Source organism: Lotus japonicus, chromosome 2 (genome assembly GCF_012489685.1).
Source record: "Lotus japonicus ecotype B-129 chromosome 2, LjGifu_v1.2".
Taxonomy (NCBI): Eukaryota; Viridiplantae; Streptophyta; class Magnoliopsida; order Fabales; family Fabaceae; genus Lotus; species Lotus japonicus.
Genome location: NC_080042.1, coordinates 65,930,112 through 65,991,059, shown reverse-complemented (window position 1 = coordinate 65,991,059; position 60,948 = coordinate 65,930,112). Strand labels below are relative to the sequence as shown.

Below are 60,948 nucleotides of genomic sequence, written 5' to 3'. Positions count from 1 at the left end.
TTTAATCAAGTTTCATACATTACTCCTATAATTTTAAGTTTTTTTGGTAATTTACACATATCTCATTTATTCCATCCCACCACTACAATAAGTATAAAAATAATGTGTGTGTGAGTGTCATATATTAATGTTTAATCATGACATGAATTATTATGATTGGTAATATAGAATGGAACTTAAAATTTTACATTTTGTAACTACTATAAATTTTTTGAATGCAATTTAATTTTATAACTTATGCCCCTTTACATCTGCCGTCAAGCTTCACCCAAATTCCATGTAAACCATAACTCATAGATTTATCAATTATTAGATTTCAAAAAAATTATTTATATTTATATTTCTTGGTCTCCTATTATTTTTTGCAATATTAACATAGAATAATTTATTTATAATTTTATTTTATCCATTTGAAACAAAGTATATTTTAATATATTTTCCTTAAAATTGGAATAAAATAGAGTTCACTCTATTTAGCTAGTTAGTTGTCAATCAATAGCGTAGTGGTGCAATGCACAGGGTCATTGGACTCTTGATAAAAAAAAATTGGAAAGCAAATAAAAATTGGTCACTAACAATCACCAAAGGTAATTTGAAAAAATAAATCACCAAAGATAGATAAAAGAACATTAACCGCTAACTTATTGCTTCAAATTCATTCAAAAAAAACTTATTGCTTCAAATAAAGTAAAAGTATTAAAAAATATAAATTTCTTTGTTAGAAGAAAAAATGAATAGAAATGGATACCCGCTCCAAAACATATATAATTTAGTCCTTAATTGTAACAACCTCATATCATAATAAATTTCAAATTCATTTAAGACAAAATATTCAATTCTTCTATGCAAAGAGGTTGAGAGACAAAACTAAACTTCAATTTACAAAGAACACGTTAAACAAACTCACATAAGGACATTGATAACCCATTAGTTTCCATCAACTTCTCAATAATATTCTTCAACATTTTGCATTTCAATTTTAGTCTTAAATTTATATTATGTTATTTTTTTGAAAATATAAATAAAAAGGAACAACATACTAATGAACTTGAACATTCTTCTATCAAATTTAAATAATTTTTTTAGATTTAACATTGGTTTGGAGTAATTCAAATCGATGTACTTGTTGCTTTAATATTTTTTCTGCATCACTACCCTTTCCCAATTTTGTTTCATTGTCTACCATACTTTTATATCTTGTATAACAAGCTATGAACTATGGAGACTTTCTGAGCTACCAGTGTTCTCAATCTTCAAGAAATTTACAAAACTTTGATAGCCAATGTTAGGTTCTTGAAACACCGTCTCTTTCATTTTTCTTCAATCCACACTTCTAAAAATGTATGTATCTCTGTTAGAGTTGAATACCCCCTTTCTTTTTCAGTACCAATAAAATAAACCACTTGAAATATTTAACTAAAAATCTTATCAATGTATGGATGAGAAGCAATGATATTATTTTCTTAAGGATAAAAAAGCATAAGAAAGAGGAAATGAATAGATACCACATAAGGCAAAGATAAAAATCAAGATTTGGGAGCTTGATCATCCTCATCACTCGTATCATTACGGTTGCAACAACTACCCTCCCTTTATAGTGTGCATTTTCCTAGTAAATTCAGTTTGTGTTTTAAGTTGTTCAGCTATGGAAGCAAAAGTTCCTTCAATTTGATTATTTAAACCTAACCAAATTGTAAACACAAATTTTATGTTTGTGTTTCAAAATCATGCCAAAAAATGGTGTAAGTTGAGTCTTCACCCAACAAAATAGAAATTTATAAATTCAAGCATGAATGTTTAAAGAAAATTATATTTCAAAGGAAAGAAATACAAATTTATTAGTCAACTTACAAATCATGATTTCTTTACACATTTGTCTTTCTTTGCTTGTTCCCTCATGAAAATCTCATTTATCCTCTTCTCCACTCGCACAGTTTGAACCTGAATTAACAAAAATCAAATTATGATATTTGAAATTAGAAGCTCAAGTGTTGATAGACCCACTCACATTTTAAAAAATTGACAAAAGACAAAGAAATTATAAAATAGAAGAAACAAACAAAAGATACAATGAAAGAGCATTCACCATTTGAGATTTTGGTCAAGCTTGAAGGGTTAATGTCCGAATCTACTTTAAACCAAATGTGAAGCAAAAATAAAGGTACGGCAAAAAAAAGTATGGAGAAAAGGAGTATTTATACTTGTAGTTTAAGCTTTGAAGAATATTGAAGGTCTAAAAAAACTAAAGAATATTGAAGGTCTCTTCAAAGGTTCTTAGTGATATCGAAAAAGTAACACAAGAAAGGGGAGTTTGAATTGTGTTCAGTTAAAATCAGAGTTTTTCCAAACGGTTATATGTTTATGAAAATGTTTTCGCAATCATTTAGTTCACCGGATATAAAGAGAGAAAGAGTAGAAGATAAGCACACATCGATATACTCTGGTTCATCCACAAACGATATATACTGCAAGAGCTTCTTGGATATGTTGAGAACCGTTGGAGCGTGTAGAGCCTCTCAAGTACTAGTTGTTGGATCAAACGGTCTTCTTGTCAGGTGCATTAGATGCATTGTGTCGTTTGCTGAACCCATTTGCTACAAAATGTATCTTGTCAGTTGGTTGGTAGCATCAGCAGCTGCGTCCAGTCCTTTAGTGAGAGAAAGAGGAAACTCTGATGGTGACAACATTGTACTTGTTTCCTTGTAAAAAATGCTTTATGAGATATCACGTGATCCATTGAACTTTACTTTCTCTTTCAACAATGCTAGAGAGCTTTCAATTTGAATGTGCCGCTCTTTATCTAGACATTACTTCATCCTTTGAGATAGACGATGTCGATATTCTTTAGTCACGGTCTTCTTATATAATCTGTCAGCTTGAATATGTCTTGCACAGTTCTGATCCTGAAGCTCTAACTCTCCTTCTTTCTTCGAACGTTCTTCTATTTTCTTCATCAGATAACTTTGCAGATTTGACTTTTTATTTGCTTGAGTCGTCTTTACAGCTTTGACCTTTCTTGTCTTGTTTGGACTGTCTTCTATCTTGATCAGTCTTCTCTTTTCTTGTTCAGACGATATGACTGATTTGTCTTTCTTTGCTTGTGTAGTCTGCCTTGAACGTCTTTAAGCTATGCTTTGCTAGCATCTTCTGGTATGGTCTTGTTATCATCAGACGATGGGGATGTGGAGCGTAGAAGTTAATTCTTGAAATGCAGTTATCATGAAATATTTAACCAATTCACTTATGCTCTTGAAAAATTTTATCATTTAAAATATGATAGACAATGTATTCAGCGTTTGAACTTAACACTTAGGATCCCCTATGAATGAGAGCATTGATTTTTACAATTAAGTTTAATGAATGCATTTGGGAATGCAAAAAGGCAATGAAATTGCTATGAAACAGACGGTTGTGATTGAACATGAGAGAATAATTTGCATTTTACCAAAATAACCATAGTCAATTTTCTAATGTAGTGTAATAAATTGTTGAATTACTATTCTACCCTCAAGGTTGCAAAAACTTCTTCTTTATTACAGATATAGATAGATAGATATAGATAGATAGATGTAGATAGAAAGATAGATAAATATAGATAAGATATTAAATATAATAAATAAAGTGGAATTAAATCATAAAACAAAATGTGAAACTTTTTAAGTTTCAAAATGAATTTTCATATATTTGGTAAGTAGTTAGTTTTGGCCTTAGTAAATGCAATTAATGAAAAGTAACTAAAAATTCCTTTCATGATAAGTCTAATTAATTAATGCAAAAAGTCAGACTTATTAATATGAACAATGTGTGTGCATATATACTGGAAAAGAAAAATCACATTCACTCTCATTTTCCGTGTTCTTTGTCAGTTTCTGCATCTTTCTATCTACAATTTTTCACTTTCTTTCTGCATCAGCTTCTTTTCAGGCCATAGAATCAGCAATGGTGGCAAATAAGCGGTTGGGTATTGTCGTTGATGGAAACGCATCTTTGAGGCCTCACTGGCCACATATTGTTTCAGATTATCTTGAAAAGATTGTCAGGTTTGATACTTCTTATTGCTGATATCAGGCATACTTTTTTTTTGCACACACATTTAAATACGCGGGTTGTAGGTTTCTTAATTTATATGCATGCATGGTATTCAAATCAGTAGTTTTGTTTTGTAGTTCTCTCTTTCGGAATAAAATGAAACATGAATACAAATGAAAAATGAAATAAAAAATTTAAATGTCTTTTTACATCCAAATGAGAAGAAGAGAAACATAAAATAGAGAAAAACAAATTGTTTCAATCATGCTTGATTGTTGAGGACTCAAATTATTTTTCTATGTTTGTGGCATATATTTCATGAAAACAATTACTCAATTTTAAATGAATGAAAACATAAATCATAACATCTCTTGATTTATGGACGCTACTCCTTCCCCCAAACATTAGGTGTTATTGTTGTTGTTGTCAATGTCGTCTTCTTAGTACTAAATTTCTCTTTGACACAGTTTTATCGCGTCTTCTACTATAATATAAATAAATGAAATGCAGATGAAATATATTATTTAGCAATAACTTCAAAATTATTAATACTAACTAATTATTTTCTTTATTCATATATAACTTACACTTTAAGGTTGTTGCACAAGTATTAAGATATAAATTAATTTTCTTTTTATTTTCCCCATCTTGTGGGATTGTATCCATCTTTTTTATCAATGAATAACTCTTTTGCTCTCAAAAAAAAATTATTACTCTAACTTCCTATTGTACCATTTATCTCTCTTATTAATTCCAACTTTTTAATTTTTTCCTAGCACCAATAAATGAAGGGTACAATTAGTAAAGTATAATTAATGCTCTATTGAAATTGTAAAAGTGTTAAATAGATAGGATAAAAAAAGTTTCAAAATAGCGTTAGTTATACAGGAACAGGTCGAGTATTAATAGTTAAGGCTCCCTTAACGTATTTTTCATTCTTCCATCTATCGACAATAGTTAAAATAAATCTACATGAAGAATATATATACTTGTTAAAAGTAAATTAAATGGTTGGTATTCTATTTTGTTTTATGCATCATTAGTTTATAGAGAGTCAATAGAAAATCAATGTTTTATGATTGAATTGTAGATGAATAATTTCGTTTAAAAGGTAATCGCTTGTGAATTATACTATATCTCTAACTTGCTCCCTTGTTAATCACGCAGGAGCTTCTTGGGTAACTACCATGAAGAGGTAATTTTAGATCTTTACTTTTTTCATATATTTTTGTGTGATTCTTTTAGTGTAAACTTACATTAAGTTATTAAAGATTGATTTTAAAACTATTTTAAACTATTTTATTTATTCTATAAACTTACATCAATTGTTTGATAACTCATATGAAATAAAAAATTCATAATTATCTTTTTTTTTAAATATGAAGGTATGGGAATATAGTCGAGTTTTCAAGTCCACATGTAAAATTATCTTATCTTAATTTACCATGTATTACTTATTGTGTACAGGGAGCTTATATTGGGTTGATATATTATAACACAAACTCTGATGCAGGTATGGTTTTTATAGTCTATTATATGTCTTTTTATGACAGCAATACATCAATTTATGATTTATTATTACTGGCTTCAATAATATACACAATGTCATTTTTATTATGGCACACATCCTAAATATGTTTCTTTTCTATTCAACATACAGAGAGTAATGTCCAATTTGTCGAATGGACAAATGATGAGAATAGAATTCTAGAAACCCTAAAAACTTTACCTTTCAATGGAAATGGTGAAAACCAATACACTATGGCGAATGGCCTAGCCGAGGCTTTGACGGTACATGAGCACATATTTTTCTTGTCTCTTATTATTTAATTATTAATTTAACTACTTACTTATCTGATGTGCATTGAACTATGAAAACTGAAAAGTATGAAATGATTGATAATCTAAACTTTGTTGTCACCAGATGTTCCTGAGCCCCTCTAATTATACAATGACAACACAAGAATACTACAGTGCAGAAAGACACTGCCTTTTGGTAACTGCAGGTGAACCCAATCCCAAGAGAATGTGTGTGTCTATGCCCACCATTCAAGAAGGACAAGTTGTTGGCCAAAATTTAAATGTCTATATGGCTGATTTTCTTGAAGTGGCTGAAATGTTTTCCCCGGTAATATATTAGAGCCTTGTTTTTTTTTTTTTACTTTCTCTTTCTTTTTCTCTCTGATGTGACCATCAAATAACCTTTAAATTTTTGTTGACCATGGTTATGTCTCAATAATGCAGCTAGCTGTGTCCCTATCAGTCATAACTCCTAATGAATCTAAGATTCTTAGAGAAATCTTCAATAAGGTAAAATTTTATCTATCATGTATAAAATCCTTCTACTAATACAATAATTGTTGAGCTCCTTTAAGGTAAGGGTGGCAACCTACGTTCGATCCTCTGAGTCAATCCGCAAATTGAGGCGGGTCAGACAATTCAGCTCACTTAACACACCAACTCGTTAGACCAGAAAATTTTTAAAGTGTTTTTTAAGTATTTTGGATGAATTTTGTTAGGCAACTCTAGGGTTAACCCGCCAACCTTCAAAATTATTTTTAATGTTTTTACATCATGTTATTATTAATTTTAAGAGTTTAAGTGATATGCACTGACAGTGTAAAATAGTTTTACACAGACATCCAATTGAATTCCGCCAAATCAGAAAATATATTATTATTTTAATTAAAATTAAAGTCAAATGTAATTATCTCTCCTATGTGGCATGCTTTGATTGGATGACTGTGTAAAACTATTTTACATTGTCAGTGCATATCCATTAAACTCTAATTTTAAAACTTTTTATTTACTAGTGGACAAACCTACCATTGATTAAGTAGGGTGAGTTAGCTTTTAAAACCCACATTCCTTAGAGGGCCAAATCACCCCAGCCCACTATTACAAGGGTTAAAAGTGTGGCAGTGTAGGTTGATCTACATTGCCACTCCAACCGTAAGGTGAATGTCTCGTGCCCATTGAAGACAAAACTACATCACTGTAGTAGAAATATTAATGTAACGATTTTGATCACAATGTATCTAATTAATCATTAGATATGTTTTGTAGTATCTATTGACATTACTCATATATGAATGTATACCAAATTAATAAATGTGGGTATTCATCAAATATCAGGAAATATATATATAGCACATGGTGTTAACTAAAATTTGCAAGTCTATTAAGATACTGCCCACATGAGTAAAATTAACCATATTAAAAATTTGTTTTCCAACAAATTACTAGCTATGTTACCAGTTTAGAGAAGTAGTCTAAATATTTATTATATGTTTTGCCGAGTATATGACTTGTCTTCTTTATTTTGTAGGGTAATAATGTTTCTCCAATGGAAAATTATTCTATTCTCAATCATGGAATTAATCAGGATATTGTTTTACTATCAAACAACTTTCAAAAGGGACATGTTGCTCTTCATGGAAACATAATGGTGACTTTACCTACACAAAGAGATGTAGAATCAATAAACATACTACCTGCAATTTCACTTCCTAAGGTTATCTCCAATAACTCTCAAGGTTCTCTCTCTCTCTCTCTCTCTCTCTCTCTCTCTCTCTCTCTCTCTCTCTCTCTCTCTCTCTCTCTCTCTCTCTCTCTCTCTCTCTCTCTCTCTCTCTCTCTCTCTCTCTCTCTCTCTCTCTCCCTCCCTCCCTCCCTCTCTCTCTCTCTCTCTCTCATGCGCGTGTATGAGACACCAATTATTATATATCTTTCTTATCATTCCTTATTTTTCTTACTAATTAATAGTTTTTTTCCTTCTTTATTTTCATGAAACTTCGACTAACTTCAACTTGTCTATTCATGTAAATAATGAATTATAGTTGACTAACAGATAAGTCATAACTTTTACAAGGACGAAAAATTCTTATGACAAAAAAGATTAAGCTTTTTTTTTTGGTATTAGTTATTGCTAATTAGCATTTTGTTTTTTCTTTTGTTCTTCTTTTCTTTTGTTAATATTTTTTAGAAGGTCAATCCTCAACACATCAAATGGTCATGGGAGGTCAAATCATAGAAGCTCTTAATGATGTGGTAATTTTATGTACAACCTTTTATTGCATTTAAGTTTTGGTAAAATAAATCAAGTTTTCCCACCTTTTACCTTAAAGGATTCAAAATTGTTTTACAATGTTTTCCACCATTTTTGGATATATATTTTTTGTTTTTCTTTAGCATTAACATGTATATATCATTTTTCTTTCAGGAGCCACCCTTAGTATTCCCAAATGCAACAGATTATATGGATATTTCATCCTCCAGCTTTGAGTACCCAATGGATAATCTTGATGACATGTTTGCTGATCTAAATGTCGAGAATGATAGTTTGATAGCAAGGACAGACCAAGGTTGGGGTTAAATGCGACAATCGCCAATAGCATTTAAATAGTATTCTTGCCCCTCAAAATAATTTTATTGCGCATTTTCTCAACAACTGAATATTGACTTTGTTTAATATGTTAAATTTTCACCCCTACTCATATTTTCTTGTTCCGTCCTTAATTTCTAGTAGGATCAACACAACAAGAATGGCATCCTCAGTCTGGTATGACAAGCAATACATCAGATAGATTGGGGATTGTTGAACAACAAGATCATCCTCATTTCAATGATGGTGCTTCATTTGGTAGTTCAATGATTCCCCATGCAAAAGAGAACTCACTCGTGCAGCTTCAAGTACACTCAACACCAATAATTTCAGGGTTGCATGATGCAACTAGTCAATATAATAGAGGGCCAATTATGAATTTTTCAGGACAACCTATAGAGGAACATTTTCCTATGGGAACAACCACTTGGGTTCCTCCTATGCCAGGAATAGCTCCAGCAAGCTATCCAAGACAGCTTTTTCCTCCTCCATCTCCTTCAAATCTTGTAGACTATGTGAAAACATGGGAGGTAAATTGACTATCAAAATTCATTATTTGATAATTGAACAGGGTCCACGAAGGGTTCCACCAACCATTTTCTCTAATTTATGAAGTCTTCCCTTGTTTTACTATAAATAATAATTTTACCATGATTATTTTCTTCTATGCATCTAGGGATCTTTGGCTGTAATGTTTCAACCATATCTTGTATCTATTATTAAAGCACAGGTAAGATAAATTCTTTCTTGACTTATAATAACTAGTTTATTGAGCAATATACATGATATAAATGAGAGGAATTTTACCTGCAAAATATCTAAACTTTTTCACTTTTTCTACCCATAAAATAGGTCTTCAAGAAGGCAACATCACCCTTGTAAGTGGATCCTCTATTGTTTAATTCTTAATTTTCAAACAAAATTGTGGAGTCAAATTTCTTAAATTAACATATATACCTGATTTTACTACTTAAACACACACACACACACCATCACCTACCCACCCAAGATTATCTACTTTTGTTGCTTTTTGTAGAACTACCCTTCAGTGGTCAAGCAAATTGGACATAAATATCTTCTTACCTGAGAAGGCCGTAAATCATACAATGAGGTAACTTTTTTCATGACATAACATCATTTATTTTAATTAACATTACTCTTCGCTTATATTATAGTAACATTTAAATGCAGCATTACAAGTGGACATGTAGATTACTTGTTCATCAACACCCTATCCAGGTCCAACAAACTTTATGAGCATCTATTTAGAAAAAAATTGGTGAGTCATACCCGTATATTTGATTGTCTATGTGAATATAAATACATGCATTTAGAATACAACAACCTAGGATACTAAACCAAATAAATCACAAGTGTGCGGATATAAGAACTTGACTATTTTTCGCTCTTCCTTCATATTCTCATTATACCAACTCTAGTTTTAATAGACTTGCACTTTGTGTAGATATGTTTAGCAAATGAATAGCATGATCAACTGTCATGTTTTACTTTGGTTATATGAGAATCTTTTTTGTTTTGGATTTTCACGTGTAGTGTGCGAAAATTGATTTCTCATATCAGTCATTGATTTTGTCAACAACTGAAAGGGAAGACTTCTTTCTGGGATCAGTTTTTCCTGCGGTGAGTTTGATATCAATATTTTTTCACGTCATCATTTTTCATTTAGATTATCTTTTGAACATTGTCATACACATGTCAAAATTTGGAGTAATAAATACTTACAATTCAACATCAATTAATGACAGGAGACAATATTTATGGAACCTCTTTAATCAAGTTGAGAGAGCTGCAATTGGAGCCACAAGAGCAAGTAAGCAGAGGAGAGGCTCAGCCATGTGATCATGCTTTTTTTTTTATGAAGTTGGAATAATTACAAGACTGTCAGAACCAAACCTTTTGCTTTTTATGTTCTTGAGAACATCTAATTTGGAAAATATACTTGAAGTTTATTTATCTGTAGTTATACAATGGTTGATAGTTTTGGAATTGTGTTTCACAATTTTGATTGAAAACATTTCAACAATTCCTAATTATGCATCTGTCATTCATGCAAAGGAAGTTTTCGTGAAATTATTGCTCGTCTAGAAAACATCTTTGATCTGTCCTACTCTTCATTGTTTTGAAACAATATTGTTACTTTTGAATTTTCAAAAACAAAATACTAGTTAATTTATTTTTATAAGCAAAGAATATATTGATTAAGCACAATGGGTGCTAATATAACCCATATACAAAGGGAGAAAAGAGACACAACAAAAGAAGAAGAAAGAAAATTTGTGCCAAAATTACAGCACCAAAAGATTACACCACCAATGTATTACCCCAACAATTCCTATTCTTAAAAAAGCCAGCACTTATGAATCCATCTCCAAAGAATGAGAGCAACCCCAAAAATACTAGTTAATAATAGTTGAATTGTGTATTCAAGCAATAACAGTTAGAAATCTTTCGACAATTCCTCTTTATGTCTTCATCATTCATATAAAGGAAGCTTTTATGAAATTATTATTCTCGAGATACGAATGGATTGTTGAGTGTATTACAATATTAATGATCTTTAAAAAATAACTGATTGTTTCATATAAAGTATATAAGTTTTAGTAAGAATATTTCTTGTTTAGAACAACATATTTAATTCGTTCTAATTTCTTGGTTATAAAGCACTAATTTTACTTTAACATTTTTTTAAAAAAATAAAGCTAGAAGAAATCTATCCAAAGAAATTATATTAGCTCTTCAGCTTTAAAATTTGAAAATCTCAATTGTCTGGGAGGTATCCAGGAAATCTCATATTCTTTTCTTTTTAAATTGGAAATCTCATATTCATTTACTAATAGTATGTTATAAGAAAACATGGGTCTACAATTTTAATCATTTCCGGAGTGACAACCCTTAGAAAAATGAGTTCTTAATTTTTTACGATTAAAATTAACACCAATGTAGAAGCCTAATTTGTAGAGTTTAGCTAGAATAAATACCATTAAAATGAATCATGTGATTTCATTTTGTACTCAAACTTTTCTTACGGTCACGACTGGAGAATTGATGAAGTCCAAATGAGCATACTTAAACTCATTATATGAAACATCTACCCCACCACCTTTCAACAATATACAGTGTCTCTTCACCGTTGAAGGTCTTATCACTTTGCCATTCTGTCCAGTGAGAAGATCAACCGAAATGTCGATGAACCATACACCTAGCTTCTTGTTGGCATATGCACTGCCATAATCAAACGTTATGAACCCTTGGGACCTAGTTTTTTCAATATATAGAGCGACGGGAAAAGATACTCCCAGCATGTCATTATATTCATGTTGTAGTGTGGTATGTACTCCTAAAACTCAACACAATTTGAGTTATCTTCGCTGACAATATAACCAGTTGGCAATTACTACTTTAAAGTTGAGTGTTAAATTGGATGTTTGGGGTGCCAAATTTAACATCCATCATAGAAAGTACCCGCAAACTATGACTAATTGCACCGAGTTTGGAAAACTGGTCATCATTGGCTTTTTCCTCAATCTACCTGTTTGGATGCAAATTTAAAAACACTAATTGAAGCTCATTTATTACATTTACTAGTAGATAAACTTCAACAAAATCTCATAAGTTTATTGAAATCGATTCATATCTGGATTACTAAGAAGTTTTAGTAAACACTTATTTCAACAATTACTTAAAGTAAGTTTTTGTAAAAGTACTATTGCTCGTTTAGAAAATCATATGTAATCATTTCAAATTTCTTGGTTTTAAAACACGAGTATTACTCTTCCATTTTTAAAAATTAAAGCTAGAAGACATATATCCAAAGAAATTGTACTAGCTCTTCATCTTTAAAAATTGAAAATCTCATGTATCTGCAAGGTATCTAGGCAATCTCATGTTCATTTTAGTAATGGTATGTTATAACCAAACCTCCAAGAATATTTCTGAACCACTAAGAAACAATAAGTGTTTGAATTGAAGCATTACTCCAACCAGAGTCTGAGAAAATCTAATGACAACATTAAATTGCCAAAAAGACACAACTAACAACATAATACATGATACAACATCAACCTAGACTCTAGTCTAATGCTTTTGTTCCGTGTTGATAATCGGAATATTAAATTACAACATGAACATCAACATATTTTGAAGGCCTATTTCCAAATATGCAAATAGCTCCATATGGCTTCAGTAAGGAAGAACTGTATATAAATTTTTGTACAACTTACCCGCTTGTTACAACTTGTTCTTTCCTCTTAGACTTTGGATCCCTTTGATTCACTTGATGCTTTGGATTAGGATCCACAAGCAGCAAGCGCGACATAACATATGATAAGAGTTCTTCGCGGTGGGAGAATGTGAAGTCCAAATGAGCATATTCAAACTCATTATATGAAACATCTACCCCACCACCTTTCATTAATCTATAGTGTCTCTTCACCATTGAAGGTCTTATCACTTTGTCCTTCTGTCCCGCGACAAGATCAACCGGAATGTCAATGAGTCTGTAGGACTCACCCAAGTCCAGAGGCTCAGGTGAACCATACGCCTTCTTATTGGCAGATGCACTTCCATAATCAAACATTCTGAACCTTCCGGCGCGCTTAATCTGCGCCAGATGGAGCGCGACTCGAAAAGATACTCCCGGCATGTCATTCATGTTGTAGTGTGGTAATCCTAAAACTCCAACCCAATTTGAGCTGTCTCCACCAACAACATAACCCATTAAAGTTTGAACTAGTCCTCCAACTGCAGGAAGGTTATGCAGATCCCGAGCTAGTTTGTTGACAAGCATACGGAAAAATCTGGTTGGTATATAGAAAGCTGGCACAAGAACAGATAAGACAGGAGCCAGCAAGACTATAAAAAGCTCGGCTGCAGCAAAGACTGCGTTAGAGTCATCATGAAAACCGGCCGGGGATAATAAAACCAGTCTTGAAAGTCTGTGGGGCTTCTCTTCTATTCTTCGCGTGATGACATACATCATCATGGCAGCTCCTCCCAAACTATGACTAATTGCACAGAGTCTGTAGAGCTGATCATCATTAGTTTCTTCCTCAATGTCAGGATTACTAAGCTTCAATTCAGCAGTTTTTACTTCATGGATTTTCTCTATCATAGCAGGAATGTCCTCAGTTCCATGCTCATTGATGGAGTAGTGCCAGTATCTGCATTAAATCAGTTCCATTGTATGAATAAAATAAAATAAAATAAAATAGTATAAGATACAAGTTGAGGGAATAAATTTGCTTCTTTATTTTTTTTATCCTATAATTTATCATTCCATAAAATTAGCTACTTAATAAGGGCTATATTGAAATTATACACTCAGAATTGGTGACCTTTTCCTTTTCTCTCATTCATCATCCAAAAATAGGTAAGACTAGTTTTTTCTGTGCCATCTATTCACTTAACATTTCTTCCCTTCCCTGTTCTTTCCATTCCATTCACTCTTAAGAGTTTCCCAAAAATTTCCAAACATAGGCAACGGGATTTGATCAGTGAACTTACTGACGTGATGATATGTCCTTGTTGACATGTTCCCTAGAAACCAAACCACGAAAATTCCCTAGAAATACATCATACCCTGCAGATAAAACAAAACTCAACACGTAATAATCCCCTCCCAAAAAAAGATGTTTGCTCTAGCACAGATATTATCTTAACAAATGTAACAAACCTTGATCATAGGCTGCAAAAGCTGGAGAGCCAACAATACCATTAGATACCCAACTGCACCCAAATAAAATAGAAAGAGAGAAAAAGATAAGTATCTTGACCACACTTTAGGATTAATGCACCATAGACTTTAATGAAACTCATAATGTACAAAAAAATTGCACAGTATGAAACTTGATTATTCAGATGTCATAACTCATAACAACAACCAGGCAATGACATTCATTCTTCAAAACATGAGCTTTCCAAAGACAATTACTGTGTAACTCTTCAACTCATATAAGTTAACTAAATACAGAATCAAGACAGGACCAAGTACTAGAGATAAGATGACCAACCCCATTGAAGAATCCAAAACCCCATGCTGAAGATAGACAGCTTTCCTTGCATCTCGCCTGTAAAATAAGCTTGCATGCATTAGATGTTACATATTGACATTCCAAATCATCTCCATTTTCTATACGAATATTTTTCCCACATCAGTTCCGAATTTATGAAGATTAACTATATTCACAATGATGAAATTATGATAAATTCTGTTAGGTTTCGTCCAGGTCTGGACATGATACTTACATGCACTCATCTATAATTTCTACATTTCTGACAGGAATGAGCTGCAACTTGTTTGAAAATAAATATGAACAACAGAAAAAGACACATTCCAATATTCCCAAACATAATAAATTCATTCACATATCTGATGTAATGCAGTACTCCAAAGTCCAAACAACAATATAAGAGTTGAGATGTGAAAAGCATCATGCATGATGTGCCCATTGCAGACTTCTGTAGTGATTCATCATAAATAATCATATCTGATGCATTAATTTTAACTATAGAAAGATAAAATAAATACGAAACTCAAAAGGGGCATATATCATTGAATTTATGAAGACTCGTATGATTTCCCTCAAGTGAATATTTTACCTAGGTATTCTTTCCAAAAGAAGAATATATCCATCTGCAGTGATCACACGAATTGCCTCGTACGGATACCTGTCACAGGTAGAATGAGAAATCATGAAGCATACAAACAAGATTTCAAAAAAAAAATGTCAAGGCAGCTACGTAATAGCCATACCCAAGATCAGTTATGACATCCTGACATGTTCGTGCATCTGTATTAAGAGACTGATAGTTCGTGTTCCTCTGGGTTGGTGTTTGATCATTCTCTCCTGTTGCAGTTGTAGAAATGGTGGTGTCCTCAACACCGTGTGGATCTTCTTTAGTGCCGCCTTCATGAGATGAAAAGAACCTAAATAATGTCCCAAAAGCTTCTGATGGGGAAAGAAGAAGATGTGCTGCCTTGTGAAAAACATCGAAGACAGATTCTATGCATATCTCTGTTGCTAGATGAAGATCCTGATTGACACAGACTTACTTAGCAATGCAAAAGTTACATTTATATGGCATGTATCTTAGAAAAGAATGCACAACAGAAGTTAATATCTAAAGAAATTGTTGCCGAACCTCTACAACTCCACGTCTCCTATCAGTAGCACGGTGGATAATATGATCCTTAAGGCTTTGCACCCTCTTATGTGCACGTAAACGCGAAGGATGATTGTTTCCAGAGACAGACAGAGCTTTTGAGACTCCAGAATAAGCTAACTTGAAAAGACGAAGTGGAATTCCCAGCAACAACTTTACAGGGAACAAAATCCAAAATAAAATATACTGCATCCAGTCCATCTGGCGCCTACTATATTTGGTAAAACCAGCATCAGAGGCTCTCGAACTATGAGATGCAGGCGATGGAGGGTATTCAAATCTATCACTATCTTCTTCTCCAGAGGAGTATCCAGAGGTTGAATTATCAGAATCCACAGAAAGTTCATGGACAAACTGGTTGAAAGAGGATACACCACTAGAAAAAAGAAAGCAGAATTCAAGGCAAGGACAACAATGTCATGGACAATTAAGCCACATTATTAAGCTGTAAAATTAGGCATCCATCCAAATGAGATAGAATACTCTGTATAACCTCTAAATTTTCAAAGAAGAAAAACAAAATATTAAAGATAAGGTAGACAATAAAGTATAAAAATGTAAAACTAAGAATAACAAAATACATCGTATTATATCTTTACACTTGTTTCATATTCATAAAATAAGATCTCTGATTGACTCAGTCTAACTGAAAATATGACTAAAAGGAAATAATACTCTGCATTTTTTTACTAACAGATAATTTTTTGGCATCAACTACTTTCCAGTTTACTTAGACTTCATTCTCAGCTAATCCTTTGGCCCCATTTTCTTTATATCTCGAGTCCGTATTGAGTCCTTAATTCAGTAAATATAAAGCCTAAGTCATTCTTTCCCAAATTTTACTTACTCAGTTACTCGCATATCGTATTCTTTCCTACATTTTTTTATAAAGAACCATGTGCTGTAGGCATTGAAATACACAACAGGCAGATGATGGATCCACATACAAAATATAATGTTGGAAAGAACATTAAGAAAGAGGCTTCTAATAATTGAACAAATGACTCTTAGCAAATTAACAAACTACATCATTGCTCGACAACAATGGCATGTTAGTGATGTTACCAATGGCAATCAGACATAGCAACAAATATATCTACAAAATCAAATCAGTAATACTAAGAAAGTAAAGAAAAACCTCACAATGAAATTATCGATGTCATAATGAAAACTTACTTCTCCATCCAACGTGGAAGTCGTGGTCCACGGAAAGTTGGCCTGAGCTCCCACCCTTGAATACCTTCAAGCATATTAGCTTTCCCAGGCAGTAATGCCAACAAAAGGGCTGATACTCCATTGATTATCCTTACAATGTTGTTCAAGGACTCACAAGTAATAGTTTTCACTGACCTGCACTAAACCCGGATGCAAATGCTCATCATCTGCGAAATGAACAACTGATATAGACATTTGAAAAAGAACACACCCCTGGCTCCCTAACATCAATTCATAAGTAAAAATTCCAACAAACCGAAAAGTGTACAAATTACCAAAAAAAATTGCAACCAAAAGTCTTTTAAATTGGTGAACACAGAAAACAAACATCCTGTACAACAAAACTAAAACAATTAAACACTTCTTTACCAAATCTTTTAGATTGCAATAAATTAACACAAGAAAAAAGTACAGAAGCACAAATGACTTAACTCCATCCACCCAAAAAAAATTATACATACTGAACAGTAAAAATAATACCAAACATTCATTCTCAGAATCAGCAGCAATACAGGATTAAAATCCATAAATTAAAATTAAAAAATACAGCCAGCCATAGCAACCAGTAAAAAGAAAAACCAAGACCAAATAGAAAAACTATATTCAAACGCAACAACAACATGTTCCTATGATCAAGTCACTTCCTCAAGGACCTCATTAAATTCAATGAAAAAACAATTCAGACACCCCATTTCATTTGTGACAGAGATATTGAATTTAACTACCATGTTACATAGAAAAATGACATGGCCTTACTCTTTAGAGACAGCGAGGACATGATCAACCAATCGTTGCATGATGGGGTTATTGAAAGTTCGGTTCTGTGTTCAAACCTCTCCAAATCAAAGCACCTAGCAGGGGAGGGAAGAATGGCCAATCCAAAAAATGCGGAAAATCAACAAAATTTTGAACACCCAGAACCGAATCAAAGCGCAACACGACAAAGGGTAGCACAAATTGGAAAGTGGAGGTTCTTGAATATGCGAAAATCTGAAGTAGCAGGTAACCATTCATATGATGAGGTCTATATTGCAAAAAATAAAAAAAATAAAATAAAAAAACAAAAAACCGACAAGAAACTTAGCATCTAGCGAGGACGGAGAGTCGGTGGTTTATGTCGGAATCCACGTGGAGGAATGTGATTGGTGGAAATGGTTGAGTCACTTTTTTGGATGTGGTTTTTTGTTGCTGTGGATCAGGATTACACGCAATGTGTGGGGCCCGGCTATTTAGGTGATGCTGCTATATTCGCCTCCACTTTGTGGGAGAATCAGGGACGTTGATGGAGGTGGATTTTGATGTGATGGACGGTTGGGATTGAAGGAGGATCTTTGGTGAGGTACACGTGGCTTATTCAATTTGCCTCTTGCTTGAAAGAATAGGCACGTTAATGTGACTTGGGAATCTAATTTGAACCTTTCAATTTGACTTGAAAAAGAGTTAAGAGGTAAATGCCTTTTCTAAGTTTGCAAATTTTGTGGCAAGCATACATCTTTGACTTTCACAAAATAATAATCTATGCATTGTACTCTCTTATCTTATCATATATAATGTGTAAATTTTAATATGATTGAATAATAATTTTTTATTCCTTTTTAGTACTTAACCCCAAAGCAATAGATTTCACCCAAAAAAATACTTAAAATAAGATAGCTTTTGTTGATGCGCTTCCTTTGCAAAAATATTTTCAGAAGGGACATAATCAAATATCACCTCTAGTGAAGTGGTGTTAGTTGGTGTAGTAGTGGAACAATTTTATTTTTTGGAAACTGTAGTTCAGCATTAATTAACCATGTGTTTCACAAATGAATAAATTAGCATTAAAATAACGTTTTACACGGTGAAATTTATGATGGAAAAACCTAGACGAAGTGATGGACGGAGTTTTGAATTCATGTTACTCCCTCCGGTCCTATTTATAAGCATGAAAGAGAAGAAAAAATTTGGTCATTTTTATAAGAACCAAATGAATGTTTGAGCTATATTAATTAATTTTTTCCAATGATGCCCTTATTAATTCTAACTTGTAAAATGTGTCTCATTAATTATTCTCTCTCTTTCCCCCTTTCCAACACTAATAACAAAGGGTAATTTTGAAAGTTTATTTTGATTTAAGACAAATTTAATGCATTTTATCTAGTTTAACTACATTTCTTAAACTATGTGAATTTTTTTTTTGTTGCTTATAAATAGGACCGGAGGGAGTACATCCTTTTCTCGGCACAACCAACCAAACGATAAGGATTAATTAAAAACCTAAAATTAATAAAGATATTTTTTTTTGAAAAATAAAGATTGTATTATTATCCACAAAAAAGATCTTGAGGACAGAACCTCCAAGGCCGGAAGATGAGCGAGGAAAATCACAAGAAACAAGGTAAAGCACGCACCGCTTGAAAGAAAAACCTCAAAAAAGAAGGAACAACCCCCGCAGGGAACCCAAAAACAACCCCACAGGCTATCAAAATTAATAAAGATATAAAAAATATTTGTGGTCACACTTACGGTAGCAATAAAGTTTGGTTCACAAAAATTATCAAAAACGTTTGGTTCACAAGCTAATTTCACGTTCACGTTATGAGTAAAAAATAAAGCGAAATGAGGTACATAATAAATGATATGACAGAAATAGAAGAAAGCAATAGAATAAATGAGGTATAACTGTATAAGAGTGTGAATGAAATTTTTTGTGAATTTTTTTTTTAAATTATTATATCAATTTTTCTTACGAAACTTTTCAAAAAATAGGCAAAATCTGCAGGAGTATGCTAAGCAAAATCCACAAGTAAAACGGTGTTTGATTGTCCTCACTATTTTGCAGTTCAGATCTTTAGCATAGTCTGAGACATCCTTGCACATCTAGCAAAAATATAGTGGCGGTCGGAACCGCGTGGTTTTTCTGTGATAGAGTTTTGACATCAGTGAAATGATTTTACAAACGTTAATTAACTTGTGGGAGCGAAAAACTGCCACAAAAATGTTTCTCTACATACTTTTTCACTTTTTTTTCTCGTATATTTTTCTGCAATAAATTTTCTTCAATTTTCCCAAAAAAATAATATAATAAAATTAATAAATGCATGATTTTAAAGGATATGCATTGTGAGTGTAAACACTGACAAACAATCATAACATGTCTAGTAGGAAAGGATAATAACTTTCATTTGAAATTTTAATTATAACACATCTATATCTTCTAATGTGATAGAATTCAATCGGATGGCGATGTAAACAAAGTTTACACTGACGGTGCACACACATTTAATCCTTAACAAATTCCTGCAAAACAAAATTAAGCTGTTAGGTAAAGACATCTAAATGATTTTATATTTAACACTAACTAAGGTCATAGAGAAAAATAGTTAGTAAATAACTGAAACGACTGAAAAAAGAAGCATAAAATTTAAAGTAGATGTTGAAAGGAATAAATAAATGTCTGAAAATAGTTAAGAACTGAAAAATAAACAGAGAATTCAGGAAATATGTGTTTTGATTAGGGGTGGCAATATGGGTTGGCCAGGCGGGCCTGGCCCAACCCGCCACTAACCCGCCGAAATACAGGTTGGGTTGGGTTGGCCTACTTTTGGCATTTGGGTTCAAAGTCTCAACCCAGCCCATATTTTGACGGGACGACGGGTTGGCGGGCTAACCCACTTAGAAAATGTAGTAAAAAAAAAGATGTGCAATGAGGAATTTTAAGAAATCTTTCACTTATCATATGTTGGCACATGAAAAAATTAGAATTATATTTGTTCTTTATATTTAAAGGTTATGAAATCAACTAGAAAGTCTCACCAATAGCAAAACCAAATATATATATTTATCATACTTGTTATTAAAGGTTGTAACTGTATCCTCAGTAACAAGTATCAAGTGTAAGTGTCAATAACTTTCACCAAATCATTGATAATGTCATTTTTTCTTTGATACACAGTCACTTAACATTACTTAACATCGCTGGATGTGTTTTACAATCATCAACAAGAGTTTACTTCAGCCAATAATAGTCAACCAGCAATTATAAACGATAATGTCGAGCAATCATGAAGATTTTAGATGAAACATAACCTACAAATAAGAGTCACAACTTATATAGGTGAATCCATGATTGACTAGATTTCAAAATAGTTTTCTTTTTAGTTTAGGTCTGCTGTACTATATGCGTACCATGCAATAATCAACTTAAAGAATACAAATAGAAAGAAATTTTCAAAATTTTCAAAAAAAAAGTGAAAAATGGGTTGGCTGGCTAACCCAACCCAGCCCGTCATTAACCCGCCAAAATACGGGTTGGGTTGGGTTGACCCACTTTTAAATTTGGATTCAAAATCTCAACCAAACCCGCAAAAAAGGATGGGTTAAACGGGCTGACCCAGCCGGCCAAGCTCATTTTGCCACCCCTAGTTTTGATTAATGATTTAATTGTGCGTTTGTACAAATAATTGTTTTCTTATTTATAGGGAGAGTCCTGGTAACTACAATTGTTATCTCACTAACCCGCATTCCTAATTAAATTCCATGCAAAAAAATTACTGCAAATCATTTGATGTTTGTGCCTTTTAACTCCTATTCAGCATAGAAGACTAATCTTCCTTATATTAGTTGTTCCCTAGCTCATAACAACTATTCCTATATTTAAAGGAGATGGAACTATATCCAATGTCCAAGTCTTTAACCCTAGGTGATAAGCTTATACTTGGAAATATATATATCAAATGTAACTTATCTACAGCTTTAACTAGTTATTTAGTTTTTGAACTTGTCAAAAATTCTATTGTGTGTGATTAATTGATGCCATGGAAGCATCAATCCATTAAAAAATCTATGACTACGTGTCACCGTATCAACGTTTCAAATCAAATTTAGCCTGAACCTTACAAAATTTTCTTTAGCTCCCACCAATCAGTGTCACCCACTCAAGAAATAAAAAAAATCAGTGTGGTAAAGACAAAACAGCACTAGATTATTTCACTCAACTTGGTTAGTTCTAACTGCTTAGTGTCATTCACACAACACAAGCAGCCATGGAAGCTGCATTATGCAGTTCACTTGCTCTTTCACCCCACCAAGTTTTCAATGCAGCGAATCATGGTACTTGTTGTCTGCACTTATGAGACATTTCAGTTCTAAATTATTTTTTACATGTGAAATGGTTCATATGTTAATTGCTATGAACTTTGTGGTTGTAGGGGATAAAATGTTTGCTTTCAAATATGGCAAAGATCGGAGTGTTGTAATGACAGTGGCAGCCACTGGAGCAGGGAAAGGTGGAGGGTTGTTGGAGAGGCCAACCATAGAGACAACATCACCTGGTCGGGAATCTGAATTTGACTTAAGGTAATCAATCATATATAGCATTTGGGGCATAATTCATTCAAAAATGACCTAATACTATCCATGTCTTGGAAGTGTTTCATATATAATCAAGTTCTGATTATTGGGCTTGTGAAAACTATAATTGTGTTTGTGTCTTGCAAATATAAATCAAAACCGGTGGGCAGGTTCTTTGATTTAGTGTATGTTTGGAAATTCTTATACAATTGATTATTGAGCTAGTTAGAATCAATTATGGGGAGAAACTTATGCGAGTAGCTTCTGGGTTTCTGAATTGATGTCAACACTTAATACTAATTTATATTTTGGAATTGGTTCATCTAGATGCCTCAGATGAAGGGTATATTGTCTCTGTTTGGGTTGAACTTTATTGTATTATTATCCTTTTCTGATGTATTCTTTCATATTCCCTCTTATATATTCATTTTCTCCTCCTTTCGCTTTTTCATCTATCTTCTTGTTTGAATTTGATTTTATTCCTAACCTGATGCCAAGGAAAAGCACTGGTGTTTGTTTCTTTAGTATTTGCATTTGGTTTTCTGTTTCGCCTTCATTTTTACTGTCTAATAATTGTGAAAGACTTTGAATGACAAAACTTAGGCATTACCATTGAACTACAGACATTAATTTGTCCATAATTTCCTACTGTGCTGCTTTAGGATGTGATGCGCGTGGAGGTTTCTATTATGGTTTACTTACATATTCCATACCTTTCCTTCAATTGAATTTGAACCGGACTACTAGAGTCATATGTGAAGTTTAGTTTCGTGACCTGAATTTGCTGATTGACAAATTCTAAATGAAACCAATAGCACTCTTTGATTTGCAAGTGAAAGTGATGATATGCCAAGGCGGTTCTTATAGTATATTTACATGTATGCTTATCTTTTGACATATTTGCAAGTTTGCACTCTTTGGATTAGTTTCTTTTTTCTCAGAATGAATTTTGAAATGCAGAAACTACCCACATAAGCTCCTCCCCTGAATTGATTCTGACTTCTGAATCAATTGTACAAATATTTCTTAACGCACCTTTACTCAAGGCTTTGTAATGACTTGTCTTCCAAAGTAGTTGTGGTAACTTTAACTGATAAGATTACTCTATCCCTGGGTGGTTTAATATAAATGGTACACTGGTTAAGCGATAACTCTTTAACATTTTGCTAGAGATCCACTATATTTGTTTTTGAGATAAACCTGCTTAATTGTCAAAAGAAAGGTGATCAGTTGAGTGGTTTCTTTTATTGTCTTTGGAAAAGAAATGTAATTATGAAGTAGGCAAATCCATTTTTGGGAAACTTATTCCTGTCCCATTTCTTTATATCTCTGTCTCATTATAACATGTTTTAAAGCAAAAGAAAGTGTGCTAAAAACCGTTGATGACATGTTTTCTACCAGGAAATTGCGAAAAACATCCCCACCTTACCGAGTATTGCTGCACAATGACAACTACAACAAGCGTGAATATGTGGTGCAAGTGCTGATGAAGGTGATACCAGGAATGACAGTTGATAATGCGGTTAACATCATGCAGGAGGCACACATTAATGGAATGGCAGTTGTCATCATCTGTGCTCAAGTCGATGCCGAAGACCACTGCATGCAGTTGAGAGGAAATGGCCTTTTGAGTTCAATTGAGCCTGCAGATGGTGGGTGTTGAATGATGAATGTTGATTCTCATCAAGATAGAAAGAGACTTTGGTCTAATAGTTTCATTGTATGCTATTATGCATATTATACACAATCATTAAAGACAGTTTGTATAGAAAAGTAGTAGCTAGGCAAGGAAGAGATAGTGCTAATTAGTACTAATGCAGGACATGAATTGCTACCAATCAGTAGCATCATTTGCTTTAAAGTGTTATACTATAATTAAGTCTCTATGTTTCCACTCTTCACTGAAGCAAGCTTCTCATATCAGCATCAATAGCCAGAACATGCCTTATGAAATTGTTAGTCTAACATAGGAATAATAAATATTGGTAACTTGGATTAAGTTCACTGTTTGTCAAAATGAAGTTATATGATGAATACTTTAATAGCATGATCAGCTTATTTTTTGCAAAAATTCAATTCTGGCACCTAAAAGCTACTCAATGCATTATTGGAAATCCTTCTTCAATTGATTTTAAAGAAAATACCAATTTTGGGAAGAAACTTCTGTGAGTAGCTAGTTTCTAGGCTTTAGAATTCATTCTTGAAAGGGTTGCTAATCCAAAATGTATTAGATGCTCTGGTGAGCTGCATTAAAGACTGAGATATGGCTATCCAACAGTAAAGCATCGGTAACTGTAGGTTGCAATTTTTGTTTGAATATGCAGCATAAAGTAAATATATAACCAAAGAAAGAAGAAAAACCAGGAATTAAGAATAACAATAGCAATAGCATGCTATCACTGCTTACAAGTAATACTTGTTATTTGATGTAACATGACAAAATCTAATTGGAGAGGTTGATACCATAATGACTAAACAATATGATGGCTTATACAGACTGAATTCCCCACAGAGACAGTTCAATATCAACACTGCAGAAACCCCTGGAGAACATTGTTTTTCATATAATCTATTCAGGGGGAAAAAGTCCACATGTGACATAACCCTGTAGGCTAAGGCCGACCCATGGGCATTAAAATTATAAGAAAACAACCCATTCTAAAATTGATTAACATAACTCTATGAACAAGCCTAATCCATGACCTTATAGGCCTACTTCTAAACTACATTTGTTATTACTTTCAAAAAAAAAAACTACATTTGTTATTGGTGCAAAGTGCAAACTATTAGAGATAGGTGTCTAAATGGTTTAGTTAAAATTCAATTTTAAATATTTTCGAATTCCTAAATGATTTTTATTTTCTAATTTATTTTAACTTTTATTAGATACAAACATGTTAAAATAATAATAAAAACAAAAAATTTACTACTTTTCCCCCTATTTTCATGTGTCTTGTTTTTCATGTGTTAGGAAAATAACTACAGTTAACCTAAATGATTACATTAACCTTGTAACCAAAAAAAAAAGATTACATTAACCTATATTTTTTTTTATAAGCAACATTAACCTATATATTTTATATATAATCTTAGTCTACTTTTTTTTTTGTCAAAGTAAGAAGGTTTCATTTCAAGTGGGCCAAGCCCAGAAATAAAACAAAGGGACAAAGCCCTGAAAGTTAGCTAATACGCATAGCTACCAAATAAAACAATAAGCACTAGCTAGCTTAGCTGTCTAGGGAATAAATTCCACCTAGAACAATGCCAAAACAATACAGTAGGCACATGACTCAACAAGGCACTAAATACAAAGGAAAAAAACTTCACACGCTGGGAAGAGGCAAAAAGCAGAACTTGTGAGTCTGTATTAGTTGGGCACCATGAAGACAAAATGCCAATGGCCTATTGGAGAGCCTATGTATCAGAAAAAAGCCTCTTGCAGCACATCAAATCTGCATGTCTTGCTGCATCAGACGAGCCAAAGGTGGAGGAGGATTCCAGAGCCATAAGGGTGGTAAATTTGCAGATCTCTGGAGCTGTGCAATTGCATGAGCTACAGAATTACCTTCTCTTGGAGTCCAGGTAAAGTGTCATTCTAGGAAAGCTGATTTCCAATTTTGTATGTCCAAGATTATACTTGAAATTGCTCCCAGTTGTCTCTGTCCATTGCAAGCTTCAATTAAAATTTTGCGATCTGATTCAAAGAGAACATGTTTTTGGTCCAGATTGTGTGCGCAGTTAATAGCTTCTCTCAGGATCAGATCTTCTGCTACCAGAGGCGAATTTGCGTGTAAATTCCTTGCTGCTCCACAGCTTACCCTTCCAAAATCATCCCTGAAAATGAAGGCTCCTGCAGCCTTGCGAGAGTGTTGGGAGAAGGTTGCATCCGTGTTGCACTTTAGGAAGGTGGGGGGAGGTCTCCTCCAATGGACAGGTTCTGTGTGAAGAGTGGTGGCTCTTTGCAGATGCACAGTACTCTGAAGAGCAGAGGAACTCTCCATTTGCAAAGAGGCTGCGAATTTCAGGCACAAACCAGGATTAGGCAGATGGCCTTCAAAGATCGCTTTGTTCCTCATTTTCCAGATCTCCCAGAGAAGGATGCAGAGGTATGCAATAGCTTGTGTTGGATCTGGTTCCTGTGAATTTAAGGTCTGCATCATTTTTTCTAACCATGTGGCAAAATGGGTACTGTGAGTCTCCTGTGCAGCCAGATTGAAGGGACTCCCAAACCAAACTGGTTGACTCCACTTGCAAGAGAGGAGGGAGTGGTTTAAGTCCTCTAGTTCCGAGTTGCAAATTGGGCAGGTATCATCTCTTTCCATATTCCTCCGCTTTAAATTATTTTTCACTGCAAGAGCATTGTTGGCGGCTCTCCAAAGGAAGGCTTTGATCTTCTGGGGTATATGAGCACCCCAAATGGTTTGCCAATGGAAGGATGATGGATGAGAAGAGCTTGAGGCCAGATTCTGGGTATCAGAGGTTGCTGACTTGACTGTCCTATAACATGATTTAACTGAATATGAGCCTGAGGGGACAAAGGGCCAAAAAAGCGATCTTCTGCTCCGGTAAGACTGAATGGGGTCTGGAGAATTTTTCCAATATCAGTATTGGGCAAGAGCTGCTGTATAGAATCCACTTTCCATTTCTGCTGTTGTCTATCAATTAATCTGCTGACTTTTAGGCCCCTTGGAACACCCAGTAGCTTTTCCCCTGATGTTATCCACTTATGATCAGCTATATCCACATTCTCCTCTGATCCAATGGCCCATTGACCATGTTCTAAGAGTAGGTCCCTTCCATACAACAGGCTTCCCCATGTCCATGAAGTATTCCTGGCTTTCTGTACTTTCAAGATAGTAGTAGCAGGGAAATAAATTCCTCTAAGGATCCTGACCCATAAGGCTTCGGGTTCATGATAAATTCTCCAAGCTTGTTTTGCTAGGAGTGCTTGATTCATGAGTTCCAAGTCCTTGGAACCCATCCCGCCTTCTTCTTTTCTCAAAGTTAGGGCTGATTACTTTCGCCAATGGATACCCCTATCTTTGTTCCCTCTCCACCAAAACTGAGCAATTTTTGCATTTAAATGACTGCATAAAGTTTTTGGGAATTTAAGGATAGCCATAGCATAAGTCGGGATGGCTTGCAACACGGCTTTGATTAGGACTTCCTTACCCGCAAAATTAAGAAGAGACCCTTTCCAACCTTGCATCTTGTTGAGGATTCTATCCTTGATCCATTGTAGAGATTGGATTTTCGATCGTCCCCATTCGGCCGGCAAACCTAGGTACACTCCCGGATTATTCCAAACTTGAATGCCCAAGATAGCAGCAAGGGTAGCCTTCCTGTTGTCGTTTAAACTTCTGCCTCCAATAAGCCCAGATTTCTGGATGTAAGACCCAAGATTTTAAGCTTAGGATCAGTGGAAAAGATTTCCATTTACGATTAGGGTTGATGTATTGTGAAGGGAAACCTGAACTAGAGTTTACCAAATGAAATAAATTTATGAAGGAGAAAGTTCAGGAAAAGTCAAAGGATTACATCATGATCGATAAAAGTTATAGTACGATCGTTATACGCTTAACCTAGGTCAGAAACCCTAGTATATAGCTAATTTTCACTTTTAGGCACGACGGAAGTTAATTCCAAAAATCTTCAGAGAAATGTTAGAACTTCTCTTTTTCCATATATCAAAATCGTTTCGAGGCGAAACTCTAGGATCTACGAACGTTCGATTCCAATCATCGGAAGTTTGCCGAAACCGAATCCCTGGTATTTCAAAACCCTAGAATTTCTCGACAATGAAGACTTTTTCTATTCAGAGCTTCAAATGAATATTCCACACGCGTATACCCATTTCTCTTGATGATTTCAATCTTTCTTCCGAAGGAAGTTTTCCATTCCGACATCCGATGCAAAAAGCAACTTATCGGGTAAAATAGTTTTATACCGACTATGCTTTAGTTGCCAAAAATACAAGGAGACCTCTTTATAGTTTTGGAATTCTTTTGCCAAAACATATCTATTAATTCATGGAGAATGACGCCGGAAAAATCAGATTCGCGAAACTTTCATTTTCCCGCGATTTGCCATCTTCTATATATAGCAAGCAAGTGAGAAGAAATCACAAAACTCCACCATTTTCTACCCACCAAGGCCGCGAGTTTGCTAAGGAGAGGAGGAGAAGAGATTTTGTTCAATCCTTGCTTGATCGTTGATTAATCAGTTGCTGCTTCAAGGTTTCGAGGTATAGTCGCTAATCCTTACCTCTGATCGTTTTTTCCATAGCTTTTCTGTAGAGTTTTCTGAGCGGATAGTTTATGGGTTTTTGCAAAACTATCCTGAATCTTTCATTTCTGATTCTAAACCTCTTCTATATGTGCCCAAGATCACTTATGCCGGATTAGATTTCCCGTTATGTCGCCGGAATTCCGCCGGAATCAATTTTAGCCTTAAATACCCATTTTTGGAGTTTTTGAGGTAAAGCTTCAACCTTTAGGCTAAAAACTATCGCCTTAGCTTAGTGCTAGTAGGATTAGTTGTCATAAACGTCGTTGGTGACGTCCCTGAAAAATTTTATTTTTGGGATTTCAGTTTTGAAAATCCTAAGTTAAAAATCATGACCAAAATACCCCTGCGACAGTTTTTGATCCGATAATTTTCCCGAGTTCAGAATACCCTTAGTTACGGCTTATGAAAGCATAGGAACCAAGTTTGATCGAAGAAAAATCGAGCCCCATAATTACCTAAAGTGGCCGAGCCCTATTAAGGGGGAGGAGGAAAATTTCCTTTTCCGAAAACTTGTCTTTCGCGCTAGATTATCGTACCTTAGAGTATAGATTACTTCGTGTAACCTTAGTAAGTATCGATAGCTTAGTTCTCGATAGATTCTGATAGTATTTCTGTGACTTTGCTTTAAAGGAACTTTTGAGGAATTTCCTGAGGAGCAACGCTTTGCTTGTGAGGAAGAGTTAGAAGATAATCCGGGAGAATCTGCAGGTGAGGGCTTCTCACTGAATCTCTAGTTAATGCTTAGGGTCGATGTTTCGACATTGTTTACTGTTTATGCACTGGAATTGTGTGTGATTGGAAAATGTTTTCTAAGGCTTCGGCTGACAATGTAGATGATTCATCTACTGAATGTTTTTGAGATTGTCTTACATGCTATGTGCTATGTGGGTAATCTAGGATGTGTGGTGCATGCTTTATATGCTAAGTGCTAAGTGTTTATGATGCGATTTATTGATGTATGACATGTTGTTGATTGTGATGATTTAAATATGCTCTGTACTGGAATCTGAGATTCTGAATGGTGAGAATAGCGGGCAGGTCATGCCGATTTTATTTTGAGAGTTTTGAGAAAGTTTGATAGGACGAACGAGGTTCGGGCCTTAATTTTGTTTAGTGGATCGAGACATCCTATGGAAGCGACTTGGGATTGGGAGATCCTGCAAATGTATAAGACTTGCGATAAGACAAAAGGGAATCTATTTTATAAAGAAAATTCATAAGACCTTAAATAACCTCAAAATCTTTAAGTAATGATAACAACCTCGAAGGAAGGCATTGGAAGTCAAATCATAGTTTTGGGAAAACGAGGAGTGTCGTCGGATCCAAGTGTTGAGGAGTTTGGTAAGTTCTGAGTATGTTGGTACTCCTTCGCTCGTTGAGCAGTTTGTTAGCCATCCAAGAGATGAGCCGAGGAGTTTCACTGAGGCGTGAGACCTTGTGAATGCGGGATACTCCACTGAGGCGTGAGACCTTGTGGAAAGCATGGAACTCCACTGAGGCGTGAGACCTTGTGAGAGCATGAAACTTCACTGAAGCGTGAGACTTCGTGAGAGTATTGATGACCCGAAGAGTCATCATGAGTGGTTGCACTCGTTTAATGATTATTGTATTTTGTCGCAGAATCGACTTTACCTTAGGGTAAGCTTTTAGAGACATTAATTTAGCTAGACCACGTGGCGACGTGTCGAGTGAGGTCGGAGACGTTGTTTGGCTAATCACTGCATTGCATGCACTCATTAAGTGGTTTAAACACGGCGAGATACCGGACCACGGCGGATTCCAAAATTGGTTATAAGACCAGGATTTCCGCGTAAGAGCGCTGCTAGGTGACTCTTAGTAGCAGACCGAAATGGCAGGCCTTCGGGTTTTATGCTGATCTGGCTACATGATGATGTTGGAGTAAGAGGCATCACGGGCCGAAATGGCACCACCGTGGCTGGTGAAGGGCTGATCCGATGATGTCCATCCGTTCCGGATTGCATATTGGTTAACTGGGTTAACCTGCATACATATCATGCAACATGCATACTAATTTAGTTGTTGAGTGTGATTGGTAATTGTTAAACCTATTTGGAACATGCAACCCTAGGAATGACATCTCTAGCTATAAGCCTAAGTGACTATTGATTATTTGTACCTATTGGGTTTATTATCTACATAGTTCTTTAGAGTTGACCCTCGCGTCTTCTGTGTGTGTTTTGGCGGACAACGCCTTTTGTCAGATGAATATTGCGGATTGGTTCACCATGGTCCACCCTTCGGGGGGGATTAGGTATGAGATGATCGATCAGGACGACCCCGGGTCGTGGGTGGTTGACCCCGCGAGCCATCGAGCGACGTATTCGGGGCGCATCATGGAGGACCACGTGGACAGTGGAGGACTCTTGAGGTCAGGAGTGTTGAGGCGATGCTCTATCAGCTTCAACTTGCCACCGGGCGTTCACTGCGGACCAGGATTCGGAGGACCACCGCCACCACCGTCATCTTTAGAGGAGGAGGATCCCTCAGAGGAGATTCCAGTGGGAGTGCCTTCGGCAGGGTCTAGTGCACCCTCTGTTGCGATCATCGATGATCAGGGTTCGGGCCCTAAGCCCGTGAGTCCAGCATCGGAGCGCACTGCGGTTGCGAGGGGAGGACGGATAGGGTTAGTAGACTTGGTCGTTCTGGATTCTGATTCAGACGACGATTATGCTAGCACATAGTTTTGAGTGTTGGTATGAGCTCCTCGAGTTAGGATTAGTGTAGGAGTAGAGTTTTAGCTCTAACAGTCTTGCTTCATTTGTTACTTAGGGGACAGGGTAGATCCGCCTATAGCTTTTTGTGTGGTTTCCTTACGGGAATCACAGAGAGTTGGTTGGACTTAGGAGGTCTTATTTTAAGGCCATTGGGTCAGCTGATTCTCAGTTTTGAGGGATGGTGTTGCGGGCACTTCTCCCTTTTCATTTGGTTTGTATATATTTCCTACGGGCGTTGCACTTTTCTTTCCGTCACTGGAGGTTACTCGTGACGAGGTTGCTACTACAGCGGGGGCTGTTTATATATTGTATATTAGTTCTGATTATTGTTATTGTTGGGTTTTATTTAATTCAGTCTTGTCTTAGTTATTATCAAAAAAAAATATTCACGTTTTTCCGTATTAAGTTTATTTTGGTTACTAAAGTGACGCCACCGAAATCGGGGTGTTACTTTAGTAACCAAAATAAACTTAATACGGAAAAACGTGAATATTTTTTTTTTGATAATAACTAAGACAAGACTGAATTAAATAAAACCCAACAATAACAATAATCAGAACTAATATACAATATATAGACAGCCCCCGCTGTAGTAGCAACCTCGTCACGAGTAACCTCCAGTGACGGAAAGAAAAGTGCAACGCCCGTAGGCAATATATACAAACCAAATGAAAAGGGTGAAGTGCCCGCAACACCATCCCTCAAAACTGAGAATCAGCTGACCCAATGGCCTGAATATAAGACATCCTAAGTCCAACCAACTCTCTGTGATTCCCGTAAGGAAACCACACAAAAAGCTATAGGCGGATCTACCCTGTCCCCTAAGTAACAAATGAAGCAAGACTGTCAGAGCTAAAACTCTACTCCTACACTAATCCTAACTCGAGGAGCTCATACCAACACTCAAAACTATGTGCTAGCATGATCGTCGTCTGAATCAGAATCCAGAACGACCAAGTCTACTAACCCTATCCGTCCTCCCCTCGCAACCGTAGTGCGCTCCGATGCTGGACTCACGGGCTTAGGGCCCGAACCCTGATCATCGATGATCGCAACAGAGGGTGCACTAGACCCTGCCGAAGGCACTCCCACTGGAATCTCCTCTGAGGGATCCTCCTCCTCTGAAGATGACGGTGGCGGCGGTGGTCCTCCGAATCCTGGTCCGCAGTGAACGCCCAGTGGCAAGTTGAAGCTGATAGAGCATCGCCTCAACACTCCTGACCTCAAGAGTCCTCCACTGTCCACGTGGTCCTCCATGATGCGCCCCGAATACGTCGCTCGATGGCTCGCGGGGTCAACCACCCACGACCCGGGGTCGTCCTGATCGATCATCTCATACCTAATCCCCCCCGAAGGGTGGACCATGGTGAACCAATCCGCAATATTCATCTGACAAAAGGCGTTGTCCGCCAAAACACACACAGAAGACGCGAGGGTTAACTCTAAAGAACTATGTAGATAATAAACCCAATAGGTACAAATAATAAATAGCCACTTAGGCTTATAACTAGAGATGTCATTCCTAGGGTTGCATGTTCCATATCGAACGTGAAGGACAACAATAACAAATAGCATGTTCCAAATAGGATTGACAAATAACAATCACACTCAACAACTAAATTAGTATGCATGTTGCATGATATGTATGCAGGTTAACCCAGTCAACCAATATGCAATCCGGAACGGATGGACATCACCGGATCAGCCCTTCACCAGCCACGGTGGTGCCATTTCGGCCCGTGATGCCTCTTACTCCAACATCATCATGTAGCCAGATCAGCATAAAACCCGAAGGCCTGCCATTTCGGTCTGCTACTAAGAGTCACCTAGCAGCGCTCTTACGCGGAAATCCTGGTCTTATAACCAATTTTGGAATCCGCCGTGGTCCGGTATCTCGCTGTGTTTAAACCACTTAATGAGTGCATGCAATGCAGTGATTAGCCAAACAACGTCTCCGACCTCACTCGACACGTCGCCACGTGTTCTAGCTAAATTAATGTCTCTAAAAGCTTACCCTAAGGTAAAGTCGATTCTGCGACAAAATACAATAATCATAAAATGAGTGCAACCACTCACGATGACTCTTCGGGTCATCAATACTCTCACGAAGTCTCACGCTTCAGTGAAAGTTCATGCTCTCACAAGGTCTCACGCCTCAGTGGAGTTCCATGCTTTCCACAAGGTCTCACGCCTCAGTGGAGTATCCCGCATTCACAAGGTCTCACGCCTCAGTGAAGCTTCTCGGATCATCCCTTGGATGGCTAACAAACTGCTCAACGAGCGAAGGAGTACCAACATACTCAGAACTTACCAAACTCCTCAACACTTGGATCCGACGACACTCCTCGCTTTTCCAAAACTATGATTTGACTTCCAATGCCTTCCTTCGAGGTTGTTATCATTACTTAAAGATTTTGAGGTTATTTAAGGTCTTATGAATTTTCTTTATAAAATAGATTCCCTTTTGTCTTATCGCAAGTCTTATACATTTGCAGGATCTCCCAATCCCAAGTCGCTTCCATAGGATGTCTCGATCCACTAAACAAAATTAAGGCCCGAACCTCGTTCGTCCTATCAAACTTTCTCAAAACTCTCAAAATAAAATCGGCATGACCTGCCCGCTATTCTCACCATTCAGAATCTCAGATTCCAGTACAGAGCATATTTAAATCATCACAATCAACAACATGTCATATATCAATAAATCGCATCATAAACACTTAGCACTTAGCATATAAAGCATGCACCACACATCCTAGATTACCCACATAGCACATAGCATGTAAGACAATCTCAAAAACATTCAGTAGATGAATCATCTACATTGTCAGCCGAAGCCTCAGAAAACATTTTCCAATCACACACAATTCCAGTGCATAAACAGTAAACAATGTCGAAACATCGACCCTAAGCATTAACTAGAGATTCAGTGAGAAGCCCTCACCTGCAGATTCTCCAGGATTATCTTCTAACTCTTCCTCACAAGCAAAGCGTTGCTCCTCAGGAAATTCCTCAAAAGTTCCTTTAAAGCAAAGTCACAGAAATACTATCAGAATCTATCGAGAACTAAGCTATCGATACTTACTAAGGTTACACGAAGTAATCTATACTCTAAGGTACGATAATCTAGCGCGAAAGACAAGTTTTCGGAAAATGAAATTTTCCTCCTCCCCCTTAATAGGGCTCGGCCACTTTAGGTAATTATGGGGCTCGATTTTTCTTCGATCAAACTTGGTTCCTATGCTTTCATAAGCCGTAACTAAGGGTATTCTGAACTCGGAAAAATTATCGGATCAAAAACTGTCGCAGGGGTATTTTGGTCATGATTTTTAACTTAGGATTTTCAAAACTGAAATCCCAAAAATAAAATTTTTCAGGGACGTCACCAACGACGTTTATGACAACTAATCCTACTAGCACTAAGCTAAGGCGATAGTTTTTAGCCTAAAGGTTGAAGCTTTACCTCAAAAACTCCAAAAATGGGTATTTAAGGCTAAAATTGATTCCGGCGGAATTCCGGCGACATAACGGGAAATCTAATCCGGCAGAAGTGATCTTGGGCACATATAGAAGAGGTTTAGAATCAGAAATGAAAGATTCAGGATAGTTTTGCAAAAACCCATAAACTATCCCCTCAGAAAAGCTATGGAAAAAGCGATCGGAGGTAAGGATTAGCGACTATACCTCGAAGCCTTGAAGTAGCAACTGATTGATCGACGATCAAGCAAACGATGAAGAAAATCTTCTCCTCCTTCTTCCTCTTTGTGGCCGCGGGTTTGGGTGGGGAAATGGGTAGTTTTTTTGGTTTTTTCTTCCTTTCTTTGCTATATATAGAAGGTGGAAATTCGCGGGAAAATGAAAGTTTCGCGAATCTGATTTTCCCGGCGTCATTCTCCGTGAATTAATAGATATGTTTTGGCAAAAGAATTCCAAAACTATAAAGAGGTCTCCTTGTATTTTTGGCAACTAATGCATAGTCGGTATAAAACTATTTTACCCGATAAGTTGCTTTTTGCATCGAATGTCGGAATAGAAAACTTCCTTCGGAAGAAAGATTGAAATCATCAAGAGAAATGGGTGTACGCGTGTAGAATATTCATTTGAAGCTCTGAATAGATAAAGTCCCCATAGTCGGGTGATTCTAGGGTTTTGAAATACCAGGGATTCGGTTTCGGCAAACTTCCGATGATTGGAATCGGACGTTCGTAGATCCTAGAGTTTCGCCTCGAAACGATTGTGATATATGGAAAAAGAGAAGTTCTAACATTTCTCTGAAGATTTTTGGAATTAACTGCCATCGTGCCTAAAAGTGAAAATTAGCTATATACTAGGGTTTCTGACCTAGGTTTAAGCGTAAAACGTTCGTGCTATAACTTTTATCGATCATAATGCAATCCTTGAACTTTTCCTAAACTTTCTCCTTCATAAATATATTTCATTTAATAAACTTTCGTTCAGGTTTCCCTTCACATTACATTAACCCTAATCGTGAATAAGAAGTTTATTCACTTAGCATAAGCTTAAAAAAACTAGGGCCTTACATTAGAGGTTCACTCTCTGGCCAGAAGCTTTGGAGAAGAGATTGAGGATCCTCTTGAATTCAAACAGCTCTTGTGACTCTGCCCTTGCGAAGAGAATAGCATCATCCGCGAATAATAGATGAGTAAGAGCCGGAGATAAGGGGGCCAGTTTGATTCCACATATATTGCCATTAGAAGCACTTTTTTGAAGAAGAAGAGAAAGGGCTTCCATGACAAAGAGGAAGAGATAAGGGGAGAGGGGGTCTCCCTGTCTAAGACCCCTCTCAGGAATTAGCTTTTCTCCCACCACCTCATTAATCTTGTGCCTGTAGGTGACTCCGGAGATCAGTACCATGATGAGATTGACCCATTGAGGATTAAAACCAAAAGCCAGTAGGATCTCCTTCAGGAAGGGCCACTCTACCCTATTGTAAGCCTTATTCTTATCCAATTTAATTATAACATGATCTCTCCCAATAGCCCCTGGTTTTTTCAAAGCATGGAAAGCTTCCTGCACCACAATTAAGTTCTCTTGTATCTGTCTGCTGTTCTAGGAATGAACATTGAAGAAAAGTATAGTACCAAAGGGTAAAGAGATTGAGCTAGAGATAGAGAGAGTTAGAGAGTGAATGCTGAATTTCCAGTGTGTATTTCTCCAAATGAGCCAAAAAGTCCCTTACAATTGATGACTACCTCCTATTTATAGGGCTTGGGCACTACCTATTGGGCTGATTGGGCCTCCGGAGTTGAGGCCCAACCTAAGGCCAAGCTCTCGCTCTTTGGCGAGCTAACCCCTGGGCGTTGCCCCTCTAGGGGCTCGCCCAGTCCACAAGTCCACAAGACACCGAGCGCGAAGTATGAGAGCTGAGTGTGTCTTTTAAATGTCTTTACATGTATCCCATAATACACCGGGATCTAAGCTGCCAACATGGCTTGAGAAGGAATAAATAAGCTATATCGCCAACATGGCGTAAATGAAAGGAAACAAGCATTTTTGGTCTTGGTGATCAACCTAAACCGGCGAGTCCACAAGTCCACCAGTGGCGAGGGCGATCGCTTCATACCGGCGAGTCCACAAGCCCACAAACGGCGAGAGCGATCACTCCGTACCGGCAATTGGTTGGAACAGGTGAGCGATCATTCCCCGATGAGAAAGGTGGCGAGTATTGACCAGGTACTGATCACCCCAGTGTCGGCTGGCGATGTCCCTGGCGAGCGACTAAACTTTAATGCTAGTATTACTTGTTAGGCGGTGGCGTTTGGCTTCTATGATGGCGAGGTCCTTCGCGCTTCTTCTTATTTCAAAATCTTTCAAATCCTTAACTGCTCCACGTGACGCGTCAGTTACATCAGTTTTCCTCTTTCTCCGGAACCGTCATTTCACTTTTCATAACCGTCCCATCACGCGCAGTAACTCCCCATTACATCCCATCATACGCAATAACTCCCCATTACACGCAACCCACTTCCCCAAAAAACCATCATGACTTCCAACCTTCCACACGCGTCCAACACGCGTCACTCTTCCAGCCTTCCCCCTCTCCCTATAAAAACCCTCCTTCCCCACAATCATCCCTTTCCGAAACCTCTCTTCACCTCCCTAATCGCTTACCAAACCCCCTCTACCAACTTCCGTTCCGGAGCCGTCGCTTATCACCCTTTCCGCTACCCACTCTTCACATCTTACTCCGGTGAGTCCTACTGCCCTCATCTTTGCATCATATACATACTCATCTTTTCCTTTCTTTCATTTCGCTGTCTTCTAAAAATGGCTTCAAATCCTACCTCCCCTAACCACTCCTCTTCCTCCTCCGGAAGCGACCCTGACTCCACCGCCGCCGGCGGCCTCCGTTTAGAGGTCCCAGAGATCCCTCCTTACCGACTAAAAACCTTCTCCACTCTGCCCCTTCCAGTCCAAAGAGCCCCCACCCACGAGGCTATAGACCAACCTTCCATTTTCCAGGAAAGCGATCTCATTGTGCAATTCGTGAGCTCCCTGGGTGGTTTGTCTAATGATGATGAGTTTAACGCCAAACTCAGGATCTGGATCTGCAGTTCTGAGGATCGCCCCTGGCTTCATAAACTAAACGGCGACGTAAAGAGATCCCACTTTTTCTTTGCGTACGAATACATGTTTAGCGAGCTCGGAATCAGGCTTCCTTTCTCGCCCTTTGTCCAAACCGTCCTCCGCGACATCAATGCGGCTCCCTGCCAACTTCACCCCAACGCCTGGGTCTTCATTCGGTGCTTTGAAATCTTATGCGCCGCGGTTGGCATCGCCCCATCTCCTACCAGTTTCTTCTACCTCTACGACGTTGACCCCAAGTCCATCAAAAACAGAGGATGGATTTCCTTAAAGGCCCGGGCCGGCTGGAAGTGCCTGCATCCCCACAAAAGTAACGCGAAGTCCTCCTTCGCGCGGAAGTACTTTCGTGTGGCGGTTCACCCCGCCTACCCCGAGGCCTTCACCCTTAGGGACGGGACCGCCCTTTTCCCTCTCTACTGGACGGAGAAGCCCAATGGGATTACCGATCCTTCAGAGGAATCTTTGTCTGCCAACGACAAAGCCTTCCTGAATCTCCTTGCCCCGCTTCCCATCCTTGACAGCACAACAGTCCTTGTGGGCGCTGGCCTCTCAAGAACTCCCAAATACTTAGGTTATCCATAGCTTACTTCTATTATCGACATTTTCTTTCTCGTCTCCTATGTTGTCACTGATCCTCTTTTTTTATTGTTGCAGAAGATATGAACTTCACGAATGCCGAGCTCCTGAAGGCCCGCGAGAGGAGAATGACTCGCTTTTCCCCAAAGTTCAACGCTGAGGGCGACGTGAAAAAGCGGGGCGGTGCCGAGAACCAAGCTGAGGGCGCCAAAGCCCCCAAGAGAAGAAAATTGGCCAAAGTCTCCTCCGTCGCCGGCCCTTCCAACCCCGGCGCTCAGCCCAACACTGCCGCTACGCCCAAAGGCAAAAATGTCACTGAAGCCTCCGCCGCCGCAACTACCGAGACAACCACCGTCCCGATCCCCAAATCTGCTACCGCGGACGTGGCCTCCGCAGCCGCCGCCAAGTCCACTACTGTAGGTGCTACAGCCGCCTCCACCGGTACTGCAACTACCTCTGCTGATCAGCCACCAACCGCTGACACAAACGCCAACATCTCTCAACCCTCAGCTGTTGAGAAACCCGCCACCGTTAATGCCACAACGGCTGCCGCGTCGTCTGATGCTCCTACCGGGAAGAAAGGAAAAGAAAATGAAACCCCCCAGTCTCCTCCCCGCCAGGATGCGCCTCCTAGCCCGCCCCCAACAGATGATGGGCGCTCCGCGTCTTCTCCACCTCGCCGCGAAGAGGGACCTTCTCCTGATGCAGCCGCTACCTCTGAAGCGACCCAGATCGAACAAGCTCCTGGTAAAGAGGGCGGTTCCTCTAGCTACTACAACATGCTTCCCAACGCCATTGAAACTTCAGAATTCTTGCTTACCGGCCTCAACCGTGAAGTCATAGAGAAAGAAGTTTTGAGCCGGGGTATTGATGAAGCCAAGGAGGAAACCCTTGCTTGTCTTCTACGTGCTGGGTGTATTTTTGCCCATGCGTTTGAGAAGTTCAACGCCGCCACCGTTGAAGCTGAGCGGTTGAAGGCCGAGAGTGCTAAGCATCAAGAAGCCGCCTCTGCTTGGGAAAAGCGCTTCGACAAATTGGCGACGCAGGCAGGAAAAGACAAAGCCCATGCCGACAAGTTGATTGGCACGGCGGGGATTAAAATCGGCGAACTGGAGGATCAGCTGGCGCTGATGAAGGAAGAAGCGGATGATCTTGATGCAAGTCTTCAAGCTTGCAAAAAGGAAAAAGAGCAAGCTGAGAAGGACCTGATCGCCAGGGGCGAGGCGCTGGTTGCTAAGGAGTCAGAGCTCGGCACATTGCGCGCTGAGCTGGAGTTAGTGAAGAAGGCGCTGGCGGAGCAAGAGAAAAAGTCTGCTGAGTCCTTGGCCTTGGCGAAGTCTGACATGGAGGCGGTGATGCAGGCCACGTCCGAGGAGATCAAGAAAGCGACCGAAGCTCATGCTGAGGCCCTCGCCACGAAAGATGCTGAGATTGCTTCCCAACTGGCAAAGATCAAAGGGCTAGAGGACGAGCTGGCGACGGAGAAAACCAAAGCCACCGAGGCGAGGGAACAAGCCGCTGACATTGCTCTTGACAATCGCAAGCGCGGCTTCTACCTTGCCAAAGATCAGGCCCAACATTTGTACCCGAACTTTGATTTTAGCGCTATGGGAGTAATGAAAGAGATAACCGCTGAAGGACTGGTTGGTCCTGACGATCCTCCCCTGATTGACCAACACCTCTGGATGGCGACTGAAGAAGAAGAAGAAGAAGAAGAAGAAGAAGAAATAGGAGAAAAAGAAAGAAACAATGAATAATGTAGTTTTAATGTCACTTAGCCTTGTCTGCCCTCTTGTAATGCACTTTTCCGTCATTCATATATATAAGCAACCTTTCGCCATAGCTTTCATATCGCCGTCGGATATTTTGCAAATCATGTTGGAATGCTTCCGCCTTACATTTTTTGGTCGCCGCATTCTTATTGCTTAAAAAATTTACGAATGAATTTCATAGCTTAACGCCCCAACACGCCGGAGTAATAAAATACTCAACATCCTGAGTGTCCAAGCACTCGCCTTCCACCTTATTCATTCGCCGACCTTATATCTTGCGCTATTTTTCACGCGTCATATGATTGAATTACGCCTAACGACTTCGTGCATTAATTTTAACTAGGACTTTTTGCTTGGTATTTCCCCGCCAAGACTTTAGACGTTTTCCTCAAAGGAATAAACGGCCTCCATTCTCGAGGGCTTCGCCCGGGGCTTTGCCCGCTCGGGGCTTACAATGCTTGGGTCCCAATGGCCATTTGGGGGTCCCAAGTCTTTTGCCTAGTTTACGGTGCTCGTCGTATTCTGGCGAGACTTACCCAGCACGTCGTTTACGGGACCGGCGATCACGTCAGACTTTCCGGGGGGCGATTCCCAGGCGTCAAAGGCCATTTGTGGAATCGCCACCACCTTTAGGGTTCCAGCAAGCCCTTTTGGGGATCAAGCTTGTCCCACCTAGTGATCGCCGTAATTCTTTGTGTCGATCGGCAATTCCGACCGTCAGGGAATCCCTGGGATTTTTAGACGCGAATTTCATGAATTTTCGTTTTATTGATGATGCGTCTCATTAAAAAACTCCTTTCGGAGAAAAAGAGTACGCTTTTGCTATAATGGAGAGTTCCGAGGTACATTGAAAACATTTATCTTTGGCGAATACATTGTGCTCACAATCAACTGTAATAATAACGCAGGCTCAAACCGTTGAACGACCTGGGTAGTCGCCTTCCATCAAGCTCCTCCAAGTGGTAGGCCCCTGTACCAAGAACTTTGATAATGCGGTAAGGCCCTTCCCAGTTCGGAGTCAACTTGTTTCCCGGGGCTCCTGATCGCCACTTTAGGACCAGATCGCCAACCTGCATATCTCGAACGCGAACCCTGCTATTGTACTTGGCGGCCACGCGCTGCTTCATCGCCGTTTCTCGAATGTGCGCCTCGTCACGTGTTTCAGACAGGAGATCCAACTCCACCGCCATATTGGTTTGATTCTCCCCTTCAAAATCTGGCTGGGTTCGCCATGTGAAATTGTCAATTTCCACCGGCAACATGGCATCTACCCCATAAGTCATTCTAAAGGAGGTTTCTCTTGTAGTAGATTGCACAGTGGTGTTGTACGACCATAATACCACCGGGAGTTCATCCAGCCAGGCTCCCTTAGCCTCCTCAAGCCGTCGCCTTAGTCCGCGCAGAATTACCCTGTTCGCAGATTCTACTTGCCCGTTCGTTTGCGGATGCTCCACAGAGGCGAATCTCATCTGTATACCCATTTCCTTGCAAAATTCCCTTGTTTGGTTGCTTGAAAACTGGGTCTCATTGTCAGATACGATCGCCCTTGGGATCCCGAACCTACAAACGATACGTCTCCAATAAAAGTTGACTATCTTTGCAGAGGTTATTTTGGCCAGAGGTTCGGCTTCAATCCATTTAGTGAAGTAGTCCACCGCTACCAATATAAACTTCATTTGCGACCTGACGGTCGGAAAAGGTCCTACCAAATCCACGCCCCACATGGCGAAAGGCCAAGGGGCGCTCATCGTTACCAGCTCTTTTGGCGGTGCCTTGGACAAATCAGCAAACACTTGACATTTTTTGCATCGCTTCACAAAGTGCATACAGTCCTTCCTGAGGGTGGGCCAATAGAAACCAGCCCTTAACACCTTGCAAGCCAAAGATCTCCCACCAATGTGGCTTGCACACACTCCCTCATGCACCTCAGACATTATTCCCTCGTATTTTTCCGGCGGTACACACTTTAGCAATGGCGCCGAAAAACCACGGTGATACAAGTGTCCGTCAATGAGAGTGTAGTGGCTCGCCTCTCGCAGTTGTTCCTTCGTGCATTGCTCCACTTCCGCTGGGTCCCCCGCCAAGATGGACAATATAGGTCCCATCCACGTCGCCCCTCTGTTCACACATGCCATGTGCTCGCCTTCAATGCTGGGGCTCGCCAGCGTTTCCTGAATCACACTTCTGTTGTTGCCGGGCTTCCGCGTGCTCGCCAATTTGGCCAACGCGTCCGCCCGCTGGTTTTCAGCCCGAGGAACATACTCTACCACCACCTCTTGAAAGAGTGTCATCAAATATCGCACTCGCTCGAGGTATTTGATCAGATTGGGATCTTTGACCTGGAAAGTGCCCTTCACTTGGTTTTCCACCAACTGCGAGTCCGTTCTTATCAACAAACTACCGATCTTGACTTCACGTGCCAACTTCAACCCGGCGATGAGAGCCTCATACTCTGCCTGGTTATTCGTGGCCTTGAACTCGAATTTCAGCGATTGCTCCAGCACTAGATCTCCTGGTCCTTCCAATGTTACTCCCGCGCCACCGCCACTGCTATTGGAGGATCCATCTACAAAGAGAGTCCACTGAGTGTCCACTCTTTCAAACCGATCTGGGGTCAATTCCACCACAAAATCAGCCAGCGATTGTGTGCCAACCTTGCCTCGTTTATCATATTGCAACCCATATTCGGACAATTCAACCGACCAGGCGACCAATCTGCCTGACAAATCCGGTTTTTGTAACACTTGTCTCAGGGGTAAATCCGTTCGCACCTTTACTGGAAAACTCTGAAAGTAAGGTCTCAACCGCCGGGCGGTGACAAGGACCGCCAATGCTGCCTTCTCGATTTTCTGGTATCTGACCTCTGCGCCCTGGAGTGTGTGGCTAACGAAATAAATAATTCGATGCTCGCCATCCACTTCCTGTAATATCACAGAACTCAGAGCACTATCACTCACAGCAAAATACAAGTGCAGCGGGTGCCCCTGTATTGGTTTTGACAAGATCGGCGGCGATGACAGGAGTTCTTTGAGGCGAACAAAAGCTTCCTCACACTCCACTGTCCACTCAAATGCAACGTTTTTTCGAAGACACTTGAAAAATGGGAAAGATCTATCGCCAGACTTAGGGAGAAACCGAGACAGAGCTGCTATTCGCCCTGTTAAACGTTGGACCTCTTTCACATTAGAGAGACTTTTCATCTGCTGAATCGCCTTGCATTTGTCCGGATTTATCTCTATTCCTCTGGATGTGATCATGAATCCCAGAAACTTGCCACCCTGAACACCAAAAGAGTATTTCTCCGGGTTGAGGCGCATATTGTGCTTCCTGATCTCGCCGAATGCTTCTTCCAGATCTTGATGATGATCCAAACCACGTACTGACTTAACGATCATATCATCAACGTAAACTTCCATGTTTCTCCCCACCTGTCCAGCAAAAACCCTATCCATCAGCCTTTGGTAGGTCGCGCCAGCATTCTTCAATCCAAATGGCATCGTGCGATAACAATAATTGACTCTGGCGGTCATGAAAGCTGTTTTATCTTCGTCCGCCGGGTGCATGCGAATTTGATGATAACCAGAATAAGCGTCCATTAAGCTAAGCAGTTCGTTGCCCGAGGCACCATCGACGAGACCATCAATGCTGGGAAGGGGATACGAATCTTTTGGGCGACGTGGATGGGACCTATATTGTCCATCTTGGCGGGGGACCCAGCGGAAGTTCTCTTGTATCTGTCTGCCTTGTATAAAGCCACTTTGCATTGGTGAAATTAGGTTTGGCATAGAGGATTTCAGCCTTTGAACAATTATCTTTGAGATGACTTTGTATAAGAATGAGCAGCAGCTTATGGGCCTGAACTGCTGAATAGACTCTGGATGGGGAATTTTTGGAATTAGAGTCACAAGTGTCTCATTAATCTCAGGTGGGATTTCTGCCCTCTAAAAGAAAGTCAAAACAGCGTTACAAACTTCTCCTTTCACCACCTCCCAGTTTTTTTGGTAGAAGAGACCGTTAAGTCCATCTATCCCCGGTGCTTTAAGATCACCTAGAGAGAAAACTGCTGCTTTGATTTCATCTATGTCCACTTGGCTGCAGAGCTTACGGTGAGGCTATCCATAACCAGATTGGGGATTGAGGCAATGCATTCTTGAAGGTGCTGGGTAGGGGATTTGGTATAAATATCCTGATAAAAATCGAAGGCAGCTTTGTTGATGTTCCTTTGTCCCTTAACCCAAATACATCCTGCATCTTTAATTTTGAGAATCCGGTTGAAATCCCTCCTTTGAAGAGTTGAAACATGGAAGAATCTAGTGTTGTTATCTCCCCATTGTAACCATTTAACCCTCGATCTCTGATTCCAGTAAATCTCCTCATGCTTCCATAGCAATTTGATTTTTTTTTCTGTAATTCTTGCAGCTCGTGCCATTCCTCTTCTGAGACGTGATTATTCTGAAGCACTTGTATCCTTTGGGTGAGAATGTTAATCTCAAGATCTGCCCTCTTAAACTTAGACTTGCTCCAGGTCGTAAGGGAGTTTTTACAGTTTTCAGATTTGCTCAGTAAGTTATGCCAAGAAGAAATGGAGGTTTGATCCATGGAGGGGGATGAAATCCAAGCCTGGTTCACAATATCTTTGCCCTATTCGTCTTCAACCCAAAGAGCCTCAAATCTGAACAGTTTGGTTGGACGGAGGAGGGGTTTGAGGCGCAATAAGAGGGGAGAGTGGTCTGAACTGACAATAGGAAGGGCAAAACCCGAAGAGTTTGGATACAAAGCACGCCATGGCCAATTGATTAGAATCTTGTCTAGCTTTTCCTTTGTGACCTGACCTTGTCTAGGGTTACTACACCATGTAAATTTGCAACCCTTTAGGTCCATATCCATGAGGTTAGAGTTGTCAAGACAATCCCTGAACAATTGCATTCTTGATTCTGGCTGATCCCGGAGGCCTTGCTTCTCATGTTGCTCTAAAATTTCGTTAAAATCCCCAATGCAACAGCACGGGGTCCATTGCTGAGTGTTGAGCTCTTGTAATTTGGTCCAGAAGTGCCTTCTTTGGGAGAAAATAGGTTGTGCATACACAAAAGTACGAACAGCAGCATAAATAAGGTTAAGAGAACTTTGCTTAATAGAAATGTCCATGGAGTCCTTCCAATAGAGGCAAAGACCCCCCGCAGTGCCCTAGGCCTCCACACAAAACATATTAGGGGATCTGAGAATTGTTTTTGTTCTTCGAGCTCTCAAGATGGGCTCTGGTTTCCATCAAAAAGACAATTGAAGGTTGAAACTTATGGCATAGGTCCTTGAGTTCACTCATTGTCGCGGGTGCCGCCATCCCGCGACAATTCCAACTGAGTAGACTCATTGAGGGGGTGGGGGCATGGCAAGGCCCGCCTCCTCAGCCGTGTCAACAGTCATTCTTGGTAAAGCCAGTAGAGTTGGATTGCAAACTCTGAGTTTCTGTTTTCCTTGTCCACCTTCCATCTTGTGTTGTGGTTGGTTATCCCTTTTTCTCTTTTCCAAAGCCAGTGCTGTGTAAAAGCCAGAGGCCAAGCCAATTTCATCTATCTCCTCCAAAGCCTGTGTTGGTTGTGAATTCACCTCATCATCTTCCGGGAGTTCAATGTAGTATTGAGGATTTGCCACTGACGAACGCACTGTCACGGGTGCGTGTCAAAGTATTTTTGCTTTGAATGCAGTACAAGGTGATGAACACCAGGATCGTTCTCACAAGGACTTGATAAATTATTAATTGATATTAGAGTAAAAAAAAGCAAATAAAAAGGAGGGTTTGATTGATTTGATAGAAGGTAACAACAAAGCAATAATTAAATAGATTAGACAGAAGAGAGAAAGCGCTAGTCATCGGATTATCAAGTGCAACAAACTTTCAGTGGTTACAAAAGATTAATTCTTCCTTATAAATTCCCTAATTCTTGAGAACTAATTAACTAAGCGGAAATTAATCTACAGTTTCCTAAACTAAGCGATTAAGGAACAGTTACGAACTAACATGAACTATGCGAACATGCATCAACTCTTTTTTTCAAAACTACGGAATTAAGCAAACCCTAGATTAGAAATAGAGATGAATAGAATTAATAAAGAAGAAATTTGCATTAAGAACATAACGTCAAGTTTGCAAACACAAGAATATTAAAAATCCTAAGACTAACTAGGGAGTTTAGCAACTCATACTAGAAAAGAGGGAGAGATAGGAGGAGGAGAAGGTGAGGTGGTGTGATGGTGGTGAAGTGGTGAGATGAGGTGGTTTCTAACAAAAGCCTAAGCCTCACTTATTTATACTAATAAATAAACTTGTTCATCAAGTAACAATCCTTGTTATCTAAATCTTTTCTAAATCTTCACAAAATCGGGCCCACATAAAGGAGTAAGCTACTGAACAATCAGGCATTCTCCTGTCTCACAAGAAGTCTGAATCTTCAATCGAGGTAAACATGAGAGTTGTAGCTCTTTAAGTCAGCTTCGCGGGCCTTCAATCATATTCTAATTCGGAGTTCTGTAGCCCAAGATATGATCATTTTAGTGCAGACTGTTCCAGACTCGCAGGATTAGCGACAACAACTTTGCAAGGCAATTCTGACCATGTTAGAAGCTTTTTCTCGAATTGTGCGGAACATCAAAGTTGTAGTTCTTCGAGTTAGCTTTCCAACGACATATTATTCATTCTATTTAGATATTTATAACTCCAGATCCAACCTGTTCTAGAAAAACAGTCACAGAAACTAAAAGTGTAGAAGTAAGCTCTTTTCCATGAATAATCTAAATAAACACTAATGGTCAAAACATGGTTAAGTCATAACAATTAAGCACAAGAATATACATAATGAAGCTTAGAAAGAAAAACATAAAGTGCATCAATTATACGCTTATCAAATTCCCCCACACTTAGTCTTTTGCACTCCTGGGCAAAACTTAACTTCAAAGAAGAATCAGAAAATCACTTATGATAACAAGTACTTCCTAAAACATAAAAACTCAGCTCACACTTATCTTTGAGAAGTAGAAATTCAGGTTTATGAGCAAGAAAATAACCACTTTAATTTTCACAGAGATTAGACAAACAAAAATTTGATCACCTACATTTCAAGCTAACAAGAATTACAAATTAAACATCAAAGTTGGATGCAAGTGTTATACTCTCTATTCTCAAGTGTTTGGGCTTGTGTTTAATCATGCTTAAGCAACTCTCATCATCTTATGAAAACATGCATCTATCATAGGCTTGACAAGATCCTAACACACCAATTAAATTGAACAAATGCATACAAAGATCAAATGACTTTTCAAGGTTGTAATGAGGCTAAGGTTAAGGAAGGATTTACGAAAGATATTCAGGGTTAAAATCTTAGGAAAAATAAGAGCAATGGAGAATAATTCAAATTAAACTTACTCACAACCCCAAGAATTAACACATTCTTCCTTTTCACAACTTTTTTTTTTTTACTTTCACTTCCTTTTCCTTTTGCAATGAGTATCTTCCTTCACTTTGTAATTCTCTTTTTTTATTCTTCTTTTGCATTTTTCTTTTTACATTTGCATTTTTCCTTTTTTCTTTCAACTTTTTTTCAGCTTGCTTACAATTTATCCACAAGGAAGGTACCTCTTTAGAGTAACTTAGACCATGCATTCAAATAATCAACCTGTTATCTTTAGAGGATGCCATTTGGCCTATGCATTGCCCCTGGTACATTCCAGCGGTGCATGGTAAGTATTTTCAGTGATTTCTTAGAGAGTTGCATCGAGGTATTTAAGGATGATTTCACTGTTTACGGATCTTCATTTGATACATGTTTAGATAATCTGGATAAAGTTTTGCATAGGTGCATTGAAACTAACCTTGTTTTGAATTATGAGAAGTGTCATTTTATGGTAGAGCAAGGCATAGTTCTGGGTCATGTGATTTCTAACAAAGGTATAGAGGTGGATCCCGCCAAGATAGATGTTATTTCACATTTTCCTTGCCCCTCTTGCGTGCGAGAGGTGCGTTCTTTTCTTGGCCATGCAGGTTTTTATCGCAGGTTCTTTCAGGATTTCAGCAAGAGAGCCCTTCCTCTCTCTAACTTGCTGCAGAAGGAAGTGGCGTTTGATTTTGATGAGAAATGCAGATAGGCGTTTGATTGCCTCAAGAAAGCCTTGACCACCACTCCTATCATTCAGGCACCTGATTGGACAGCCCATTTTGAGCTTATGTGTGATGCATCTAATTACGCCTTGGGTGCTGTCCTTGCTCAAAAAGTAGATAAGTTGCCTAGGGTAATATATTATGCTTCCAGGACTTTAGATTCTGCACAAGCGAATTACACAACCACTGAAAAAGAACTTCTAGCTATTGTGTTTGCTCTAGATAAATTTAGATCATATATGCTAGGTTCTAGGATTATTGTTTACACTGACCATTCAGCTCTAAAGTTCCTGTTGAAGAAGGCTGAATCCAAGCCTAGGTTGATCCGATGGATGCTCTTGCTCCAAGAGTTTGACTTGGAGATTCGGGATAAGAGTGGAGCACAGAATTTGGTGGCCGATCACTTGAGTCGGATAGAGAGGGATGTTGATACTCTACCCATTAGAGATGACTTTCCGGATGAGCGGCTCTTTAATATTTCAGTTTCTTTTCCAGCACCCTGGTATGCTAATATTGTTAATTATTTAGTTGCTTCTATTTTCCCTCCATTTGCATTTCGAGCTCAGATTGCTAAGCTTAAGAGTGATGCTAAATATTATTATTGTTGGGATGACCCCTATTTGTGGAAGTTTTGTACTGACCAGGTTATTAGGAGGTGCATTCCGGATCATGAGATTGAGTCAGTCCTTCAATTTTGCCATGCTTCTGCAGTGGGCGGTCACTTTGGACCCCAAAGGACAGCACGCAAGGTGCTTGACTCTGGATTTTACTGGCCTACCATCTTCAAAGATGCGTCAAGGATTTGCAGCACTTGTGAGCCGTGTCAGAGAGCAGGCGGTACCATTTCTTGTTGGAGAAAAGAGATGCCTCAACAGCCCATGCTGTTTTATGAGGTCTTTGATGTCTGGGGTATCGATTTTATGGGTCCTTTTCCTGTTTCTTTTGGTTTTTATTATATTTTGCTTGCTGTTGATTATGCTTCTAAATGAGTGGAAGCTAAGGCCACCCGGACTAATGATTCTCGAGTCGTTGTGGATTTTGTTAGGTCTCACATCTTTTACAGGTTTGGCATTCCTAGAGCAATCATTAGTGACCAAGGCACCCATTTCTGCAATAGGTCCATGCAAGCTCTTCTCAAGAAGTATGGGGTTGTTCATAGAATTTCCACACCATACCATCCTCAAACAAATGGGCAAGCTGAGAATTCCAACAGAGAGATAAAGAGGATCTTGGAGAAGACGGTCCAGCCTAACAGGAAGGATTGGAGCAATAGACTTGAGGATGTTCTTTGGGCCCACCGTACTGCTTACAAAGCACCCATCGGAATGTCACTTTATCGTGTTATTTTTGGTAAGGCATGTCATCTTCCTGTTGAGATAGAGCATCGTGCTTATTGGGCTGTGAAGACTTGCAACTTGGCTCTTGATCAAGCTGGTGGCGAAAGGAAGCTTCAATTGAGTGAGTTAGATGAGATCCGCTTGGAAGCCTATGAGAACTCTAAGTTCTACAAAGAGAAGACCAAAATATTCCAAGATAGCTTGATTTCCAGAAAAAGCTTTTTGGTTGGACAACAAGTGTTGTTGTATAACTCTAGGCTTGACCTAATGAGCGGTAAGCTTCGTTCTAAGTGGATTGGTCCTTTTGTTGTTACTAATGTGTTTCCTTATGGTACTGTAGAGATCAAAAGTGAATCCACAGATAAGAGCTTCAAAGTTAATGGTCATCGCCTCAAACATTTCCTCACTAATCCTTCTCTTGTGGATGCTACCATGGAAGATGTTTCCTTGGTTGTTTCCGCCCTCCTCCCGCCATGAATCAGGGAGTTTTCTTTCTCCTTCTTTACTTTTATTGCACTTGTTCAATTCCATATTTGTTATGCTTCATTGGGACAATGTGTAGTTTAAGTGTGGGGGGAGATTAGCTTAGGTAGAATAAATTAGCTGAATAAATTAGATTAATGCATGCTTTTCTTTGAATTCTTAGGTCTTGTTTAGATTATGGGCATTTTCTTTCTTTGAATTGAGTCATGATATCTTGTGATGTGAAATCCATGCGTTCTTGTTTGTCAAGTTACTTTTGAAAATTGAGGGGTTAAAACAATTATGATAGACTTAATTCCCCTGTGAGAGTTTTTGAGCCTTAACTGTAGGTGGTCAACTGTATGCCATCTCTAATCTTTTTCTTGTGTGATTGCACTCTTGATTACTTGCACTCTAGAACTTGACTTGACGCTTGTTTCTACTTGATACTCACATGCACATATTGAAGTGATTTTAGGCATTTTCTTCTTTTAATTAATAAGCCACTAGCCAAATAAGCCTACCTTGAATGAATTTATCCTTTGATAGCCCCTTTGAGCCTTTTTACCCTCCTTTTCTTTAGCTCATTACAAGCTTATAAGTGAAAAACCATGATTGACCTAATCTTAGGGAATTTTGGAGCTTTGGAATTGTTTTGGGAGTGAGTACTTAGTGGGTAAGGGTGCATTGTTCTTTAATTCTTCCAATTCTCGGTTATGCTTAGTTGGTTATTGTAAATAAGTATGGTGGTGCTGTTTTTTTTATCAGTTTTGTTATTCAGTAAAAAAAAACGAAAAATAAATAAAGAAAAACAGAAAAAAAGAAGGCCAAGAGGAAACAAATGAATGAAATAATGAAAAGTTGAAGTGTGGAATTGGAGGAAGAATTGCAAATCTTATGCTATGAAATTGGGTTGATTTTGACTTACTTCTTACTTATTCCCCATTGCTCCTCTATTTCTTAAGGTTTTAGCTACTTATCCCATATTTTATCCTACCTTGTCCTTGGCCCCATTACAACCTTTAAAAGTCCTTTTTGATCTTTATGTGCATGTGTTCTTGATTGTTGATGTTAGCGGCTTGTCAAGCCTATGGTAGTGTTTGTTCTCATGAAGTGCCTTGAGCGTAAACACAAACCTTAAACACTTGAGTGTAAACACTTTGAGAGCATAACTTGTGAGGTTCTATCATCATTGTTCTCACCTTTTGGTTTGATTGGTTACTTTACATGCTTGTTTGTTTGGATGATATTCATGGATTTCTTGTCTCTTTGATTCTTCACTTGATTTTGCCCATTTCTCTACATTTCCTAAGATTCATTGTTAAGTATGTGATCTTTTAGGTTATTGTATGATTCACTTCTAGTTACAAATTGGTTTTCATGTTCTTAATTCTTTATTTTGCTCAGGAGTGCAAAAGGCTAAGTGTGGGGGTATTTGATGAGCAATATTTTACGAGCAATATTTTACTCATTTTACATAGCCTTAATTTGTCATTATTAATGATTATTCGTAATTAATTGACCTTGCTTGACAGTGATTTCTATTATTTGGTCTAATTACGTTTATTCTTATTTGGCTAAAAAGCATTTTTGACCCCTGATGTTTCAAGTTTGTGCAAATTCTGCCCCTACTCTATTTTTGTCGATGTTTCTACCCCTCATGTTTTCAAACAGTGCATCGTCTACCCTTCATATTTTCAAACAGTGCATCGTCTACCCCTGACGGAGGGGTAGACGGTGCACTGTTTGAAAACATGAGGGGTAGAAACATCGACAAAAATAGATAGGGCAGAATTTGCACAAACTTGAAACATCAGGGGCCAAAAATGCTTTTTAGCCTTCTTATTTTCAGGTCTTATTTGACATCAAGGGCATTTTAGAGAATTGCGGAATGAAGATTTAATTGTGCTGGAATGAAGATTGTATTTTAGGAAATATTAGGATTTAGTTTCGGAATAAATTAAGTTTGTTATCTTTAAGATTCAAACTTATTTAGGTTGTTATTTTAAAACTTAATCTTTAGGATTTATTGTTATCTTTTAGGATTTGATTTTGATTAGGATTTGTGCTGAGAGAAACAATTACCTTAGACCTTCTGCTTATTATTCAATATAATTTCGTTTTTCAGTAATTATTAGAGCTCTCATATGGTTTATGCTTTTATTCCCTACTTCCTCCAATATAATTGCTGAATTCGCCCCATCCATGGAAAGCTAATTCCCTTCGAACGAATTCCTTTGCAAAGTATATCACGCTCTTGAGGTATAGTGCTTAATAGAATTCGCCTAATTAGTTTTCTTCATCTCTACTTCTGACTTAGGTTTGCTTAATTCCTTATGATTAGAAATAGAAGATGATGCATGTTCGCTTAGTCATGTTAGGTCGTAACCGGTTCTTAATCGCTTAGTTTAGGAATCTGTGAATTAGTTATCGCTTAGTTAATTAATTCTCACGAACTAGGAAACTAATAACAAGAATTGATCTTTAGATACCCATGATTGAGCAGCGATATACTGAACAAAGGGATTAGTCCGTCTTTACTTGATTATATTAATCTGTTTTTACTTTCTGCTAGTCTTTGAAACTGAATCACAAAACCCCCTTGAGTGTGTGTGCGTTTGTGCGTTTTTAATATTGAATCTGTGTCGAAACAATAATCCTTGGGAAACGACCTAGGAGTCACTTCCTAGTTACTACAATTTTCTTAATTAATTATTTGTATCGGGTACGGCCTCGATCAAATTTGGCGCTGTTGCCGGGGAAAAATGTTAATGAAAAAAATAAAAATAAAAATAAAGAACGTTAGTAACAAAAAAAATATAAAAAGAAAAAGAGAATCTAAAATAACCGAGGGGATCTCTGAAACATAAGAAAAGAAAAGGTTAGTATACAATTAAAAAAACAAATAATAGTTATAATAATAATAAGGACAATATTTTTTTTTGACACTAATAAGGACAATATTAAAGGGAAAGAAGATAGAAAAGATAGAAAAAAATAAAATAAAAGATAAAAGATAAAGAAATAAGAAAGAAGATAGTGATATAAAAATAGAGATATGAAAAAGAATTAGAAGATAAGAGATTGAGATAAAAGATATGAAATAGGTATAGAAGATAAAAAAAAAATGAGTTTAATGGATATGCACTGACAGTGTAAAATAGGTTTACACAGTCATCCAATCAAAGCATGCCACATAGGAGAGATAATTACATTTGACTTTAATTTTAATTAAAAGAATAAGATATTTTCTGATTTGGCGGAATTCAATTGGATGTCTGTGTAAAACTATTTTACACTGTCAGTGCATATCCATTAAACTAAAAAAAATAGATATAAAAGAAATAAAAAACTACAATCTAATAAAATAAAAATCAAATCAACTAAATCTTTGTCCTTCCTCTTTAACCAAAAAGAAAAAAAAACTCAATCTTAGTCCGCTGGTATTTTTTGTTTGATTTTTTTTTGTTTTTTTTTTTTTAATAAAAACGAAAATTAAATAAATGAATAATGATTCATAGACATAGGAATAGTAGAAACACCCCAAACACCCCTTTTTCCTGCGGATTTGGCCAAATAATACACTGAACTAACCACCTAAATACACATGACTAACCATAAAGCACATAACCGTGTAAACTCAGTTGAAATTCCTAAATTCAATTTTACACGATTCTGTGCTTTATGGTTAGTCATGTGTATTTAGGTGGTTAGTTCAGTGTATTATTTGGCCAAATCCCTAATTTAGGAATTTCAACTTTACACGGTTCTGTGCTTTATGGTTAGTCATGTGTATTTAGGTGGTTAGTTCAGTGTATTATTTGGTCAAATCCCTAATTTAGGAATTTCAACTTTACACGGTTATGTGCTTTATGGTTAGTCATGTGTATTTAGATGGTTAGTTCAGTGTATTATTTGGCCAAATCCACAGGAAAAAGGGGTGTTTGGGGTGTTTCTACTATTCCTATGTCTATGAATCATTATTCTAAATAAATTAAACAAAAAGGGAAACAAAAATACTCTAAAAACAATTAATAATCACCAAAGTCCCCGGCAACGGCGCCAATTTTGATCGAGGCCGTACCCGATACAAATAATTAATTAAGAAAACCGTAGTAACTAGGAAGTGACTCCTAGGTCGTTTCCCAAGGATTATCGTTTCGACACAGATTCAATATTAAAAACGCACACACACTCAAGGGGGTTTTGTGATTCAGTTTCAAAGACTAGCAGAAAGTAAAAACAGATTAATATAATCAAGTAAAGACGGACGATTCCCTTTGTTCAGTATATCGCTGCTCAATCATGGGTATCTAAAGATCAATTATTGTTATTAGTTTCCTAGTTCGTGAGAATTAATTAACTAAGCGATAACTAATTCACAGATTCCTAAACTAAGCGATTAAGAACCGGTTACGACCTAACATGACTAAGCGAACATGCATCATCTTTTATTTCTAATCATAAGGAATTAAGCAAACCTAAGTCAGAAGTAGAGATGAAGAAAACTAATTAGGCGAATTCTATTAAGCACTATACCTCAAGAGCGCGATATACTTTGCAAAGGAATTCGTTCGAAGGGAATTAGCCTTCCATGGATGGGGCGAATTCAGCAATTAAATTGGAGGAAGTAGGGAATAAAAGCATAAATCTTAGCAGAGCTCTAATAATTACTGAAAAACGAAATTATATTGAATAATAAGCAGAAGGTCTAAGGTAATTGTTTCTCTCAGCACAAACCCTTAAATAAGAGCTGAGATCACAAATCCTAATCAAAATCAAATCCTAAAAGATAACAATAAATCCTAATAAATCCTAAAGATAGAATTTTAAAATAACAACCTAAATAAGTTTGAATCTTAAAGATAACAAACTTAATTTATTCCGAAACTAAATCCTAATATTTCCTAAAATACAATCTTCATTCCAGCACAATTAAATCTTCATTCCGCAATTCTCCAAAATGCCCTTGATGTCAAATAAGACCTGAAAACAAGAATAAACGTAATTAGACCAAGTAATAGAAATTACTGTCAAGCAATGTCAATTAATTACGAATAATCATTAATAATGACAAATTAAGGCTATGTAAAATGGGTAAAATATTGCTCATCAGTCACCCCTGCGTCTCTCTTGGCTGCTTGAACTTGTGTGTTCTGAGCATACTCTCCTTGAGGTTGTGGAATTGCATCCCCCACCAAGCCATGTGAAGGGTTTTTTTTTTTTTGATAAGCCAAAGTTAACATTGAAAGGCACAAGGGGTGCCACGCATAGTACAAGTAAGAGAGGAAATAGAAGAAAAACAAACAAAGAAAAAGGTCCAAGTACAGGGGAAAAAACAACTAAATCTGCATGGAAGATTGGTCATTAAAAGACCACAAGAAAAGTAAATTCAATGCCTCCCTACCCTTCAAGTTCTGCAGAACTAATTGATAATAACAATTGTATGCTACCCCAACATTCTGATACAAACCAGTGGTTGTGAGAACCACTCATAAACTGAAATATGTGTTCCCCTCCTTGATAAGCCATGTGAAGGGTGGAGGATCTTTGTTCTTGCTCTGGCTAGTTCCTCCACTGTTAAATTTGCCCCAAAGTGAGAATCAAGGCCCTTAGTTGGGCCTGGGTAGTCCAAAATAATGACTCTTTCTTTCAAGCCAATTTCCTCCTTCTCCAAGTCTAGCAAAACAAGGTTTTCAGGTTCCAGTTCCGGGCTTCTGATATCTGAGTTTAGGGGGGTAGTGGTTGCTGTTTCTTTTTGTTTGGTGGAAGTTCCAGGGAAACGAGAGATTAGGTTCACAGGAGCGCCTGAACAACTCATTTGGCTGATCCAGAAGCCAGGTGATCCCCCTTCTTTTCTCAATCTTGCCTGTGCTCTCTGTGTGTCCTGTTCAGACAGACCAATGGTGGTTCTTAAAGGCCTCAAGTTTCTGGGGTCAAGCAAGCTTGCTTGAGGATTTTGTTGGTCAGGGATTGGTATTTGATTCGTTGCTGGTCTCCGTGACTCATCAAGAGGGGGGTAGTGCGTAGCATTCCAGCTTACCACTTGATTCTCCCGGGCTACATTATTTGTTTGATTTGGTTGCTCTTGTGGGGGACTTTGTGGCGAACTTTGATCTCTGCTGCTTTCCTCAGCAGGGTGTTGATTCGGGGTCTCACTTGTTTGGTGAATGTGTGTGGGGCTGGCCTCCATGTGGTGACTTTGAGTGTGGTAGCCTTGGTAAGATTTGGTGGCTGCAATCGATGCCAGGGATCTGGCCATCGTGACCCCCAGATTAGGTGCAAATCTTGGGATATTTGGGTTGTTGATAGACATTTCCTTTGGGGCATTGCAGTTTCGTTGTTCATGGCCTATCCTACCACACTTGAAGCAAAAGCCTTGGAGCTTTTCGTACCTAAGATAAACCCAGATCTTCGGTAGTGATTTCTATGGCACCCAAAAGCCAGTTGTGAGGGGTTTGTCAGTGTTTATCCATACCTTGACCCTGAAAAAAGGCCTGAGCATTTTTCCTCCCACATAAGGATTTTCCACTTTGATGAGCTCGCCTATGGACGCTGCAATCTTTGCAGCATTGGCAGTAGACATTTCCTCTAGGGGTAAGCCATGGATTTGGGTCCAGAAAGCTACCATATTAAATTTGATTTCAAATACATTTAACTCTGGCGCCCACTGTTGCATGCTGAGAATATTACCCATCACGCTCCAGGGCCCTTCCTCAAAGATTCTTCTTGCTGTGTTCTCAGATTGGAAGGTGAAGAGGAAGCAGTTAATCCCCATATCCGCCATATGGAGATCTGAAGGATGGTTCCATGCCTTAAGCAGAACAAACTTGACAGCATTTTTGTTAAGAGGTTTATCTATAAGAACTTTCCCGATTAACATGTGTTTTGCTATTGCTAAGCTTGCTCCTTCATCAGTCTGTAGCTCCAATGTCATCCCCTCTATCGAGTGGTTTTCGGTTTCCTCGAAACCAGCTTCAGCACGCTGGTTCATCCCCACTGAGGACTGGGGGTTTTGAGATGAACTTGGTCGTGGGTCCATGGGGAAGAGAAAGGTAACTGGAAAGTACTCCAAAAGGAGGAAGGCAAAGGGAAGGAAAATAGAGCATAAGGTATTCCATGTCTCTCTAGAAAACAAATCTCCACCAAGGAGAAAAAACCACTTCAGCAGATCTGAAAAAGAACTCTTCTTAGGATGATTCAAAGGGAGTATGATCGGTCTTAAAGCCAAGGACCATAAACCCTAGCAGAGAAAAATCCTAAAAGAAACCTATCTTCACATGCAGTGCAAGCCTATGTTAAGTGTAGAGCTGCCAAAACAGCCTCGTGCACACGTGGCGTGGGTTAGAGCTGAAAAGTCCATTTAACCTTGTGGGTGAAGGCCAAAAAAACCTTTGACAAAAAAAAAACTTGTGGGTCAAGGCCAACCCATGTGCCCTAAAATTATTATAAAAAAAACAATTTTAAAACCGATTAAATACCCATTGTATTAAATATTAATTTTAAAGTCTCTCATACATATAATTAAATAATTAATTATCCAAATTAGTTAAAATATTGATTATAAATTTATAAAGTTTAATAAACTAAAACAAAATTTAGTATAATTAATAGGTATAGGTACTACAATAAATTCTGTAATTATTAAATATTATATTAAATGATGAATATTAATAGAGTCATAAAGTCTTCAATGTGAAATACAATACTACAATACTTTTTCTTTGGTTACAAGAGGAAATAGCAATATAATATCACGATTCCTTCATTTCAAAATAACTCTTTACTTAGAGCGAAAAAATTATTTTATAATAACTATCGAATTAAAATTTTAATGCAAAATTAATTGATGTTTTTCATATAATATCCCTATGAGAAGGTATAATAATACACTTCAGAAGGTAAACTAGGAAAACAAATAATATGTCTTAAAAGGTTATTAATGTTAATTGCATTTCTTAATATGTGTGATTCTTATCTTTCTAGATAATTATTTTGAAACGAATGAAGTATAATATAATATAATATGATCAAATATAAAATAATATAATTTAATATAATATGAATAAAATATATTATGTATAGTAGGAATTAGTTGAAAAAAACAATAAATAAAATGAGCAATATTAATTTCGTCATAAAGTATTTTTTATCTATTTCGTCATAAAGTCTTGAATGTGAAATAGATACAATATAATATAATAAAATATATCATATATACTAAATATAATATTGTATAATATAATATGATTAAATATAAAATAATATATTATAATTTAATTTAATATAATATATTATATATTATAATTTAGTAGAGAAAAAGTATTGACTACTATATTTATTCTATTAAATGAGTAATTTAGGTGACAAAATTTATTAGAAAAAAGTATATAGTATAATTTAGTAGAGAAAAAGTATTGACTAATCTAAAATTATAATAAAATATAAAACAGAATTTAGGTGAGAAAATTTATTAATTAAATACTATATTTATTATATACAAATTTTACTTGAATGGTAATATAATTATTATTTGTAAAATTTAGTGAGATTTTTTTGGAGGTTTTGTTTATGCTTTAGAAAATTTGTACTCTTTTTCCTTCACTAGGTTTTTATCCTATATGAGTTTTTCCTAGTAAGGTTTTAACGAGATATTATTTTCTAAAGTCTGGCTTTCAAGGGGGAGGGATTTGTTTGGATGTATGTCTCTATTTCATGAGATGGTTGTTCTCATGTAGCTTTCTCGATTAATAAAATTTCTTTTACTGTAAAAAAATTATTATTTGTAAAACTTTTCATATATATATAAATATATATATATATATGTATATATATATATAGTTAAAGTATTAATTAAATATCAAAATCATTTGAGTTGTTAACCATTAATCAGAGAAAATTTAAATTAATGAAATGACTAAGCATTACATTTTTATATCATAAATATATTAAGTTTTAAAATTACTTGACAAAATTCTATATTCTAATAACTATATTAGAATTTTTTTGAATATTTTAATGATACTACTAGTGTGATGACCCGTGCGTTGCACGGAAAATTTAGATTGTTTATTTTTTATATATGAATGAATTCATTTAAATTCATTTAAATTGTAATAGTATGTATCTTTTTTTGTTATTGAAGAAAATGTGATAGTATGTATCTTACGTAAACCGGATAATTTACTTAGTAAAATAGAATAAGTAAATACATGTTCGTTCAATACAATAAACGTTAATTTTCCTATGCACCAACAAAAAACAAAACAACAAACATTACCAACAAACGTTAATTTTTGCCCGTGCGTTACACAGTGAAATTTGATATTGTACTGAGACATAATCAATATTTTAATTATAAAAAATTGAGATGCTAATAATGAAAGTAATAAAAGTACGATCATAATAAAAAATGTAAATATTTCAAAAACATAAATTGACAAACTCAATTATTGTGTTTTGTAATCATACACCCATTTAATAATATAAAGATTCTAAAAAAAGGGAATTAATTGGCCAGAATCTTTACCTACCCGTTCATTGCGTGGGGAGGGTATTCCTCTTGTATATTTTAAACATGTATCAATATATAAAATATATTTATTATTAAAATTGTTTTAAAAATTATGAAAAATGCACTTAAATTATATGAAATTGTATTTTCCTGTTAGTTTTAACATGAAAGTGTTTTCATGTAAAATGTTCTTTCCCATAAGTGACTTTTACCTTGTAATTTTTACCAAGTATTTTCATGATTGTTCCTCCTTGTAGAAACTTATAACTCTGTAATTTAAATATAAATAAATAAAATATATATATGTACTAATGTTTTCTAATCTCCGCATGAAATTTTTCAATCATCAAATTGGTATTTATATTTACATTTAAAATTATTTTTAAAAACTAAGAAAATTTACTCAAGTGATATTAAAATTTACTTTTATTAATTTTAATATGAGATATTTATATTTACATCTAAATTTCATTTTTAAAACTTAAGAAAAAGTAGTGAAATAATTCATTTACGGTTAGTGTTTTTACCCGTGCGTTGCATGGTCAATTTACTATTGTATTTAGACATCAATCATTACTTTGATTATAAAAAAAAAGATACGAAAAATGAAACAAAATAAATTTTCGTAGATAATTAGGACAAATATTTTAAAATCTTAATGTTTTATAATCTCAGCAAGACATATTTTAACTATATAATATTTCTAATTTTATGTATTTCTATTCTTTAATTTTTTTAAATTATGAAAAAGGGCTAAAACTATAGAATGTTTCTCCCCGTGGAAGATTTTAAGCCTATAAAATCATTCAAAGATATCCTTAGCCTGCATTAAAAGTGTTTTAATTCCTACATGTCAAATATTCTTCCTTGTATGTGTAATTAAACATAAATAATTGTAACTATATTCCTACTGGATTTAACATCCACTAAAATAGCGCACAATCCTCAAGAACCAAATCATCTATTTTTCTTCCCAAGCTCCTATGTTCTTCGTATAAGGCCTTATAATTACTCGGACTATAATTACTTGGTCCACAAAAAGAGGATGGATAAAAAATTCAATAATACTAATATTTTAGCATCATTCAGACTAACTTCTTCACTGGAGTCTTTTTTAAAAGATAAGTTAGTGCTTAAGGTCCCACTATGTGACTAAAGAATATGATTCTCTTTGTATCTAGGTCCCGTTTGGAAGAACTTATTTGAACTTAACTGATAACATAAGCGTGTATGTCAATATTTGGGACAGTTTATGCAACCATAAGTTGTTTTGAGCTTATTTTCATAAGCAACTTATGATAGCTTATGAAAAAAAGCTTATGGTTATTTACAGGTTATTTTTAATTTACTTCAATAATTTTTTAAAAA

General features: G+C 37.3%; 5 protein-coding genes and 1 long non-coding RNA gene across 7 annotated transcripts; 4 read left to right on the top strand and 2 right to left on the bottom strand.

Annotated features, from left to right (window-relative positions):
• The first annotated feature begins 3,939 nt into the window (after positions 1–3,939).
• Positions 3,940–9,295, top strand: LOC130736873 (mediator of RNA polymerase II transcription subunit 25-like). The gene is made up of 12 exons (XM_057588650.1): positions 3,940–4,040; positions 5,197–5,224; positions 5,497–5,542; positions 5,690–5,820; positions 5,954–6,157; positions 6,274–6,339; positions 7,358–7,565; positions 8,015–8,079; positions 8,252–8,393; positions 8,558–8,943; positions 9,090–9,143; positions 9,266–9,295. The coding sequence occupies exons 1-12, from the start codon at positions 3,940–3,942 to the stop codon at positions 9,293–9,295; spliced, it is 1,461 nt and encodes a 486-aa protein (XP_057444633.1).
• A 307-nt stretch (positions 9,296–9,602) lies between these two features.
• LOC130737907 (uncharacterized) lies at positions 9,603–10,270 on the top strand. Its single transcript, XR_009019026.1, has 3 exons — positions 9,603–9,692; positions 9,968–10,054; positions 10,180–10,270. It is a non-coding gene; the product is annotated as an uncharacterized LOC130737907 (long non-coding RNA).
• Positions 10,271–12,375: 2,105 nt separating this feature from the next.
• LOC130738923 (uncharacterized) lies at positions 12,376–17,845 on the bottom strand. 2 transcript variants are annotated; one of them, XM_057591106.1, is made up of 9 exons: positions 17,567–17,845; positions 16,772–16,977; positions 15,575–15,971; positions 15,186–15,466; positions 15,032–15,100; positions 14,443–14,499; positions 14,106–14,158; positions 13,937–14,012; positions 12,376–13,593 (listed from the first exon to the last, which is right to left on the bottom strand). In XM_057591106.1, the coding sequence occupies exons 2-9, from the start codon at positions 16,843–16,845 to the stop codon at positions 12,651–12,653; spliced, it is 1,950 nt and encodes a 649-aa protein (XP_057447089.1). In that variant the 5' UTR covers positions 16,846–16,977; positions 17,567–17,845; the 3' UTR covers positions 12,376–12,650. The 2 variants fall into 2 exon arrangements, with proteins under 2 accessions (XP_057447089.1, XP_057447088.1); XM_057591105.1 differs by having other exon boundaries at positions 16,772–16,945.
• Positions 17,846–21,744: 3,899 nt separating this feature from the next.
• On the top strand, positions 21,745–24,042 carry LOC130738924 (ATP-dependent Clp protease adapter protein CLPS1, chloroplastic-like). The gene is made up of 3 exons (XM_057591107.1): positions 21,745–21,901; positions 22,000–22,147; positions 23,543–24,042. The coding sequence occupies exons 1-3, from the start codon at positions 21,835–21,837 to the stop codon at positions 23,802–23,804; spliced, it is 477 nt and encodes a 158-aa protein (XP_057447090.1). The 5' UTR covers positions 21,745–21,834; the 3' UTR covers positions 23,805–24,042.
• A 2,315-nt stretch (positions 24,043–26,357) lies between these two features.
• On the top strand, positions 26,358–42,188 carry LOC130738916 (uncharacterized). Its single transcript, XM_057591098.1, has 2 exons — positions 26,358–26,446; positions 38,425–42,188. Exon 2 carries the CDS (start codon positions 38,430–38,432, stop codon positions 40,101–40,103), a length of 1,674 nt encoding a protein of 557 aa, XP_057447081.1. The 5' UTR covers positions 26,358–26,446; positions 38,425–38,429; the 3' UTR covers positions 40,104–42,188.
• Positions 42,189–44,759: 2,571 nt separating this feature from the next.
• LOC130736872 (uncharacterized) lies at positions 44,760–45,263 on the bottom strand. Its single transcript, XM_057588649.1, has one exon. It carries the CDS (start codon positions 45,261–45,263, stop codon positions 44,760–44,762), a length of 504 nt encoding a protein of 167 aa, XP_057444632.1.
• Between the last annotated feature and the right edge of the window lie 15,685 nt (positions 45,264–60,948).

Bases quoted from the DNA above. Each gene is read 5' to 3' on its own strand.
- LOC130736873 (XM_057588650.1), top strand. From the start codon at position 3,940: ATGGTGGCAAATAAGCGGTTGGGTATTGTCGTTGATGGAAACGCATCT. The intron at 5,225-5,496 runs GTAATTTTAGAT...TATTGTGTACAG, and splicing joins TGGGTAACTACCATGAAGAG to GGAGCTTATATTGGGTTGAT. The intron at 6,158-6,273 runs GTAATATATTAG...TCAATAATGCAG, and splicing joins TGGCTGAAATGTTTTCCCCG to CTAGCTGTGTCCCTATCAGT.
- LOC130738923 (XM_057591105.1), bottom strand. From the start codon at position 17,607: ATGCAACGATTGGTTGATCATGTCCTCGCTGTCTCTAAAGA. The intron at 16,946-17,566 runs GTAAGGCCATGT...GGTTTAGTGCAG, and splicing joins GTCCTCGCTGTCTCTAAAGA to GTCAGTGAAAACTATTACTT. The intron at 15,972-16,771 runs GTAAGTTTTCAT...TCTTTTTTCTAG, and splicing joins CTTCCACGTTGGATGGAGAA to TGGTGTATCCTCTTTCAACC.
- LOC130738924 (XM_057591107.1), top strand. From the start codon at position 21,835: ATGGAAGCTGCATTATGCAGTTCACTTGCTCTTTCACCCCACCAAGTT. The intron at 21,902-21,999 runs GTACTTGTTGTC...TTGTGGTTGTAG, and splicing joins TTTCAATGCAGCGAATCATG to GGGATAAAATGTTTGCTTTC. The intron at 22,148-23,542 runs GTAATCAATCAT...GTTTTCTACCAG, and splicing joins GAATCTGAATTTGACTTAAG to GAAATTGCGAAAAACATCCC.
- LOC130738916 (XM_057591098.1), top strand. From the start codon at position 38,430: ATGAACTTCACGAATGCCGAGCTCCTGAAGGCCCGCGAGAGGAGAATG.
- LOC130736872 (XM_057588649.1), bottom strand. From the start codon at position 45,263: ATGGACATTTCTATTAAGCAAAGTTCTCTTAACCTTATTTATGCTGCT.